Below are 60,948 nucleotides of genomic sequence, written 5' to 3'. Positions count from 1 at the left end.
TATATATATAATATATATACTCGTATAGGTTATAAGTACAAATGTATAAACATATGTAAATAAATAATATATAAAATGTATTTTATATAAAACTGATTATGCTTCTCTAATTCTTAGATAATATAATTATTTTTCTTTTCTTTTTTATAATTTTATTAAGGTATTTTGACATTGTATAAATCATACTCTAAATTTAATTTCATTATTTATTTATCAATAATTAGTATAGAATAATATAAATACATCGAAAATTTAAATATTTCATAATCCAAATAATTGAATAAATTTATATGCTTACTTAATATTTTTTCCTTTTGTAATTTGTGAATAGTTTTAAAAACTCATTTAAATTAAAATATGTATATACACAACAAATTCAAAATAATAACCGTTTGACTTCCTCATAAATAATATTGCCTCCGAGCGCTAAAAATTATAAATTAATATTATTAGAAACTTGTTTTTTGGTTGTTTTTTTTTTTTAATTATTTTGATCACATGGTCGCATGGATTAAGATAATAATACTATATATCTTTTGAATTATAGTGAACGTCTAAAACCGATGAAAACAATAAACCATATTAATCATTGGATATATAAGTGCCTACTAATAGCAGCAAGTATCATGTAGTAATAACAAACTCGTAATATGCGATGTAAAATACTAGAATTACGCGTTATCTTTAGAACTACATGCTAACGAAAGATTCACGTAAGTCTGAAATAATAATATTATATTCTTAGTTTCCTTGATAAAATAACACTACTAGCTGCTGCAGTTACTAAATTAATATTTAAATTATATAATTATATTCTATTCTTACCCAATAATCACACTTATATATTAAGTATAATTTTAAAAATAAGATCACACAGATATACAATACGTTATAAATATAATCTATATTCTATGCACCTACCTATTATATATAAGCGTGTGTAGCATGGTTTTAGATGCTCTTCTAAGCCATCGTGATATATAATATGATATATAGTATGTGTATAATGTGTATGCCGTGTAGTGAGTCGTACGGTTGTTCTATTGTTTTCATAAAAAAAGTACCCCAATCCCAACTTATAACTTCTTACATTATCGAGCATTCATATAATATGACATATTATGTTAGTACATAATTTAATAAATATTACTTTTAAATTTCGACTTCCATAAGTCTAGTAATATCATTGTTTAATATGATATGCCCATCTCTGTAGTTTACATTGTTTTTTATGATAATATTATATTTTATTTTCATAATTTACAAGGTGATTCTTTTTTCATAAAACAATCATTATTTCAAAAAGTATTCAAATTTTTTTGAAAACATTTTTTTTCATAGTTTCAAGTTGTTAAAAAAAGAACGTTTTTATTAAAAAAATTATATTTTTTCTAAGTCATTTATTTTTTTGAATGACAACATAGTTTTAATTTCATATTCCAAAGCAGAATAATTTTCTGAATATTTTGATACATAAAAATCGAATTTAGGACGAGAGTAGTTTATGAGTTTTACGTATTTAAAATTTTGATGCACGGAGCAGAGTGGTAGGTGTTACCCCGCAAAATGTTTGTCCACTGCTCCGCTTGTCTAAACTTTAAATACGTTTAACTCATAAAGTACTCGCCCTAAATTCGATTTTTATGTATCAAAATACTCAGAAAATTATTCTGCTTTGAAATGTGAAATTAAAACTCTGTTGTTGTTCAAAAAATTAATAAACTTAAAAACGTTGTTTTTAACAACTTGAAACTATGAAAAAAAATTGTTTTCAAAAACATGAATACTTTTTGAAATAATGAGTGTTTCATGATAAAAGAATCACCCTGTATTATAATACACAATCAACAAAAAAATATTTGAAACTATACATTCAACTTCTGTAATTAAATGGTTCATTGCCTACTTTTTACGAATACCAACAGTAATAATTATAAAATATTTAAAACATTGCATATTTCGACAATTTACAAATGTGAAAACACATGATATAGATACTTTAGGTACGCAGTGATTCAATTGTATATACTTCCTTGATACATATTAAAAAATATTAAAAATAAATTATATTATATCATGATCAATTATTATAAATTATAATATATATTTACTGGCTGCAGGCCTCAGTATTTCAAACAAACATAATATAATTACATAATTTTGTTCTATTTACATAATACTGCAGGGTTAATCATCAATCGTATACAATAACTATATTGAGTCTTAGTTAAATTTACCACTTTGTATATTAAAGGTAGGTATGTATGTTTAGCAAAATATTTAGAGGAAACTGGGAGAAAGACACAATAAGAAGCAAGAAAATTAAGCATTTTGATAGTAAATATAAATTAATTACATAATTATGGGTGATAAGATTTAAAATGGAAAAATTGATTACAAATACACATTGTTATAGTCCCACTTCACTGAAATCTTAAACATGTCTCTCTGAATACGTTTTCGTTACAATTAATGATAAATAACTATGGTCAAGCAGCTTGACTATAAAATATTACCCCTGAACATTAACTACATTGGCAACCAAACGTTAGACAAGTTTACCAAGACACCAAAATTGTTATACGCTCATAAACTATTTACTATTTAGTATTTTAAAAAGTACATTATATATTTCATTCACGAACTAATCGTCACGAATATTAATGACTTATTGTTATACGAATAACCCTATTCCGATATTAGTAAGTTCATAAAGATGCAATTAAAATAAGAACTTTGTTAGCACCAAACATTTTTAAAACCTATTCCTATCGCTATTCGTTATTATCATTAACTTTCAGTAACTTTAGCTATTCAGTCACGTTCACTTATCAAAATATCCATGTAATAACGTTGACGTCCCTTAAAAATGTACATACTATTATACTATATATACACATGCATACACGTGTATGCATATAGTTCCATATACGTATAATCTGCAGTATAAAACGACAATATATATATAATTCCTAAATTATGCAATTGGGTTTGTTACTACATCAATTGTATAAGAATACTTTAAACTGAAAATCTGATATTTAAACTAATACAGTAATACTATTATTAAAAACACGACCAACAGTGTTAATGAAGTATCTCGACATAGTGTACGATATACAAATAAATAATGAAATAGCTGTAGGAATTGGATTGTAACGAAATCAGTTCACAAAAACTTAACCACGGTCATAAATCCAGATCGTAAAATGTATCCAAATCACGACCGAAATATTTTCGATCATTTCTTATACCTATACACAAATATATATTTATCGGCCTTACATTGTAAAAACATAATAATATATTAATGTCGTCACAGCTTTCATAGATTATTAAATCACATTTGCCGCGCTTATATAATAATACGTAAATGTTATTTAGAAACAATGTTTAAGCATTCTCTTTCGGAAACCACACCATGACGCACGGGATTTACAAAATAGTTTTCTCACTCAGTACGGAATCTAAAATGTCGTGCACAAAGCTGATGAGAGCTTGTGCAGATTAGTGAGAGGACGGGCAAACCGGATGAATTATTCCCCGATGTAGGAGTGGCTAATTGTTAATTGTTTGGTTTTATTATTTTATTTATCGAACAAAAAAATAATTCAAATCAAGAGAAAAATATTACTTCCACCACTTTTGTATATTTAAGTGGTGTGGGAGGAGGGTAAAAAACTTATCGACGTCGCCGCGAGCGTTGTTGTAACGACAATGAGCTCACAACATTAAACTCCACAGCTGTAGATCAAGAAAAAATAATTGCAGTATGTACTATAGATGTTTTTTTATATAAAAAAAAATTATCAGACTATAATTTAAATAGTTTTTAAACGATTCCAGTTTAAGTATATAAAAGTATACATAAGTATACATAAGTATATAAACATTATACATTATATATCTACAATAAAACATTTCTAACTTATGTGCAATTTACGAATATATATTACAAGGTAATTCATTTAAGAGTAGACACTCGTTTTCATGAAAAGTATTAACGTTTTGGAAAAAAGTTTTTCACATATTTTATTTGAAACATTTTAAAACTACATGTTTGAAACAATAAATATATTTTTCTATTTTTCTTATGTTTATCATTGATCAAAATTCGATTTATTTATACCATACATTGTATAAAATGTTTATAATAGTTATATTTTTTTTTGAATAATGTTTGACATCAAAACTCAACTATTTTTAGTTATTTAAAAAAAGTAACCTTTAACTTTTAAATTTTTAATCAAACTTAGTTAATAGTATAATATTACGTTGACAGACGTGACCGCTATAATAGCAGTTATGCATATTATTATAATTTGAGGGTCAATTTTATATCCCAATAACTGTTACAGTTTCATATTTTTATAACAACGCGTGAATGTGTGACTTAATATTTAGTTAATCAAATTAATCATTTATACGTAAAAATAACTTTTATTTTACTCGACTTACTTTTTTAGAATAACTTAACTGTTAACTTAGCTAGTTAAACAAAATGCCAGCTTTGCATAAGGTACAATAGAAAATTATTTCGAATACTCATTTTATGTATACCCAGATTTTAAATTGATGTAATAAATAATAATCGATTAACCACCCAGTCGGTCGTTTATTATGTCTTCATCACTATGACTATACGAGTAAGTATACTCAGTATATACATATCCCAACCTAATCGTTCCAACAATACGAATCATGACTTTATTATAAGATAACCACGTGACGAAAATATTTGCTGGGCCACTCTCCGTGGTAAAAATGTTTTGTGGTATATACTATAATTTCTAGGTATGTACAGGCCCTGATTTATGCAAGTGCAGATGGAGCACTTGCACTTGGCCCCCAATTTCTGGGGCCCCCAGGCTCTGTAAGTTGTAGAAAATTGTTTTTTTTTTTAATTAATTCCACAAAAATGTATATTCTAAAATGTAATACCGACTGTTAATGTTCAAAATTTAGTATATTCTTATCATTAAATTGTCAGTTATTTTTGGTTATTTTTGTCATTCCACACCCCCGTGCTAATCAGTTACCATCACAAAATAATAATAATAGAAAATTGTTTGAACATCGGAAATATTTGATACCTTATAACTAATTTAAACTTTTTATGATAAAATGTTATAAAAATAGGGACGTAGCCCATTCGGCTCCAGTTTAAAAAAAAGGTAAATTCCTAAACGGCTCTCGTCTAAAAAGGTTTTACAAACAGATAACTACCCAAACGGCTCCGGGTTTTTACAACACAAATTCTTTCCCACTTCATACAGACTTAGGACTGTCTCAAAAGAGGTGTGATTAAAAATGTATTGGTGAACACTAAGTAAATTATAAAAAAATGTAAAAAAATTATATAAAAAAGCACGTATTATTGTGTTACATTTTAAAGTTAAAAATTTTTTAAAATAATGTATAAAAACTATATAAAAAAACATATTATATTAATATATTATTGCGTTATTGTGAATTAAATTAAGAATAAATTTAAAAAATTTAAAAGTGTGTATAAATATAAAAATATTAAAACAATTTTAAATTTAAATTATTGGTAAATTTTTTTATAAACTCAATGCATGTTATTTTGTTTAATGAAAACTCGTTGATTATTTGCGCAATGAGCTCCTGTTTTTTTTTCATAAAATTCGTTTACTTATACCAGAGACTTAGAAAAGCTCAAATTAGTATACTAGTATCATCGTTAGCAGTTTAGGAATTTACCAGCTGTTTGTAAATTTTATTTCGATGGGAGCCGTTTAGGAATTTACTTGTTTGTAAAACCATTTTCGACGGGAGCCGTTTGGGATGCACCGAAAAATAGAAATTGGTCATTTTTTATTTCATTTTAATTATATAAAATAAATTGTTAAATTAATAAGTTATTTTCCATTTTTATAATATTATTAAAGACTGAAAATTAATTATTTTAATTTAAATTCATATAATAAAATCTTTAAGTATTTTTAATATTTTAATATAGTATAATTTTGTTGTGTTATTTAATTAGTATGTCTTTTCATTATCCTTAATTAACTAGACCAAGTAACTAAATTGTATTTATAGTACATGAAATAACGTACAAATATTTTATGAGTTTTGAGATAGGTATTTTGGCATTTAACACTTTTAACCATGTAGAGTATACTCTATGCTTTTAAAATATAAATATTTTTTTTATTATTATCAACATTCCCCCCCCCTCTATGTAGATTTTTTCTAGAACATTTTTTTGACTTGAGGGCCCCCAAAAAAATTGTGCACTTGGCCCTAGTTTTATTAAATCAGGCCCTGGGTACATATTACGTGTATGAAAAATTAAACATAGTCAATTCATCGCAAAACGGATTAAAAAAAATCACTTTTTAATAATAATATATTAATATCTATTCATTTGAATAAAACGGGCGGAGTAATATGAGTAATAAACTATATAGTTATATAGTTATGAGTAATCTGAGTATTATCTTTTATATTTATTTAAAGCTAGTCGCAATAGCTGTTATATAATATAAATATACAGAGAACAAAAGCAGTTAATAATTATTATATAATATACAATATTACAATAGAATAAATCAATAATTATGCATAGCTAGGTATACCTATGTAATCAAAAACTAATCAATAGTTATTATTAATCTGTTGCTTAAACCTGTAAATAATTATTATGTTGCTATTTATATTAAAAAACCTAAAATAAGCTGTTAAAAATTTAAATCTTGCTTTTTAAATGCTTCTGAAGAGTTGTTATAAATAATTAGATTAGAAATTCTTGGTTGAAATTTACTTTTAATTATTTCTGTTTATACCTATATAATTAAAGCTAATTTACTTTTTTAAATAAATAAAAAGTTAAATTAAATTTATGATAAATCTTACTACGCGGTGGACTTACGTAGTTCGAGGAATCTAGCCATTGTGTACAGATTTATTGAGTTTTGTCACATTTATTTGACGAGATACGCCGGCTAGTAAAACAGTCGTTAACGATAATATAAAACAAATATAATACTTCATAGGTACATAATATAATTTTTATTATTCATCAATCATAATGTACTAGAATTTTTTCACTTTGATGTTAAAATATTTATAAATTAACATTAAGAAAGAAAAAACTAGCTTTAAAGTTAACCCATCCTAATTTTACTCGATATAAAATTTAGTTTCGTTATTGGTTTTCAGTCTCTCACTCGTATGTGATATGTACACTAAGAGATTGTCTGACAACAACTTTTTTGAACTCTGAGTCTTTTAATACATTCAATCTGTAATAATATCAAGATAATAATACAATAATATGTAGGACATAATGTTATAGGTACTGCATTATGTCATAATTCATAACGATAATCGTACAATAATAAGTAATAACAATTGTCAACGAATTATTAATGTTAATCAAAATATTGAGCATATCTACGTTATACAGACCAATAAATATTACATACAAATTATCTGATTTACCTTCTTACTTAGCACCCATATAATAAGTAATATGGACAACTGGATTTCAATTTTCAAATTATACCTAACTTTTTATAATATATTATAAATTTATAAAGACATACAATATTATAACATAATACCTAGGTACAACATTGTAGTAATATATTTCCTACACTACATACAACATTATAGCCTATAGGTGAATAAAATAACAGTCTATACTCAATAGATAATAATATTATATCTCCTGTAAATTCGGGTAGTTATGAGTAATGATTTATGAGCGATGTTTACCAATAGACTTATCACATGTAGGTACACTGATCTATTAACAACTATTGTTTTGATATTTTATTCAGCATGGTTTCGATAGTTTTTGATTTTCAGTACAGACTATACGTCTATAGATTATAAAAATATTATAGTCTATAAATCATAGGCACAATTTGAGGAAGGCTTGGGTGTGCTTAGCACCCTCAATTTTAAAATTAGCACCAACAAATCGTTTCATGTTCATTAATAGTAACAGGTATCCATAACCTCAAGATAAAATTATAAAAAAAGATAGAGGAGCTTCAGCACTCTCAGTTTTTTCATTGAAATTGCGCCCCTGCTATAAATATTATACTATTTTAAATTTATACCAGATTGGCGTGTTACTTATTCGCTTAGTAATCTTGCTTATATTACCTACTTAATTTATATTACAATATAAGTACAGATTTTATCAAACATTGGATTATTTAATTATTATGACTTCGGTCTTCAACTATTACCTACCTGTATAGTCGAACACTGCAAATTGCAATCGGCTTAATAACTTAGTATATTGTCCTTGTAATAACGCAGTTATTACTTATTAGTTTATTACCTATATTATATACAGTATAATGTAATTACACACTATCTATAGTATACAGTAGGTATACAATACATATAATAATAGGTAGGTATATAGACAAAAACACAATATATTGATACCTATGTACTATTAGTGGTATTACTTACATGTAAGTAGACAAGAAGTAGGATATAGATTTAAAACTTAAATAAATTCTTAGTTCAGAAGCAAGTAACTTTTATTTAGAATTTCTGAATTTAGATTATCCGTAATCCGTATAGAATATAGATGGCTGTGCTATAATATTGCTCTGGATGCAAATTTAAAACAAATCTGGTTCAGATATCATGGAATAAAAACAGCTACTCCAAACGAAATGATAACATATCAGGTCCGTTAGAAAAATATTTATCAATTCTTTGTAACGGACGCTTTTTTATCAGTTTATCTCACTATAATATGAATACGTAATACATATACGAATGTCAAGTAATGAATATAGTGAGTAAACGACTACGGTCTATGACCTGCAATTGCTGTGACTCAACTTACTGCTACATTAATGCAGTAATACATTACTTTTGGGTGGATGAAAGCTTAAAACTTTTGTATTTAGTTGGACGTACGACAAACATTTAATCTCCGACCTCCGAGTTCTTACGAAATACAAATTTTCGTACTTCCGAATTCGAAGTTCATTCGGCAAGCATAAGACTTATATTAACCTAACCTGTCTTAATTCAGTCATTATTATAATTTAGCCAATACGTAACCGTGTATAACTACAACTATGTCTTGTCAAACAACATATTCTCGTCAAGTATTGCAACGAGTCAGTGACCGTAAAAAAAGGAAACTAGCCATTGACGATTCTGATGAAATATCATTAAGCCGTAATTTAGATTTATTCATAGATTCTCAGTTAAAAGTGATCGAAGATTCCCAAACATCATTGAAAGGGCATAGAGACTTGTTTGGTGAACTCATACCACAAGATGAGTTTGTCAGTAACGCAGAAACTAAAAACAAATCAACTAAAAAAACACCAGTATCAAAGAAAAAGAAACAACCAAATGAAGAAATTATGATTGATAGTCCAATAATAAGACCAAAAAGGGTGTTTATTCCTACCCTGAATTTCATGAAGATAATGAAGGAGGCTCAAACAGAATTGTACTCCTTAATGGGTGTCAACAAAAGTTCAAGTGATATTTCAATTGTAACAACTGATAGCCTTAATGTTAGTGGAATACAAGATTTACAAGGTAGCCCTATAACAAGTACAAGGAATGAGTCTAAAACAATTTCAAAGAATAATGATAATGACAAGGAATCTCGACGAGTTCTTGAAGGTAAATTTTCATTAATATGTACATATAATTATATAATATACTATAAAACATCCATTTGTAACAGATTTTTTGTCCCATAAAATTACTAGAATTTACATTGACTGTCTAAAATATAGTTAGTTCAATAATTATACCCACCAATTCAAAATGTTATTTCCTTAAGTGATAGCTCATAGATTATGTAAACTTTTTCAATTTATATCAGTTATTCAGTTGTATCACTTTTATAATTCTGAGCGAAGTAAAAGATAATTAGTTTTACATTGACATTTATTTTCTTTATATCTATGATAAATTTTTTAGGGTAATATAAGTGATCTAATAAATTACATGTACCTAGATTGTACTTCAAAAGTTATTTAATTTGCTTACATTTTTATATGACATATATCATATTCATATATGGAAAAATCACAATAAAAATATGCTACAATTTCCAATACATAGGTTTTTTTCTTAAACAGTGCTAGACATTTGAAACTTGTACCAGTTAATTATCAATTACAATATTAAAATAGGGTTAAATTAATTTTTTTTATTATTTTTAGAGATTCTATAAATTTTGAAAAATGTCCTTATTATTCTTACATTAAAATATTAAATTTTCAATCAAATTTTTCTTAAATTTAGTTTTTATATATTATTTTATACACCTCAAATTATATACAAAATTGTGAATATATTTTTAACACCTTATGATTTAGGAGTTGTTGCATTTGTTGATTACAAAATTGACAATGATCGCAGTGGTTCAAGTATTACCCAATATCTCATTGATTTGGGTGCCAAAGTAGAAAAAACATTCAACCAAAAAGTAATTACCTATATGATTAGTATTATTATTAGTATTGTTATGCTGAAACAATTTTTAGGTTACCCATGTGATGTTTTGTGATGGCTTACGTAGTACATATAATAAAGCAATAAAACGTAATATTCCACTTGTATCAGCAAGGTGGATGGAATATAGTAAATTAGCTAATAAGATGTTGGATCCAGATGACTATCCTCCCGTTGATATGGAAAAGTATAAAAAAACACCAGCAACAAACATTAATATTCCAGTAAGTAAATTTCAATATTTTATTTATGCATTTAATTGTATTTGTATTTCAGTACTCACTGTCTATTTTTAAGCTTAATATTTTATATATAAATATTTGTATGTATGATTTAATATATATTATTTCAGATAAGCAATACATATAAAAAATTCTTAAGACCAAGTAATATTGAACGTGATCAGATATTTAAATCTAATTGTGATAATCTAATGGAAAGATTTTTCAATTTCAATATGAATCAGAATAATGAAAATAAGGAAAACAGTCCTATCATTGAAACCCCCAAAAAATCTAGTGTTAACAAATTAGTAAGTTTAACAACCTAAACTTTATTGTATTCATTAGTGTAACTAGAAGTACTATTATATTTAAATCCAGTATTTTTAAGTGCTGAAATGCCAAGTGCATTTGTTTTTAAAATTTTAAATATATCTTAGAATCTTTTAGAGGATTTATTCAAATTTTTTTTGTAAAAAAATCCAAAACTATTATTTACAATCATATTACATTGTGTATTAAGTATAAATGTTATCATTTTTTTTTCCAAAGTACCAAATGGTACCTAATTCAACTATCTGTTTATGAAAATAAAACAACCATTATACTTGTTTTATATTAGATTTTTATTTTTAGAATGATCCTAACAAAACAAATGATATTGTCAATATATTATCTGATCAACTATGTAAAGTATTAAACAATATCGATAGTCCAGTACCAGATGACCAAATTGATGAGCTATATATTCCAATGTCAATTAAAGTACTAAGAAAATATCTCACATCCAATGAAAAGGAGAATGCAACTTCCACAGAACTAGATAGTGAACTAGCTAAAATTGAAGAACGGCTAAATTTAAATGTTCAAGCTAGACAACGATTTCGTAAGCTATTATTTCCTTCAAATAAGGATTTGAATAACACAAGCGGTGTCAGCGATTTCCCATCACCGTCACCTCAAAAATTGAGAATCAGTGCTCCTTCAAGATTAATTAGTACAAGGAAGAAAAAAACAATGCTTGATAATAAATTGTTACCCAATAATAAAAACTTAAACAGTAATAAAAAAACACCAATAAAAAACAATGATAAAGTTAATCCCTTAAAATGGGGAATACCTTCAGACCTACGTCCAAAAAAAACTAAAAAAATCACTGTTCAAAAAGTAAAAAATGTGAAAATAACTCATACCAAAGACACTGTTTCTAGTATTATGTCCAGAAATTCTTCTAAAATATTCCAAACACCAAAAACCTCTTTAGCTAGCCCTGTAGTGTTACAGTCAATTGCATGTAGTGGGATGACAAAAAGGTAAAAAATTATATTTATTTATATAAAACATAATTTATAACATTTTTTTGTTTAAGCAGTGAAACAAACATTTTAAAATCATCTATACAAGACTTAGGAACATTCATTTTTCATACTAAGGTAGAACCTTCAACTACTTTTTTAATTACCAAATCACAACCAAATCGGACATTAAATATTGTATTTGCAATGGCTTATGGATGTTTCATTGTTTCTGAAAATTGGGTAAGAAATTTCACAAAAATATGTTTAATAACTTATTAATTGTTTGACAGTTAAGTTTTATTGATTTTGTTCAAAATATTTGTGACATTAAATTGTTGTATAAAATATAACTGAGAAAACTATGTTGTTTAATTATTAAGGTACATGAATCACATAAAATTGGTAGATGGCTATCTCATGAACAATACTTAATCTCAGATCTGTCTGAACGTGTTAAAGTAAAAATCATAAATTCACTTTCTTTAATTTATTTATTTTAAATTAATATTTTATGAATGTCTTTTATATTTTAAAGGAATTTCAAATAAGACGTCATACATTTGGGTCATTGTTAACATTTCATTTATTCGATGATGTTGGCAGAATTTACGTATCAGATACCTGTGAGCCACCTGCTAAACTCTTGAGACGACTGGTGCGTGCTTGTGGTGGTCATTGCACGAATACTGAGACTAAGGCAGATATAGTTGTTGGTTATACACCACAATTTAATAATAATATTCATGAAAAATGGATTTTGGATTGCATAACCCAAGGGATATTACTAAATAAGAATCAGTATACTATGTTAGTTAATACAAATGATATTATGACCTGAAATAATTTTCACCTGTGTTGGCTTTTATTTATAATTTTTATTTTATTTAGCTAATTGATATGTTTATTCTAAAAAACTAGTCTTTATTTTTTGAACATTATTACTCTTCTAAATTAAAATGTTTAAATATCTTCTTATAAATCATTCTAGTAAAATTATTGTCTTCAAATTTATTTATATTCTATCTGTTTTATTTTTATTTTAAATAATTGTAATTATTTAGTTTAATTTTAAAGGGTTAAAGCAATTTTTCTTATTGCACTGACTGCTATATTATAAATAATTATTATTAAAAAATGTAAAACATTAATTTTGGTTTTATTGTTTTGGTATAATATTTCTATGTATTTTAACTATTTCATGGTTTCACTTATATATCAATAATTAGTTTTGTTATGATAAGTGGTGATACTAAAAATCTAGTTTAATTGAAGTGTGTTTCATTAATTGTTTTAAAGAGCATTAATATCAAGTTTCAAGTTGATTTAACTATTAAAATATTATTTCCTGTACAAACTATTATGAAAACTATTCAATACCACTCATTCAACTTGTATTTTAACTATATGGTTGATAGTCAGTTGAAATGGAGTACAACAAACATAAGTTACTATATTACAAACCAAAACAGTAATAATAAATATAAATTTTGTTTTGAAATATAGTAATTGTGAAGTTAGGAATTCCTTAAATATTATTTAAATTAAACAACTCTAATCACCTTAAAATTTAAATTATACCTCTTTATAAGTATATAATTATATATATTTATTAACTCTTTTATTATTGTTTTTTTAATTAAAATATTTGAAATATTTTTATTCATAAAAACACATTAAAGGAAAGGTAATTATAAATATTTTCCAAACATGCAATCCCAAAATAATTCTGCAGTTCTTCATTCAACCATTTTACTGTACTTTAAAAACTTAATAGTTTTAAAAAAAAAACATACTAAGTAACAAGTTATATAAATGATGTTCTTAATAATAGTTTAAAATAAATTAATTGTATGGTGTAGTAAAATGTTAGTGTTTAGTTTGTATTGTATTATAAAAAAAAATATTTTTTATTTAAATTATAGTTATTTTATTTATTTATTTTTAACATTGTGTATAATTATAATTATATTCATATATTTATTATACTATATATTACATAATTTATAATTTTTGTAACTAATAAATGTATATTCTCATAATCTTTATGCCTTTAAATCATGTCCAAATAAGTCCAAACTAAAGTGGTGTTTCTGTGGACTATATAATATACTGATTTTAAATTTAAATATCACTATATCAGACTTTTTAAATAAATATTATTCTTAATTTCTATGTTTTAATTATTAAGTTATTAAATTTTTCTTTTATGATTAAATTTATTGCAAAAATTTTGTCATTTCCTCCAATTTGTTCATTTACCATTTTACCAATTGAAAAATATCAAAAAAGTTTATTCACAATATTTTTTTATAAGCATTTATTATGTGGTATTTTAACAAAATCACTAAAATTTACAAACCATTTTGTTAAAAATCCATTAAATATTTTAATTTTTTATCTAAGATTTGAAAATTCAAAATCTATAATTCATATAAGTACGAATTCTTGCAAATTTAAGTTTAAATTTATACAAAATCACAAACATTTATAAATCAAAAATGTTTAAGATTTTTATTTTCAGTTGTAGTTAAGATTAAAAAATTTAATGCACTGTTTTTTAAAAGTAGTTCATACTGGAACCAAAAGATCTAATGATCTAAACAACTATCATTATGATTATATATAATTATAATGTTTTATAGATATCTGAAGTTCAAATGTGGATGAAATTATGTATTTAATTAATGAATAAATTATTTTGTTTTAATTCAAAATAATTATTCATAGGCACATAACTTTTATGTATATTGTAAATTTTACTACGTGCAATGATATTTCCAAAATTTTTAGATAAAACTATACTTATACTATGAACCTGTTCACGCTATTTCACAGTGTGATGTTATTAACTCAAAAGTTAATAAAAAAAAAAGTTTAGAATAATAGTTTTTATTATTTTATATTTACATTTTATTTAGTATCTATTACATTATTTTTAATTTTTATATTAAAATTATACATAGGTATCTAAAATGGTACGTTATTTTTATAATTAAACACTTAAGCTTACCATTCATCCACTCTTCTTTTATTTAATTTACAGTAGGTAGATAAATAAAAGACTCGAAGGTTTCGAACTGCTATATTTTGGCACGTTTGGATTTTGTTAGCATTTCATTTTTTTACAGTACCCCAAAGCTGTAGTCCATAAGTTCAAATAGGCTCGAGGAGAGATTTGTATATTTGTACTTCAGCTTTAAGATTAATGCTAACATTTTTAGACAAAATAGGGCTTATAGTATTTATTCAGGTTTATACATATGTTACTTTCCAGTCTCATACAGAATAGAATAAAATATTTCTTATGGTAATAGTAATAAAAAAATATATCACTATAATTGTATTACCCTTGAAGTATAATTACATCAAAAACTAAAATCAGGGACTTCAAACTATTTTTTTTTTGTAAGAGAACGGGGGGGGGGCGATCGCTCCCCTCTGGATCCATCACTGGTTGGGTAGATACCCTGTTTTAGTATAAACGTTGAGTGGATTGACTTATTTTGGTTGATTAATAATTGGCCATTTTTATAGTATTTAAGAAATGTTCTGTAGCAATGAACATTAATTAAATGAAAATACTACCTATAAATAGATTTTTTTACCCATACATTTTATCAGGTAAGCTTACTGAGCCTACAATATCTCTACCTATAAACTGAGTAATAAGTATATGTATTCTATACTGTATTACTGTACCTGTATGGCTATGTAGTAAATGGTTTACAACTTTACAAGTTAAAACACAACAACTTACAAGTTTCATTGATATGTAGATATGTTTGATGATTGGACGTCTTGAACAAATGAATAAATTGATGATAAATAAATCATATATTATACGAATTGTTCATGGAGTAGAAAAGAATAACGGCGGGGACTGTAGCATGAAAACAAACACACAGTGCCATACTCCTACCACCAGATGTCGTTGTTTCACCCGCGGTTGACGTCGTACGTTTTTAACATTTTCTTTTTCTTTTTTTTACGCTTTTATCAGTTCGTTTGTCGCACCCGTTTCGCGCACTTGTTTTCGTTATTTGTTATTTGTGAACCAATTTCCTCTTTCACCTTTCGGTTTTTGCGGTTAATTTTTAATTTTTTTTTTGTGCTTCGACAACAACCTAATTACAATATATTTAATTTAATCAAAATATGTTGCATACTCTTCTTGTCGTCTGCCCGCGTTGATTGCAGTGACCGATCCGGTAACACCTTCATAGTGCGTTCTCTCGCCGTTTGGATACCTTGTTATACACCCAAACCGGGTCGTAGTGAAAAGAATAAAAAAAAACCAGTCCTCGATAACGACGTAGATTACATTCTGTAGCTCCTATTTGGTGGTTTGATGTGGAAAAATAGTAAAAGATGAGTTGGGGAACGGAATTATGGGTGAGTACTGCACCTGTTTAGTATGATATGAAAAATACACCTAGGTCAGGTCTTCAGGGTAATGTGTAGGCGGTTACGAATGGCGTGGTATCCTGTGGTATGTTCTTGCGATATCCAAACTATTCCTCTTTAAAAAAATGTTTGACTGTGAGTTTTTTATTTCTCTTAATAGACGGTCTATTGTCATTTGTCACTATATACTGCTGCACTCTTACTTAAGTAGGTACTCTTAAGGTAAAAAACTACTGTCAAGCCAAGGCATATTTTATAGTTGTTTTTGTTTTTTTGACACTCAGGATTAGTTTTTTTTAATATAGAAACCATTAGGTATGTCATGAAGCGATTGGTTTGGTGCTACTGATCTTCAAAAATATGTTAATTCATTAATTAGAAATTTATTTTTACTAGATTTCTGGGCTCTTTACATAGTTTATGTTAAGTAAGTAAAAATTAAAAGTAGAAACACGGTAACTAGAGTACCTACTACAGTACTACCTACACTAAAAACCACTTGGTTTTTATAATTTTTTAATTGAATAGTTATATCTTAGGTGTAAATAATATATATTGTGATGTTATATTTTTGTATTATCTACTTCTTTTATACAAAACCATCTAACATAGGTTTGAACAATAAGGTAATATAGTTAAAAGATTTTGGTAAATTTATTTTGTTATTCATGATTTCTTAGATGTAAACATTTCAAATAGGTACCTATATTTTCTTGTAGTATCTGTATTTGAAACTGTATAATCTCTAATTTTTGATAAATATTGTTTAACCAATATTTAAATAAAAGTAAGTTATATTCTACGATTTATTTTAAAATATTTATTTTCAGTTTTATTAGTGCTCAAAAAAAAAAAAAAAAAATTGAAGACATAATAAATGTAACAATACTAAATTAAGCAATAAATAAATTTTACTTAAGTGTTATGCTGTCATATATATTAGTATGAGTATAATTAGATAGGTAGGTACCAAAGATTATATGTATTAAATATATGAGATAAAAGAAATAAATTAAAAACCCGTATAAGTATATATTACATAATTAAACGAACAATTTAAGTTATAAATTTTAAAACATTAAAGGCAAAAACTACAAATACATTTTGTCAAAAACTGGTATTTTGTAAATATTCCTTTTCTTCTGTTTTTTTTATTGGTTTATCCAAATTATTGGAAATTTTTACTAATGGACTATAAAATATATTAATATACATCAGCATGTATTATACTAATTGATACCTTTACAAATCTATTGTCAGTCATTCTTAATTAGATTAGAAGTTAAAACAACTAACATTATGTGGCAGTTAAAAGTTTAAGTTGATAATTGATACCCAAGTATTAATAATTTCAAAAATGTTATATCATTATATCCCGGATAGTATCTTACTCTAAATACATCATAAAAGCTAAAACTAATATTTCCACAATTTTTTTTTGCAATCATGAACTTAAATTTTCAAGATTACGTTTAGACTTAGGGGCAATGAACTTTGATGATATTGTTTAAATTTTTTTATTGAAGAGGCCTTATATTTTATTTTTAATAATTTTAATAGCATATCTATATTATATATTGTTGATTTAGAGTCATGTTAATTAGCTATCATATAAAGATAAATTATTGGTTTTACTTTTTAACAAAGACTACAATTTATTATTGATAACCAGTTGATAACAATTGATTATATTAGTCATATGTTGTTGTAATGATAGACTTATAATAGAGACAGAGTAATCTATATTTCTATGGTGGTAATCTTTTATTCCTTATTTTGTCTGAAGCACAATTACTATTTTTTAAAATTTATCTTCACTAATGTTTATAACATTATTTTTAAATTATTGTCATTTTTTTATATTATTAATTTCTATACTATTTAAAGCAAATTGAATTATTTCAAATTATTTTACCTATTTATTAAAAAAAAAGGCAAGAAGGTACAGTAAGACTAGACAGCTCATGTGGGCACCTAACTAGGTACTATAAATACTATGCTACTATGGTCTATGAGCTAATAAGTATAATTAAAGTACTTAACTAATCATTACAGTTTAAAATAAAGTTACTAAGTTAATTAAACTAGTTAGCTTTTATCAGATAGGTAGAAAACATAAATTATATCAATGTTTTAATATGATGATAGGTAATTATTACGGATTTGCTTTTCTATTTAAATTAGCAAATAAGAATACACCAAGAAAATTAATCAATTAAAATAAATTGCAACCATAGATATTTTAAAAGTAACAACATTATAAACATCAGTAGCCGGCCTATATGTTTTTTATGGTTGTAGTGCATAGGTTATAGACCAACTTATAAAATGTTCTTAATATATATCTACACACACCTGTCACCTAATATGTATAGAAGACTGTAGAATGTATTACAAATTATATATTAATCATTATGATCATACTTTGATTAATTTTAGTTAAGACTAGATAATTTTAATTTTTTGTAAAGTAGTTAAATAGTTGAAGATTAATAATTTAAAGGTTATTTTGTATGTAATTATTTATTAACTATTTATTTCTAAAAATGTATGGTAACAATATTGTTTAAAATTAACTAAACAATATATACTATTTCCCAGACAGTATTTTCATTCAATTGAGAATTTTTATAAGAGATTAATATAAATATATTTTATAATTCTTGTGAAATTGTATATATGTTAATAAATTGTATTATTTTAATGACTTGTATATATTTGAATAGATAGTTGTGTATGTTGACTGTAAACTTTGACATTATTGTATGTCGTAATATTTTTTGATTCTCAGTATTTTTCAGATTAAAATTTAGAAACTCTTCTATTGAAAATATTTAGCAATTTTTTCTATGAAAATCAAATTATTAAAATATAATACTAAAAAATATATTTTTTGTGCAATGCTTTGATGGTTAGATTAAGTGGGTAGTAGAATTGTGTGGTTGTCTTTTGAATAAACTATACAGAGAAAGTATACCTTAAAATCATATTTTTTTAAATTCTAAAAAGAAAATATTTACTATCTAACTTATAATGTAATAAACATTTGAAAAATAACACAAATAATGTACCTATTTATTTTATTTTTTATTAATATTTCAAATAAAAGTTATTATTTATTACATATTGACAATTAATAAGTAGGTACTTGTAAAAGATAAAGTAAAAAAAAATGATTAATTATGAATAGTAAGTACATAGTGATAGATAACAATGTGCTATATTAAAATAATAACAAATGAGTTAATACGTATAGTACCAATTTTCCAATTTTTTTTTGCAATTCTAAATAATTTAAATATTTTTTTTTACATTTTAGTTGCTACATTAATTATAGTTTTCCAATAATCTACTTCCTAATAACTAATTAGATGGGGGGGGGTACAGTGTATTACTTAAACCAAAATGACTCACAGGAAAAATTCTCTAGCCTTTTAAAATTATCAGATTTTTTTAACTGTTTTTTTTTCTGTCTTAAAGAAGTTAACTAATTTATAAAACCACATTGAACTCAGATTTTTATTTAATTTCAAGTAAATAATTTGTAAAAACAGTTTAAAATTGTTTTTATTAAGGATATACTTAATAGAAAGATATAAATTTTGAGATTAAAATATTAAAAAACATAGTTTAATGTGGACTGTAGGATATTTTTTTGTAAAAATACCTAATGAGTATCCACACTGCATAAAGATGCATTGGTACATGTATATGTTTTATGGCTACTGACTAATTCACCATGATATAAAAGTTATTAATTTAATTATCAGAAGTTATGAACTAAAATTATAAATACCTTGTAAATACCAATAATTTTTGCCTGCCGACATGCCAAACAATTGTCAACCAATATTGTTTTTATTTGTATAATCTATTATAAAAAATAATATTATATTATACATATATATATTAGCGTTCATGTATGAAATTCTGTAATTCTATAAAATAACTATTTATTCTATAGAATTACGGGTACTTTCAGTTAGTGTATTGAATGAATTCAACATACTTCAACTAGTTATTCTACATACTAACTAGATATTTTATAAACTAACAATAAGGGTTTAGTAAATGTATTTAAAACTGTTATTGAATAAACATTTTAATCAAATTACAAATTACAAATAAAAATCAAATGTTCATGTTAAGTCAAACACTCCTTACATTATTATATAAAATATTATAATAATTTACTTCACGTCAATTTATCAGAATAATTATTATAATTTTAAACAAATTGCAAATTAAAATAAAAAATCTATTATCATAGTTATAATTATTAAATTATTATTTTTTTTACAATTTACAATTCATTTATTAATACATGAACTTTTTGGATGGCATTTAGAGTTACAAAGTAAATTATTTTTTAAACATATGCACCCTTTTGTGGTGCACTTTGTTGACATATGCATTTGAAAAACTCTTGACCATTACCGAGTGATTGGGATTGGGATGCCTTTCGAAGACAAATATCTATGTCTGGGATATTAGGTTAGGTTATTATTTTTATTAATAAAACGACAACGGTAACAAATCTTGTATATTATCTAATCCAGTACTGGTCATCTACCTAATTAAATAAATTTTATACATTAGCAAAAATCCAATCGGTATTTTATATATTAACTAGTAAAACAGTGTAATTTATATATTAACAAGTATATTTAGGCATTTTATAGAATAACTTGTTATTTGATAAAATAACATATTACATATATTACTACTAACATTTATATATATTTCTATGGCTTAGTGTAAACTAGGGGTGGCAAACTTATGGCACCAACGTGCTGTTTGTCAAATTTCAATGGCACCCAAAAAAATTGAGATCATCAAAAATTCTGTAACTTTATTTTTATCCTTAGAAAATGTAATTTTCTTTGAGCATGTGAAAAATTTTCAATATCTTGATCAGAAAAATTTGGCATGACCCAAAAAAAGTTTGCCACCTCTAGTATAAACCATTTAGGTCCTTCGCCACAATCACCACTTCTCTTCATCTGGTTTTGTCTGTGACTAGGTTACTGTTAGCTCTTTACTGTTCAGGATTCCCAACATATCCAGATCTTTATGTATCTGTCTATCCATCTTTGTCTTGGACAGCCGAGCAGTCTATATACACACACATATATATACTGTTACCATGACGTCAAAACTCTCCATGTTGCATAAAAATCAGATTGATTCCCAGACATAAGACACATACATTCATGTCATATAAAAAATTCTTGTATTAATTAAAGTGATTATTTTACCAGTGTTTAATAACTGATTGAAAAAATACTTATTTAGTCATATTTTTAAACAGCTAAAACAGTTGAGTGATTTAAAATGTTGGGATTTATAAGATTAAACAAGAAGAATGATAGTTTATCCAACTGTCTTATGTAATTTTAATTGAGATTAAAATTGTAATCCTAATTTTTATTGTATAGTTTCTAGCCATGACTGTACGGTGAAACTGTTCTTTTAACTTGTTACTAAGTAAAGCTAAGTCTTTCTTATCTTTACTTATATATATGTTTATCAAAAATATACATGATTGACTGATACTTTTAGTTATTTACTAATTGAAATAAGTACTAACTACTATTGTTATGGCCATGTATTGTCTGTAGACCGTAATCAATAAATAAAAACTATTCCCTATTTTGTAAACAAGACATTTAATAAAGTGAAATTTTGTTGTTGGTTAAAAATTACAATGTCATATTTTAAATAGGTATCTATAATTGTATTTAAATTTATAAATGTCATTTAAGATTCTTAAAATCTCAACACGTAATTTGCTCTACTTTAAATTTCTATAGGTACATATTTCATAGTTAAATCTTGTAAATTAAACTACCTTTAATGAGTCAAAGAATTTATTTAATAGGAACAAATGTTATATGCCCATTGGACCATACCTTATATTTGTATAATATTAATGTTTTATGTGTTTAATGATTACATATTTAAATTAATACTTAAAGAAAGAACTTTAATCATAATTCAAAGTTATTTTCATCTGTTTGCATTGTTAATCTTAAATTATCTATTACTTTTTATTTGCAAGATATCTAAATTTTTAGAAAATATGTTTTTGTAATAATACTAATTACAATAAATTGAGGCATACTAAAATGAAATTGTTATTTACTGTTTCTGTAAAATACCAGCCAAATAAATAACATTTATCTACAAATGACATTTTATAATACTCCACAATATTATTTTAACATAATTACCTCCTGAAACATTTATTTCCTTTATTTTGAGTTGTGTCAGAGCTTGATTTCATGTAAGTATATTGCTCAAATCTATGAGTATTTACCATTTGATGCCACTTCTTAAGAGTGGCATCCAATTTTCAAAACTGTTTTATTAAAGTCTCATCAACATTACTGAATCAATCTGTTTTATGACCATTATTATAAATACTAATACTTAAACTCTAATTAGTTATTAGTTAAGAATCACAATAAAATAGGAAATTATACCATTTGTACCTTTAGACATTTTTACTTAATTTTTATTTTCTATTTATATTGTAGATCTCTTCATGTAGTATATTTCTTAATTTTACGAATGGTAAGTACCTACTTATTTTTTTAAACTTATATTCAATAATAAATACATTCTAATGTTTATCTGATAATAATAAGTTATTATAAGTATTTTTAATGAGTTAATTTATACAACAATAATAAATAATAACCTTGTTTTTACTTTAATAATTTCTTACGTAATGACTTATCTATGAATTTTGATATTTTTGTGGTTTGTGGTAGTGGATAAATTAGCTGGCTGTGGAAATTCCAACACTAAAACAGGTAGATGAAAAAATTTACCACTAGATTCCTAAAGTTATAAAATTATTTTAATAATGTTTCGGCAGGCCAAGGAGAGGTACTAATATACTCGATATCAATTAAATATATTATTTAGAAATATTTATCTAACTATACGAATTTGGAGCGCTTTATTTTTTATGCTGTATCTGCGATTAGAGTCTGTGCACACGCCTATGTTATTTTGACATACGTAATTTGATACGTAATCACTAATCAATAACAATATATTCTACGTGGGTCGCATATCCTGTTTCCTGTACAATGTGTCTTGTGAAATCAGTATTAATAATCAATGTAACCCTTAATAATATATTGTCCTTTTAATATTGTCTCAGATATCTAAAGTTAACATGTAATTCTAAATACGAATTCATGTTTATAGATAGTGGTATTCGTTGTTGACGGCAATCGGTCAAAAAGTTCGAGCGCATGTTTTGAGCCATACAAAAAAATCCTAAATTAAAATCCAATATTCGATTTACAACAGTAAATTAATAGAAAAAAAATTTATTTTTTACAATATGTATTATTCCTTGTACTTGCAACTAACAAATATTGTTCCGTATAAAAGATTACAAATATAGTCAATATAAAAAGATATATCAAGTAGTCAAGTTAGAAAATTTAAGAATATATATATATTTAAATATAAGAATTTAATCAGTTACATTTTTTTAAACACTGACCTATGCTATTTACAAAATGGTTTTTGTTAACTTATATTAATTTCTTTACATAAATATTGTATTTTTATATTTTATTCTAATTTCATTAAATTTTATGATACTTTTGTCTTGTCTATACTGACTATACTTAACTTAATCTAACCCCCAGTTCCTCGTGAAAATTTACTATTACTTTTCAATTTATAAATTTTTGGGTGACTATGTTAGAGTAAATAAACAAACTTATTGTTCAAGCTTCCACAAACAATTATTTGTACGTTGTTTGTTGTGTAAATTTATTATATTGTGTTCGTTTCATGCTGGATTTCATGTTATGGTTTTATCTTATGTCGTCACAACATTCTTTTCTTGTTTCTTAATTTTCCGAGGATATTAGTTTTCATTTGTACCTAATGTATAACATCAGGAAAAATGTGTAGAATAGTTGACGTTGTTTTGAAGCATGTTTTACCATATTGTGTCAAAAGTGGCTGTTTTACTATTTCGAGGTTCACATCACAAGCATGCCTCATAAATAATAATAAACTCATAAATTTGTATAATATAATTTATATGGTTTATATGGTTTCAATGAAACGTGTTTTATTACAAAAATATATTTTTGTAAATAAAAAAAAATCATTTAAAAAAAGTTAAGATTTTTGTACGTATAGAAAACTTATAAATTACAAGACAATGATAAGTGCTTCATACACGATCCGATAAACTTTTCGTCTAACCCAAAGGCAAGTTCGTTCATGTAAAATAAAATTGATGAATGCGCATACATAACACCACGGCATGTACAAGCTAGAAAGTTTGTCGTAATAAATAATTTTGTTGCATTTCTAAAGTCATCAATAATCGATTTCGTGAAAATCAACAACGTATAAGTAAGGATAGTCTACACATAATTATTTTTAACCACATACAGTCGTGTAAATCATCAAATTTATTAGAAAAATCAAAACCTTATTGGTAATTTCATGTCGTGCTTCAACGGAACGATACTTCATTTTCATCTACACAATAAGACTTACCTAAATGTTTAAGACTATATTTAAATAAAACGGAAAATGATACGGATCGTGTATAAGCCGCTATGAGGGCTGTTTCGTTTTATATAATTGTAATCTGGTGTTCTGCAATCCTACTAATAGCAAACCAATTCAGTCATTTCGATGTATGTACGTACCAAACAAAAAGACTAATAAAAGTTTGATGGTATAAATATATATTACTTTAAATAGATGTATGTTATTCATACTATTTATTAATCTTAATGTATATATTATCAAATATACTTAATGATATTTTATTATACAATTTGTAAATTATTTTAAACTTATAAAAAAAGATAAACTTTTTGGTACGCTAATTGTTGTTTTTTCTTAATTTTTAAATAATTAATGTTGTACAACTGTATGTACTATTGTTTGTTTTATTATATCAGTTATGTAATACATAATATATATATAGATACGTATAAAATATCTTTGAGGAGTTAACAATTTGTTTAGACATTCTCAAAGAAAATCTCCTATTTTAGAAACAGCATTTTGGTTCGTAAACTACTCCGGGAGTTATTATTATTAGTATTTGTCTGGAGAAAGTAGAACAACAGGTTTTTCTTGTACGAATCTTGTCTGAATTAATTGCGACGATCGACGTGATTCTACCCTTGCTGATTATTCCTGGCAAAATCAGAAATCATTTTTTTCTCAATAAACCGGAGTTATATCTAAAGACTCAGCTATTTATACATTTGACCATTCATTTAAACTTGAATCATCATCCTTGTTCCGTGTTTGGAATAGCAAACCTTTATAATTTATATTCTTCGACAACAATTTTATCCTGGTACACAGGTTTTTATAAATATTGATCGTTGATGATTTTGTTTTAATCACTGTTTTTGCTTAGCCTAATAGATGAATAGATTTTTTCAACTTTAAATTCTTGAAGTTCAAAAATTATCAAATAATAATTATGTTCAATGTTTAATTATTTAATAAAACATTTTGGATATAAGCAATTCAGTAATTTAGGACTTAAGTTATTGTTAAAGGGATACTCAATTGTATGTAGATATCGAAGTTTGTCTATTTTTATCAATATAATCTTCTTTCTCTAAAGTATAATATTTGGTTAAATTACAATATATATATATATATAAATAATTTATTGTCCTGATCTTTTAATAGTTATATTTAATAATACTAACATAAATATAAAAGATTACAAGTCATCTCAAACAACTAGAAAGTTCGTTGGTACGACTTCTTTATAGTTTAAAAAGTAGTGTCAGTAACCTTGACATCGTCATAATCAAAAAAACCGCATAAATACTGGATATTTTCCACATACATTCACGTGTATTTTACTAAGTCTAAATAATTTTATCTCAACTCAATTCATACTTAAAAGTGTAAAACAAATTTTCATTATACAATTTTAAAACTGATAGTTAATGTTCATAGTGTTTTATACCTCAGACCTAAGACAAATTTAAAAAAGTTACTTAGTACTTGGGTATTATTTCATTACTTGTATATTTTATCATCACATAATTAGTGTTATGATAATTTTAAATTATACCTTATCGTTATTTTATACGTGTATTAACTATATAGGTACAATTAAAAATATTTTATCAAATTATGCTTTTGATTATTTGATTGGTCATTAAAATATGTATGACATGTTTGTTGGGTAACGTTAAGCCTTTTATTTTCACATTCTTAAAACAACAGATCTTCTATAGTGTGTGCCCAGTGAAAGCGTAAATATGTTGGTATTGTAAGAACTCAGGAGTCCGTTATTCGAACGTTTGTGTTAGTTAATTAATAGAAAAATCGTTTATAGAACGGAAACAATGTATTATGTATGTTGGTGTAAATATTGCTATAGTATTATAGTATATATCTATAATCAGTTTAACTTCCTCATTTTTTCCCTTCACTATAGAATCGATTCCTCTTCTTTCGGTATACTACATGTACGTGCCATACTACATGCATTCAGGTATGCGCGATGGATGAGTTTGAAATAATTAAATCGACTTGAACAAACTGTTTTTAAATTAAATATTTGCTAATATTTTAGAATTGGCATAATGTCAAATAAAAATACTTATTATTATTCTAAATGCACAATGTATACCTTTATAAATATGATATATGATATAGATAGTGTATCTATATTCTACGCCATTCTACTGACCTTGATCTTAACCCAAAATATAACGGCATGTTTTTACTATATTTTAGGACCAGTACGATAATTTATCGTTCCACACTCAAAAAGGCATTGATTTTCTTGAAAGATATGGACACTTCATCCGCGACAGATGCCTTATTGAAATGGAATACGCTGGCAAACTCAGGTATGTAAATATATTATGAAAATATAAATCGTTTAACGGCTAATAAACTTAATGGAGGAAAGACGTTAATTCTATACGCTGATTTATGCTTAAGTAAATCTTCGTGTTTGACATTCGTTTTATGGTATTATAAAATAAATAAATATTACATTTTCCAATAATATAAACAAGCATATATCCCAGGGGTTGGCTAGTGATTTCTATCGAAATCCAGAAGATTAAAATAATAAATAAATGAGGCTCAGACAAAAAATGTTATTGTCAAATCTTTATAATAAATTAATTACACAATTTAATTGAGATATGTTGACGGTCCAATGTTGTGTCTTCCGCAGTCTGTTTGCAGTTACCGACCCTTGATATACACAATGTTTTATGTATTTAAGATTTATGTTAAACGTATTTTTCTTTTACTATTTATAATATTGGTAATACCCTTAATCGTTATTAAATTAATTTATTTTAAGCATCAACTACTCGTGGTCGTTAATTTATAATTGCAAAATATTGAATTGTTTGTTTATATTAATTATTATTAGTAGTGAATTATGTTGCTTAAAGAAGAAACAATATTATAAAATGTATTAGTCAACACTCAAGTATTCGATCATCAAAGAATTGTATTTTCGTAACAACTTCACTGATATTTAAAATATATTTTATATGTATTTTACATTTCTAATATTGATAGTATTAATATTTAATTCTAGTTATCAATCATACATTCAGAATATGTATAGACATACAGCTACTGAACTATTTCAGATTATGTTTAAAACTAATGTTTCGTTATAAAGTTTTATTATAATTTCTTTATTTAATATTAACGCTGACGTAATACAACAGTAAATCCTTCTTATTATTTATAGTCATCATCTCACTTATAACAGTAAAATCACTCAAAATAATGTTTGTTTTAAAATACAGGATACCACTTAGGATGTAAAATTGTACATTTTTGAGTGTATGTGTCATGTGTTTTTTTCCTTCGATATAAATTATGTCAAGTAAAGACAGGTTTTGTACAAAAATAAATAAATATAAGAAAAATTACTGTTATGTGTTATATATCTGCAATTTTTGGATACAATAAGGGTATGAAAAAATCGGTCAGAATATAGCGGAGACTGGGTGTGATGAGCACTCATCTCGCTTTGTTTACCTTGGCGAAGGATAGAATAGTATAGTGTAGAATAAATTTGAGTAGGTACAAGAGTAAAACATTGCTTTCGATAAAACTATTCTGAGTTAAGATATTCAGTTTATTTTAGTGTTTAAAATTATTTAAATGTACTCATGTTGGAATGTACTATTTAACATACATAGGGCATGATATAATATCAGAATAGTATACTATTAAAAAATGTTTTAAAAATATGATGGTTATAAAAAAATCGTGTATGTACTTGTACATTTTACAATGACTAGTAGTCATACAATATTTACATATAATTGATCCAGATGTTATTTTAAAAATATTTATTTAATTGGCAGTTTGCACCCTGGCAGCCTAACACGATTTTATTTGTTTATAACATATTTGTTGTTACTACTACTTATTACAATAGAAAATTCAACATTGAACATTCAAATATATTTATCTATCGAGTAATTTGTAAGATATACATAGCGATTATTTTAATACAGAGCAGCACACGGTATCCCAATTCATTTTAGTGTTTTTTTTTTAATTCATTCTTTTTTAATCATAGTGGATGTTTTAAATTATACAAATATATAAATTATGAATATTGAACCCGATGGAAGATTAATGGTAAAAACTAGAAATTGAAATCCATAATCGTTTAAACCCTAAGTTTATATTTTTTTCATAATATATTATTAGCCTATTAACTAATTGATATTAATTATAGATTATTATAATATTAAAAGTTGTTAATCGATTTTAATAATATTTTTTTATTATCAAAATGTTTTAAGGTCATAGACTAGATAACTATTTTAGTTTAAAATAAAGTTTATATACCTTAGACATTTATCTTAATACCCAAAATATAAACTCAAAAGTCACAATATTAAGTAGTAAACTACGAGTAGGAAAATACATTAAAAATGTACGTTTTCCCTTCCAGAGTCTTGACGCGACGGTCCGGACATGGTCGACATCTAGACGCTGTACATTTCCACTGTCTACAGACTTGACGCCACAAGAAAAACGTGCCTTTAGTGTAAATTACTGCTTAATATTGTGACTTGTGAGTTGAATCTCGGGTGTCTCATTTATATATCCACGTTATATAAACTATTAGTTAGTTATCTAGTCTATATTATGAAGACAACTATAAATAACAAAGTACTCCCTTAAAATATAGATCAAAAAGAAGTACCTAAACATACAGTAAATAAAATTTCCATTTATGTATTATATTAATATCTTGTCCGATTTAAGCTTTTTTACGTCTTCATTGTTTTAAAGTTTTATAATATGCATTAAAATATGTAGAGACTAGGAAATATTAAATAGTTTTTAATTATATAACTAAAATATATTCTTAATACATTTTATTGTATTTATATTTTAATTATTGTAATTTTTCATATAATATCTGTATTGAGGTATACATTTTATAACATATCAATTTCATACTTACTATAGTTCATAAATATATTGATGAATAGATAATAATTACTGTTATAAATTATAATACATATTTTATTCTTTGGACAAACAAAAATGACTTAATATTGACAATGAGTAAGAATTATTTTTTGTTTAGCTTGATAAACCTAATAAATAATTATTGTTTTATGATAATTGATAAATTTATGAAGTATGTGATGTAGTCGATTGATTTGTGTCATTCTAAGAAATATATTGTATGATATTTTAGCTCGTGGTAAAATTTACATATTACATAATATGGCAATAAAAGATAGATATTTTTACTGCTACATTAATTCAACAATTTGTTTTTGTTCAATATGATCTGACTAACTAAAATATTTATATATTTACTTTCGAATACCTTCTATAGTTGAAATGTACACATTAAATATTAATGTTTATAATATATATTCTCGGTTTCCAAAATGGATAGGAATCGTATACAATATCTCATTTTGTATATTATCGTGTGTTTTCTCTAAAGTAAAATTAAAAACGATTTCTGTTGAATGTTTAATATGATTTGAAAAAGCAGCAAAAATATTTTTGAATTATATTGTCGCTCTTCCTAGTCGAGACGCGAAAGTCCGACAATTTGAATGTCATTTTTGCGTTTAAATATCATTAATAAACGCGTAATATCTAATTTTCGTATTGCGATTTCGTGTTCATACACTATAACTGTAAATATTCGTATCATATATTTACTTAAGTCGTAGGTATTGTTTTGATAAATGTGTGCCATCACTAACATTATAAAAAAATGTAACTCTATAAACATTAGATGGAACATAGTTCCGTCGTGTCTGATTCCTGAATTTTCTCGGTCATTGGGCATGACATTGTGTTAACGGGTCGCGTTTTATCGGTTTTCAATGCTGTACTGCTGTCATTAAACCGAAAAATAACCTTTCAAACACAATATTACACAATATGGACGGACAGTTTATTACTGTTAGGTAGGTTGGTTAGAACTTATAACACATGTATAATAATAAATAATAAACTAACTAAAGGGAACCTATATTTTTGGAACACTAATAATGATCGCCGTTTTTAACATTATATATTATACAAAATTAAACTAATACTAATTGTTTAATTTGTCAATCTGACTCGTCAATGACCTGTGTTTATTTCCGATATTGTCATTACTTGTAATATGCTTTACGCCACACTCTTCGAATTTTAACAGACCCGTTGTTATCGTAATATGAGTCTATCAAGCCAATATGTTGCTATCAAGAATCGAACACGTTTAAAAGTTACCTAACCTAACTTAATCCATCGCCAAGCAAAGTAGACGAAAGTAGTGAAGTATGACGTAGGTAACTAATACAGGTATACAGCAATACGCCAATACCTCGCTGTCGACGTCTTAAAGAAATCGGATAGCTGTTGCTGCACATACCGCATTAAATTGTATGCGGCCCATATTGTAATATTATGCAGGTACAAACCGTGTTATCGGCATAAATATTTATGACCCCGGCTATCATATTAATTTGTACACATTTAAGCTAAGTCAGGTAGTTACACGATTAAATTTATTAAATGTACTCATCTCATCGTGTATTATATTGGTGGGTCGATGTAATATTTTTTCAAACTACTATTTTAACTGTAACACTTAAAAAAACGCACAGTTTTTTTAGTTAAATAAATCAATTTATATGTCGAAACACAATATATATTATTCCGAGTGTACACAAGTCACGAAAATTGGACACGGAAATACGATATTGATGTAAAATATAAGATCTTTGTGCTATATTCTGTATTATATTTGCATCATGTTCACTAGGACTCTGGGATGTCCAATCCGCTTGCAGCCCTAAGCAGATTGCGCCCCGTATAAATTTCAAAATTGAATCACTAAAAAAAAATCAAATTCTAAAATTATTTGATTTTTTTTAAAAGTACTTTTTTGATTGTAAATAATAAAAATGTATTAATACAATTAATTATATTCTAATAGGACCATTGTTTAATTTTTTTCAGTTATGTGCATATTATGGAAAATAAGGCACATACAACTTATATTCGTTTAATGTAACTTACTCCAAAAGGTTGAACACCTCTAATTTATATCATCTGAATGGTTACTCGATAAAAACCTAATAAAACGACTTCTTTTTTTTTACATGTTTATATTTTCTTAAATTTGAATTACCTTGATATTTAATGTAATTTCTTCTTTTTTTTCAGGCGATTGGTTAAAAATTATCAACCCAAAAAAAAGGAAGAAGAAGAGTATCAGTAAGTTGCCACTTTTAAAATAATATAGTGTATTTTGAAACGATGTTTATCGCTTTAAAGCTAAAAAACTGATTTTATTTTACTGTAAAATATTCCTTATTCGATATTTTATATCTATGAACTAATTGATGTTTGTCAAAATTCGTAAATATTATTGGTTTCAAAACAACAGAACTTTTCTGTTTAATATACAACATAATTATTATGTACAAACGCTATCGGATATACCCGATACAATATATAAAAATATGCCCTTCGAATTTACAATGTTTGAGAAGTCACTGAAGATATTACCATTGATTATAAGTTCATTATCAATGATATTACGTTCTTCTTTTATGTGAGTTGTTGACATGTTGGATCTCTTATATTTTACTAAAAAAAATTCAGAACATAAAATGCATACTCGGATGGTTGATAAAACAAAAAAGCGTTGACGTTTTAATTATCAAGTAAATATTATGTCTAAATTATATTATAATCATAAACAAGTTGTTAATTTATGTGCTTAACACTAACTTTTTGATAAAAAATTTAAATATATGAAATTAAATCGAGTTAAAGGAAGAAACTTTTGTAAACATTTTTTACTTCTAAATAACAAATTTTAAGTCACTTCTAAATTCTCGTTAAGGGGTCGCCACACCAACATTTGTTTTCTCTGTCTATCTCCCACATAATATAGGAATAAAGACATACGTATTTCCACCATTATGACTCTAGTTCAGTTTCACCTTTACCAAAGTCCAACATCCTCATATCCAAACGTATAATCATTAATCTTCATAGGTAAATTTATTAACTAATATGTTAGCAGTTTTATACTGAAAAATTAATCAATAATATTTTTTGCATATATTATCATTTATTAGGTATAACATATATGTATATAATACTAGATAGGTGCTTGTGTTATATAGCCATTTTTAAATAAAATATTGAATTGAAATAAAAATGTTTCAAATTAACCTTTTTTCCTTAAAGTAGTTTTACTGAATCACGTCGTACTGTCTAATGCTCTAATACAGCGGTTCTCAAACTTTTTTTTTACGTACCACTTAGGTATATTATCAATCAGTCGCGTACCACTAATGACTAAAAATAGAACGATCCAAAATCCAAATTGTACAGTTTAATACATTTTTTTTTTTAATAATAAAGCAGTAAAATACTACAACTACAGTATAATTATTTTTTATTTATTAGTTTTTTAAAATAAGATAGGAATTAAATAATTGAATGTGTTTATTACCCAAAAACAGATCTCCGCGTACCACCATGTAATCTTTCGCGTACCACAATTTGAGAACCGCTGCTCTAGTAAATATTAATATTAGCCTTTTTACTCATTGTATACAAATTGTGAATAATATAATAAATAATAATTAATAATTTATCCTTTTGGAGTTTGTTTTTGTTGTTCCTCACTTACATAATGTTATTTATTATTTATGTTCAAAGATAACATAGTCAATAGCGATAAGTAATATTTTTATCGGAATTTTTATTTATTTTACTAGCACTAATAATTATATCGACGAAAATCTAAGAATAACCCTAGGTATTAAAATTTTTACTTGTAGTTTCAAAAAAAGTTTTTTTGAGATTATTGTTGTTATTTATAATTATTATTAGTGTTCGTCAATGAATACAAATTACGTGGGTACCTACTACCTAATGGGTTTTAATTGTTATCTTCAAAAGTCTAAATGTAGAAAAGCGGGTTATAAATAACCGTCGGGGAAGAAATAAGAATCTATAGTTCCCTCAACGTGGTGTCGTAGTGTCATGGATTCAAAAAAAATAAAGTTATAAATAATAAAACCTCTTGAACTAATGATTAACAACAAACGTAATAAAAGTTTAATTATAAATAATTTTTTTATTTATTTAGCACTATTTTTAAATATTTAGAAACTGAATGCGGACAATTTTCATTTTTAATAGATTTGTTGTGCATTAGATGTATGTAATATGTATATACAATACTGATGTTAAATAATTAATTCTTTTTAAACTTGATCATAATATCAGTATTTTTTTTTATTTATACAATACTATCTATCTTGTGTACCATAAATATTGAAAACATTCTAATATTTATTTTCTAAAAAAATCATATGCTGAATCTTATCATGACGAACTTCTTCATTGTCTACATGAAAAGTAAAACTGTCATCGGTAAATCATCCTACGTTAATCCTACGGGTAAAAATTAATTAACTTTAATCATATTCTACAAATTGTTTATAAAATGAACAAAAATAAAGTATATTTTCTTTTCATCAGAGATAATAATACGTTTTTATTTCCGGTTAATCCAATAGTTTGTTTTGGTTTTGTGCTGCAATTTATATACATATATATATATATATATATATATCTTTTGTGACAGTAGAAATGCTTCAATTCTGTATAGATAGCTTCTGATAGAAAATTAAATTTAGTTAATATTTTGGGGACGAAAAATAAAAAAATTCTAATACATAAGAAATTAACAAGAGAAAAAATAAATAACGTAGGTACTTAACATTTTACTTAATGTTTAAATTATAATTTTCTATAGACAATAACATTTTAAAATTATTTTGATATTTTTTAGCTATTTCTAGGCATAAGTAATTTTAGATTTTTTTATAAATTTTGATAAACAATTAATTGGATTGTAAAAATTCTTTGAAATTTTAGTACAAGATTATTCATAAGTTGTTTATTTGACGAATAAAAAATATTAAAAATATCGTCACAATATATTTTATAACCGCTCAAGTTAACATTTTGACGAAATTCATAAAAAAAATTTATATCCAAAATTTGAAAATTGAATACCTATAAGATTCTTCTATGGTTTTTCTACTTATATTAAAAAGTTCACCGGAAAGTTACATTAATTTTATATGCGTGTTGATGTTCAAAGACATAAGAATATTAGATGTTCACTCATAAAATAAGTAGATACTAGATAATAACTATTTCTCTTCAAATGACTTAATATTTTGTTGAAATTCATAATATAATAAACATAGACATTTGATATTTTAATCAAATGTTTTTAATTTCATTTTCTAAACTTTTAATTATACGTAAATTATTAGTGTATTATTTATATTACTTGTAGTAAACAACTTATAAAATGTTGAATTTTAATAGTCAAGACTTGAAAATTTAATACAAGGTTGCTTATAAATTACAATAATAGTACCATTGATTTTAAATATATTTAAAATCAATGGTAGTACTGAAATCAATAAGCACAATTTTTATAAGCATTTAAAGTTCTAATTTGATTAAAATTAGGTATTTAAACAATAAATAACGATGTTAAACCACGAAATATATATTTTCTTATTTTTCTATAATATTCGAAAATTTGCTTATTGTACTATTAGTCAAGTATAGATTGTCAATATTAATGTTTTTAATAATATTTTTTAAACGTTATTTATGGGTATTTCAAACTTTTACGTACATTATGAATTTATTATAAATAATGACCTTTAAGAAATATGCGAATTAATTTTAAGGTATTACCTAAATATACCACGAACTTCTTCATACTATTAGTATTGATTCAAAAGAATAATAAGTTAATAATATAGAATAATTTAATACTATAAATATATAATAAATGCAATGTTTTCGAAAAAAATTAAATCAACCTATGGTTATATTTATAGTAAAATAAATTACTTAAATATAAATAAAAAAATAATGTACTTAATGACATATCCGCTTAGAATCGTTTTTCGCATACAATGATACATCATTGAATTCAAAATTAACATATCTATTTTAATGACTCATTAATCAATATTAATACCTAATGTAGAACAGAGCGAGCGGTACCCACTTGCCCACATTTTTTATAATTTGTTTCGTATTTTTTTATTTTAAGTTATTATCTATGTTTTATTATTGAATATTATAACTAACGGATAATTATTAATACATCGTCATTTAACTCAGTTAAGAATACTACTTAATTATGCAATTTAATCTGATGATGAGTAATGTGAAGCTAATTTTTCGTGATATTGTTCATATCAATGTTATTCAAAACAAAATATCTTTTGATTTTGTTGTTCCGTTTGTTGTTGAACATTTTTAACACAAACGTTACGCAGCTATGCACAGGTCATCATCATCATAAACAAAATATAAATCAGTTTAAATAAAAAAAAGTATTAAAAATACAGGTTTAATATTGCCGTCGTGGTGTGTTCTGTGACTAGATCATAAAAATACGGTATTTAATTTGGCCATCGTCGCCGATAGCATAATATATAGTTGGTAAAGTTCAATATACTCTCTAAATGCCAACCACTAACATATGATCTCTCAATTTAAATAGATATCTTTTTATAAAGTATATACAATGCTTCCAAATTATATCATAATTTATGGATATTCGATAGTTAAGAGATTATAAAAATCTAATGCTTAGGACCCACATTTAATCTTATTGTCTCCGTCTTATAAAAGTAAAACATATCAAATTTAAGTTCAGCTGTAATTTTGTGTTATTAGCTTAAATATTTAAATTTACCTATTATCAAAAGATAGACATTTATATGTGATCTCTCGTTAGTTTTTACAATATTTTAATTTTTAAACGATTTATAAGTATGTAAAATTGTAAAATATTAAAACATAAAAACTCATAACAGGCTAAAAATAAAAATTTCGTATGTGATGTCGTCTTCGTCTTATAAGCTGTACAACATAACAAATTGTACGATAAGAATCTATTTTGCTCTGATATTTTAATATTGAGAATGAATTATTATTATTAAATTTAAAGGTATGTTATTATTGAAGTCCAATATCCTTCAATATTAATTAATAATAAAAAAATGTACCATAGTTGTTAGCGACACGATACTATTGACTCAAATTATGACTGTATTTTAAATTTAAATTTTATTTTTACCTCAAACATTTTCGTCGCACATACATTCCGCCAATATGATGAATCATGTTTTTAGTTTTTACTTCAAAGAATTTTAAAATTTCATCATTGTTTATCTACATGATAAATGAGTAGTCGGAACACAATTTTGTTCCGACAAAATAAAGTTTAATATACGACATAAATAGTTTCCTAATAATATTAGGATATAATTATTATATTATTGATTATTAATTTATTATTAAATTTCATTTATACGTCTATACATATATATATATATATATATATATATAATATAAATATGTTATAATTAAATATTATACATTATTATATTATAAAATATGTACTTCAAAAGACAATAGTCCAATGTCTACCATATCTAGGAATAATAACAATAATTACATTATTGTGTATAGAATTTATGGTCACACTTATTGACCTATTAGTGCTATTACAATTCGAACTTGAAATATACTGTTACACCAAGACAATTTTTATTAATTCATTATCATAGTATGTGTTTCTACTCGAAAAAATCAATTCATCAATGTGTATATTTTTATTGAAATGCCCACGATGTTCAACAGTTTTTACACACTTAATTTTAAGTCCCTAAAATTGCAAAATTGTTTTCGATTTTTTGTAAAAATATACCTAGCTATTATTATTTTATTTTGGTTAACGCTATATTATGGTTTCTCATTGTCGTGAACATAAACATTAGAAAAAAATGAATAATTTTGTTTTTTCTATAGTAAAAAGAATGATTTCTTTCATCGTGTGTAATTAAAAACTCAATAATAATTGTCAATTTGATAAAAAAAATTTCCCAAGTCTCTATTTCACCCGATTCACTGGAAAATAGGATTAGTTTTGGGGCCTTAAATTATTTGTACTGTTTGTAGTATATTTGATAGTTTTGTATCTTTTTCCCTTCAGAGTATTGTTTTGTTCGTGTAGGGGAATCTTTATTTTTTTTTCACGACCAAAGCTCGCGTGAGTCACGATGGCTGTAACGATGACGTAACTACTCACGGGGATCGATACCAAAGGGGGACCTTCTATATACTCCTCCTTACCCATGTTCCGGCAATTAAAATTATCCTATACCTACTACTATAGTATATATATACTTATATCCTTCAGGGTCAAAGCGACCCAGTGTTATTAATAATAACACTATATACAATAATTTGACTGGTTCTGGTACGATAACGAGGGTGGTGCATGCCGATTATTGAAAACGATAACGGATTAACATGTTATTTTGTTCGTAATTCGGTCATCCGTTTGTCCTTGGCTGTCGTTAACGAATACATACCTATATAATACATAAAATATATCAACGAGTAGTCGTGTCGTATGTATATTATTATAATATTTGTTATTTGTAGTATGAACCATTTTGTACTATAATACCCGATGGTTGGTGACAAAAAGAAAATCGAAAAATACCTAACCGAATATCGTTTAAGAACGCTCAATAATAAAATATTATACATATTTAATGGGTTGAAATATTGTCAAACCGCAAAGGTGTTAATACAAATAATTCACTCGAATTAACGTAACTCTGACAGTGATTGTTTTTTTCCGATTAATATATTATCAAATAAACTAATATCTTAAAGTAATTCTCTATTTTTTGTGTAAACTTTCGTACCGCTGTAAATTAAAATATTCTCACGTTTTTTGTATACGTCTCGAAAGTCTGGGAAAACGTTATATAATCAAATTCGTTAAAAATAAAACTTAACGTTGGTATTTAATTATTTTCTTTCAAATGTTCTCATTAGGCTTATTATTATTAAATGTTGTCTCCTATTATGAAAATATATAAGCGGACAATTAAAAATATTTAAATTGGTTTAGTTAGAGATATATTATGTATATTATTATTTATTTCCCATTTTAGTCTCGTGAATTAAAGGGAGCGCCCAGTTAACGGACATTTCCTTCATTTCACTAATAGTTACCTAAAAATAATAAGCTTTGTCTGAAACTCTGAGACCTCAACTTTTAAAATATTTACTTTTAATATTTTTATTTTTTAAAATATTTGATCCTTAAAAAGTCATTAAACGATACGAGTTAAGTAGTTTTTTCCCGATGCCTTTATATATAGTATCTAATCAAATTAAACACTTAAATAAACATACAAATCTACCAAGAACTGTTATATAACAAATCTAAACTGTTACAGAAGTTTTTACAAGAGTTGTGTTGCATATTAATAAGTGATAAAAATATTGTGTTTTCTAATATTAAATATTTGTCTTAAAGTTTTTTGTAGAAAAATTACTATCAAATTGTATGTTTATTTTTAAACTGTATGTATAAAATATTTTAAACAAAACCACTTGTTTAAACACATTCCAACCCTGGCTATCAATATATTTATGTCTTCTTGTATTTTTCAAGCCTATAGTTATTACTCATTAGTAGTGTAAAGTGTTTCTACATCAATGCAAATTAAACGTATCCAAACTTTCTAGACATCCGTTTAGTATACTATTATATGTAAATTTACCAATTGTTCATCAATTTCGAGCATGTCTTTTTTCTCAAAATTACTGTATAGAAAATTATAACAACGCCGCTCGAATACTTGAGTACAAACACACGTGACCTATATATTACGAAAAATGCATCTATAAACATAAATTTATGTGTTTATATATAATATAGTATAAGGACATTTTCTTTTCACGAAATAGTAGTATTCATTACCTATTGTTATTATTTTATTGTTAATAATCTTTAGTAATCGATTGCTTTATTATTATTTTGATTATTTATTGTTATTCGTCTTAAATAGTTTTTATTTAATTTTGTATGTATGCTAGGTATAGCACGTGTAAAGCGTTCAAGGCGATGTTGTGCGAAGTAAACGATTTGGCAGGTCAACATGAAGTGATCGCTGAAAATCTCCAATCCGACGTCATCAGGGAAATCAATTATCTAGTGAAGGACATTAAAGAAGAAAGAAAGAAGGTATGCCATTATATTAAACTATATCTGTATATAAATTAACAATATGACGAGTAGCTGATTTTTCGTACGAATGTACATATATTTTTTTATAATTCCTAAGTTAAAATAAAACATTAATATTAAAAATTAAAATAGGCAATTATACATATTATTTAAAATATATAAGTTAATACATATATATACTATGCAATATTTTTATCTATGTATTGTTTATATTATTACTTAATAGTTTAAAACAAATAGTTAAACATAGACAAGTTTTTAAAAGACATCGATTTTTGACCAGTTCATTATGGACTTCCCAGTTCCCAGCCGTTAACAACATTCTTGAATGAACTATCGACATTATTAATCCATGACGAGTCTAGAAAAAAAGTTATTAAAAACTATTCTATCTCAATTTTTGAAATATATATATTTGAAGGAATATTTTTGTCTATGCACTTATTTTTTAGCCTTTTAAGATATTAAAATTTTCGGTTTTATCGTAGACACTTTATTTTAGTATATTATATAATATTTCTAGTAATCGGTAAATATTTGAAAATATAACTTAAATACTTTTCCTACCCATTTTTTAAATAGTATTATTTATATTTTTAATATAGCTAGCGCCAATAATGTAAATTAGCTACGACTGCTTATTTATTACATGATATTTATCAAAATACAATTTTAATCAGGTCACCTAAGTCATCAAAATTCGACTTGAAAAATAAAAACTAAACTTGAAAAAATTAATTTAATTAGGAACATAAATCTCAAAATGTGATTATGTAACTAACCTTTGAATATACTTTTATAGTTCAAAAATAGCTCATTTAATTATTTAAAAAAAAAATCGACGTACGATATTTATAGCTGGTAAACAACGTAATATGGTAATGTTTTTAGGGGCCAATAATAAAATAATTAGCTCAATGCAATATGTATCCTACATACTTCGTTTCAAATTGTATTTTATTTATACATACATAAAAAATTGGATATTTTATTGTTTCCAATGTTGGATATACTAAAAATTAAACATGTAATGTTATCTATTTATGAACGGGGTGAATCGCAAGACTCTTTTGTGAGCACGTGTCTTATTGTTTTGCTATCGTTGCAACGCCTATGATAACGTATAACCAATATATATGTGTGTTTTCAATTTCTGTCATAGTTGCTTCAGGATAGCGCAAAATATGTAGCGATGATCAACAACCAGGTAGCGTCACTGGAGAGGTCACGGAAAAACTACGAGAAAGCGTTCAAAGAGGCAGAGAGGGCTCTGGACAACTTTCAGCGGGCTGACGCTGACCTCAACTTGTCCCGAGCCGAAGTGGAAAAACAACGGATGAACATGGCCATCAAAAATCAACACTGTGAAGAGTCAAAAAACGAATATGCCAACCAACTGCAAAAAACCAATGAGCTTCAGGTATGATGATAAGTACTCCAAAAATTGACGGAGGAAGGTGTTCGAATTTAATTTATAAATATTCATAGACATATTCTATGTACAACTTTTTATTTCAAAAAGTATTCTAGTATCTATAAATTGTATATTTTCTTATGTTTTCTTCTTCATTTTTTGTGTGTCCGTCGATATAAACCTCCGTCATAGCTTTCGGGTTTTTAACGGGAACCTGTAATACATTTTTAATTATACATATGACTTAAAGCAAAATAATATTTGCTTTTTTACTTCTATTATCAACACATTTTCAAAAAAAATAATGTGTATTAGTAATTTTCGAAATAATTAGTGTTCCTGCTATTTTAAGAATCGCTCTGTTTACAACTCCGTGATCTCGGTGTATATAACGTATTAGGTACTATATTTATACTCGCCCAATAATAATCACTTGGACATGTTCAACGCCTGAACGTATCCACTGCGAGGCTGAGCACAACGTTTAGTCGCGTGCGTGGTTTATATGTACTTTATTTGTTATTTACTAATTTGCTATGTGTTCGTTCAGAGCCAACATTACAAAGCGCTGATGCCGGAGGTGTTCAGGCAGCTGCAGGAACTCGACGAGAAACGCATTCGAAACGTCAGACATTTCATGGCCCATTCGGCGGACGTGGAACGTAACGTTTTCCCGATCATAAACAAGTGTCTGGACGGCATCATAAACGCTGCCAATCAAGTAAACGAAAAACAAGTGAGTGGAAGTCGATAAATCCGCAACGCGATAATATATTATATTATGTGTGTACCGTGTATACAGAGTGATTCTCCAAACATGTACATCCCAATAAGTAAGTACTCTAATAATTCATTTATTCAAATTCTGATTTTTAGAATTATCCATAGTTTATTTAATAGAAGCATATTCTATTCTTAAATACTTAGATTAGCATTTAAAGAATGTCCTGTAACCTAATACCTTCGTTTTTTACAATCATTTTGTCCACAATTAACAATAAAAGTGGACAATGCTTATTTGAATAAGAAAATTTTATGCAGGACAATCTGAACTAACTAACATTTAAGTACTTTAAATTTATTTAAAAGTTAAAACTTTAAAATCTAATCAGAATTTAAATAAATGTACCTATATTACAAAAGGAAAAATGGATGTAAGAATGCCTGGTGTTACTTTGTACATTATTGCTATATTTGCTGTCGTACAATTTTACATAAATAACGTGACTAATGAAATACATTTTTTCATTATTAACATTTAAACGATAATGGTTTCTAAACAATTATTCTTCTCTTCCGCACCCTAAGTGCCTTGAGGGTACCCTAATAAATTATTTTTATTGTTATAGTAAATTGTCTGTGTTAAATTTTAGCGCCACCCATACTATGTAATCGATTTCCTTAAATACTAAAAAATAAGAATTCTTTTTAAAAGTCTGTAAAAAACTTTTTAAAAAAAACCGAAACCAAAAATTACGGTGGTTAATTCGCTTCGTTCCGTGTGATAAACCTGCGATAGCCGCGTTTCATATCATACATTTATTTTTAATATTAATTTAACTTTCAGGACACGATTTTGGTGATAGAACGGTACAAATCTGGTTTTGAACCACCCGGAGATTTCCCGTTCGATGATTTGAGCCGTGGTGGTGAGTCCACGCCGCTCGTATTACCGGGTAGCGGCAATACTTATGTGTCATCGGGCGTTGGCGCCCACAGGTCCGAATCGATGACCGTCAAGGGCACCATGTCGGCCGGCAAGCTGAAAAAGCGTGTGGGTCTGTTTGCCATATTTAGCTCCAACAAGGTATATATATTATGCATCCAAATTATTATAGAAATTTATGACGACAATAATAATAATATTTATTATGTACCTATCATTTGACTATAACATTATAGTCTTTTTAACGGTTTTATTTTTATTTTTTTTCCGATTATGTTTCACAACGAAACATAAAATATGCTCTTCTTGAAAAATTCTCAATACCACCCCAATTCTTCTTTCTGTAAGTACATCATTATCCGTGGGAAAAAAAACAATTACATTACCGTATTTTTATCAAATGTCAACGTTTTCTAACGACTTAGAAATACTTACCTGACCATGATAATATTTTGACCATAATAACATTAACAAATATGTTTGTAAATATATTTCAAACGAAATATATGAATGTTAAATACCTTTGTTGTATATAATCTTGGCTCGTTGAAACGTATACGGTTGTTCATATACGATTCATTCATAAAATACAAACGTTGAGCGGGTCAGTATTTCTGGAACGCAAATAATAACTGACACTGAGCTTAGTGAACGACGCGCCTTTTTGTTTTTTTACCGCATTCATATTTTAGGTCTAATAGCGATTGCAATTATTAATATATTTTTATACTACGAGTTATGGTCATAATAAACATAGTTTAACTATCAATTACAAATATTCTGTTTTTGTCCTTTAAACTAACACGGCTTCCAAATTTCCAACATGAATCATTATAACGTCGTTTACTCATAGTTATTAAACAAATCGTCAATTGGCCAACTTTTATTAACAAATAAGTTAATTTCCTAGTTATTATTATTTTAAAATAATCAATTCAATCATAATTTTAGGTCTTATTGTACATAATGTTGATATAAAATATTTTAAAACTTGTACATTAATTTTATTATACTTTATTATTTACTAACTGCATGGCTAATCACGCTTGCTTTATATGTTTTTCATGCACTTGGAAGCTAATGGACGTATGCAGTTCTGTAAAGGTATTAAAAAATATTTTTTTAAGCGTATGATTAAATAATATCATTTTTAACTGTTCACCTTAAAAAATCATAAAAGAGATGATTATTAGAAACTTAATAAAATATAACAAATTCAAAAAGTCATCTTATATTTTTATAACAAGGATAAAGGGATTAAGATAACCTAGTTATAATTATAAATATTATGTTCTAATGATAGTGGATAATAACATATAATATAAACTTTATATAATGATGTGTTTTAATATTTATTAATATTAACTCACTTCTATTATAACTTCTTGAATTTTAACATTACTAACAAAAGCAAAAAACCAATTTCAACTAATAATAGTATCAAACTAATGGGTTTAAATTATCTCTCAAAAATGTTTATATAATTAAAAAAATTATATGATTATTAAGTATTGACAAATTTAAATTACACGTGTATTATACAATTATTTGCTTGTGGAATAAAAGGAAAGCTTGAATAAAATAATTATGTTTATTTTGTTTGTGTTAATCATTTCTTTGGTTGTTTTTATAACAGTTTTTATAATAGCATGATACATTATTTTTAAATAATTTGATATACTATTTAATCATTTATTCATTAAAGCTGTTGACTTATTATAGAATAATCTTTCATCATCGGGTGATAAGGATGACTATAGTGAATTACCACCAAATCAACGTCGAAAAAAGATTCTTCAAAAACTAGATGAAATGCAAGCAAAATTACACCAAGAAATAGCAGCCAAGTACATATTGCTTACAGTTTAATTTGTAAATTTTGAATTGTATATTTATATGTGATGTGTGTTTTATATTTTTAGAGACGGTTTAATGAAAATGAAAGGAGTATACGAATCTAATCCGGCCCTAGGTGACCCGATGTCCACTGAAGGTCAACTAAATGAATGCTCACAGCGTATTGATAAACTCAACTCTGACATAGCCAAGTACCAGGGACTTTTACAAGAAGTTGAATGTAATGTTAGTCCTGCAGGTACACGAAAACATGAGTTGACAGAACATAATGGTATTGGCAATGGTAGCACTAACAACCTATCCAATCACAAGTAATTTAACTATATTACGTGAATGTGAAGTTCATAATATTATGTATTGTATCTTATTCTTATAGTAATAGGCTAAATACATCTATACCGGATGGACGAGCTCCTCTTGGAGAAGACGAATCTCTAAGTCGTTCAGCATCTGATTCCAGTGTTTCTATACCTGCTGTTGGGTTAAACAAGTAAGTTTTCAATAAGTTAATTTATTTACTAATAATATAATATCAACAATACAATTACAGTCGATACTCTGGTGAGACTGTAAGTTTGGGCGCTTCACGCAATTCATTGGCAAATGATGAAGATCCTCCACCTTATTACGATATTCACGATTTGCCACCACTAGGAACTTGTACCGCTCTCTATGCATTTGAAGGTAAATACATCTCCTCAATTATATATTCTTATAATAATTTATGTTATAAGAATTTTTTTTACACTAATATTGAATGTTTTAGCTACAAGCGAAGGATCAATACCAATGTTTGATGGAGAGCAACTGTTAATCATCGAACAAGATCAAGGGGATGGATGGACGCGTGTTAGAAGACAACCTCCTAATGTTGAGGAAGGATTTGTACCTACTTCATACATCTCCATACACTCTAGCTGAACAGAGGCATTCGTTTTAAATGTTTACGACACCCTATGACATTAAAATCAATTGTATATATATTAAACTAAAACACCCTATACATAAATAATTTTAGACTTAATTTTTTTTTTATAAGGTTGTGAAAAGTGCCAATTTTTTAATGAAAATGATATTTAATCGGTCCGAGCTCAAGTTGTCATGTAGGATTTTTTTTACGTTAGGAATTTTTTTTTATTATTATCATTACTATTATTATTGCTTTCAGATAATCAAATTTCTTTAACTAATGTGCAATTTAAATGAACCAGTGGTAAATTAGTCATCTTGCTTGACCTTTTATTTTTCTACTTGCACCACTGTGTCTAATTATTGTTTCCCGTCATTAATCTGTTGAAAGCCAAAACGAGAATTTAATTAGTTTTCAACTTATAAAGAGTTTCCGTCCACCTTTATTTTGTTTTATTAATCATAAGTTCTTTAGTTCCAAATATTGTTTTTTTTTCTTTTTTTAACACTGTTTATATATTGTTTTTTTTTTTTTTTACTCAATTTTCCGCCTTTCGACCTGATTATTCAAATAACATAAGTAACAATTTTGTCAATTAATCATCCATTTGTGTATTTTCTTAAAACAGATTAATATTTTAACTTGAAAATAGGTTGTGTTTGTTCAAACTTATTATAAGTACCAGATGAGTGTTATTTATATATATATTCTTATATATATGTAATGGTTAAAAATGAATTATGTATATTTTTTTTAATATAAGTTATACTAAAAATAATAATAAAACCATTAAATTATTATTCAATGAAATAAAGTATAATAGTAATATTTACAAAACATAAGCGAACAAAATTAACAGACAACACTTTTTATGGGTAGTTGTATTTTTTTTTTATTATTATTATTATTATTATTATTATTATTTTTATTATCCTAATACATATAACCAGCATTTTTCATTTAATCCCAACTCTATGCTTATAGTGTATTGTGTATCAGTATAGTCTGATTTGTACTATATATATATATTATATTAAAACGCTTTAAAAACATATCACTATTTATTGTTTCAATACATTGATTATTAAACTTTACACTACTAACCATATGTAAAAAGAAAATAATTCCTAAGATTATTATTTGTTATTTATTAAACTGTTTAAAAATTAAAATGGATACACTTCCTTATTTTTTTTTTTAAGTGTTGGGTGCTTGAGATAATCTTAGTATAGAATCTATCATTGTCTCCAGAAAACTTGACTTTGGAACATAAAAATATATTAAAAGTTATGTTTTCGTATGGATATTAACTGTTATACTTAGTATAATGTAAAATAATTGATGATCTAGCCAGTGGCTAGATTGTCGGAATGCCTTGCATCATTTGTCTTTACTTATCTTTAACTTTATTATTTTATCATCTTAAACAAATGACTTAATGTCACATGAAAGTGTGTTAACACAACAGATTGTTTGTTATAGTAATGCGATTATATTGTTATTTTGTAAGTTAGTATAGATTTTGTTTTTTATAAAACATTTTTGATATTACTTTTATTTTGAATGACATTACAAATATTATATTATAATGACACTGCTACATACAAATTTAATATAAAATAGGGTGGCCAGATATAAAATACGAAAATACAGGACAAAGATAAGAATTTTTTTATTTTGAATAAACATCTATTTTTGATGAAATGCTTAAATATTTAAAGTCTTAAATCTTAATAATAATTGATAACTAACAAATGTAACTTACTAAAATAATATTTTTTGGATATTTAATCACAATTTTAAAAATTATAAATATTTTTTTGTACAGAATCATTTCTGAATTATAGAAAATAATATATTAATAACAATAAACCATGAACATTTAAAATTTGAAAATATAAATATATAATTAAGCAGTTTGCTATTTTAAGATTGCTAACTTCTGAAGCTTTTCTATTTTCACAAATTGTGTTTCTTACTCTAGTAGATCGAAATGTCAAAAACTAAATAATAATTAATAATCGATCAAATCAAAAATTTGAAATGTTTCATGTGTGAACTTAATCAGGCATTTGGTTAAATTTTTAGGGCTATAATAATTCAATGTAAAGTGACTTGCATAGTCGCATCCCCTTTCAATATACAAATATAACATATTAGTATATTACCTTCGATTTTTGAGGGATCTATTGAAAAACTTGGAGGGCTAAGTCCCACGCCTCCCTCCAATATCATCATTATCATTATTAACTTTCAGTGTAATATTATTTAGCTCGACAATTACATAATTTACTTAACTAAACACAAACAATACAACAAAGAAAACAAGATTGTTAGATAACAAAACTAGCTACCAAAATTAAGTTGATTAGGTATTTTGTTGGTGACAATTTCCAAATTAGAGAATGGAGGAAAGGTTGAGACTGTTGAGAGGTATATTTAAGGCACTAAGTCACTAAGGGATTGAGCAAAATTAGGCATTTGGACTCTAGAGTCTAGGGACTTGGAACGGACAATGAAAGAGTATCTAAATGTTGAAAGTCACAGACACTTTCAGTGAGATGTAAGTGGTCGTAATTATTTACCCTTCTTATTATATTCTAAATTCTAATTAATGAAACATTTAAATATTCAGATACATATTTTTATTTTTGCATTCATCTATTAATTTTTTCCTCAAGCACTGCTCCCATCAGTCATTCGGTCATCAGGTGTGATAATCATAAAAATCATTATTGATAGTAAAGGTAATTTATTTGTAAATTATATTAAACAATAAAATATTATTATAACTTTTAAAATCATTCGTATCGATTGTGTGAGAAAAAAAAATATGATTTGGCGCCTTGGCGGAAAGATAAAATTTGAAATTGACCTAGGAAAAAAATACAAAAATGTCTCCGACCTTGCCAGGATTCGAACCTGGAATCTTCTGATCCGTAGTCAGACGCGTTATCCGTTGCGCCACAAGGCCTCGGTGTGAGGACGTGGCAAAACGTGAGCATATAAACGCGTTTATGGTAACTTTGGTTGATGTTATCATGTTATCATATTGAAAAACAAACATCATGATAACAACAGTGGTCCATCTAAATGTATAAATAGTATTTAACCGCGCATTTTCAAACCATATGTAATTCAATTGAATTTTCTTAAAAACCATGTAAATTACATTTATTATTTTATTAATCTACCTAAACCTAAAAATCATTGCTTGACGCTTGTTGTTTGATAATATGTACCTAATTGAAATTGGGCGTCAAATAATTTACAAACTCTGAAATTATTTCACATTCAATGAGTTTGAATTGTAAGTATACCTATTATTATTATAATAATTATTTTATAGTTTGTAGTATTGGATTAACTTGTTACTTACTTTTAAATAATTTAATATTTGTATATTAAATACCTAGTATTTACTATTTTAGTTTATTTTCATTGTCATCTTATTATTATTAATGGAGTAATTAAAATTATTAATAATATTTCATGTATTTCGGTTACTTATTCAATATTATCTAAAGTAAGTACCTATAACTGTTACTGTACTGTTGCTCCTCGACCAGAGGTCCAGAGCTCTTCTTAATACATAAATTATAAATACCTTATACGGACCAACTGTTTTTTGAATCATTATTATCAAGAAATAATAGTTTAGATTCCAACTTTCTCTAATTGTAGGTATTAAAAGTTTTTTTAAATTCTACTACATATCTACATATAATCCTAAAATTTAAGTACTAAAATAATATAGATTTAATAAATAATAATATACACACAATTTTTACACACAAGGCAGATAGGTACGCTAAATAAATATAAATGTATAACAATATAGCTGACAAATTAATACAGGAATAATTCGGTTTTCAATATTACGCAGTAATAAAATAAAATACCTATTGTTAATTTCTTATAAACGTATCAAACATATTATACTGTGTGATTATTTTAATAGACAATAGTAATCACTCATTATTTCAAAATTACTTTTTTTTTTAATATTTTTTTTTTCATGTTAAAAATGAGAATTTTGTTATGTATAAAAATTAAATTAGGAACGAATTGTAGCACAGTATAAAACACGGTACAATGATATCCTAGAAAATGTTGATAATTAGGTTACCTATTCTGGTCGCCTAAACTTTAAATACTATTATCAGTCATAATAGTTATTAGTGTTATTACCAATTTACTATAATCGTTCGAAATTCGATTTTTTTACGTTAAAATTCCCAGAAAAAAATTTCACTTCGAATTATAACTACTTAAATAGTTAAAATGTATGTTATCGGTAAAAAGAATGAACACTTGATAGCTTATAGAATATTATGATGTTGAAAAATATAGCTTTTTTTCGGTAGGTAATATTGTTTATTGCATCATAATGAATTCAAGTATTGAAAAATATTTTTAAAAACGTTAATAGTTTTCGAGATAACGAGTGTTTCCTGTGCAAGTGTCAAAATAATCGCCCTGTACAGTTTGTATACGTATGCAGTGTTGTTGCAAATACGGGTGTTGGCGACATGTATATTATAATACACTCGTTTCGTTTGAAAATGGTCCGTCGGAGCTCGCTCTCTCAGGTTGCCTCCTCTGCCGCGGAACGATGTGGTGGGACGGGGTGAGAACCGTCTACGGAGAAAGACCTCAACACCCCGCCCACTGAGCGGTGTAACTCGGTAGTAGTGGTAATAAGTAATAAGCACCGCCAGATTTTCTGGCCGTCTCTTACTCGCGCAAGTCGTACTGCACACAGCTGCTGCGCCACCGTACGTATTATTATTAAACAACGACGTTAATAACAGCGTATGTATCCAGAGCCGGAGGAGTAGGAGAAGAAGAAAAAGTTGACTCCGTACATTATACATACCATTACGAAACTCGTTATCTCCTACCGACCGGACGTCATGGGTAAAGAAACGTAAAAAATCCAATACGATCACCACTAACGGTAGCTGTACACGGCCGGCCGTGTTCGTGAAAATAGTACCTGTATAATATTTTTACAACAAAATATCTATACTATATAGAGTTCACCGCAACGTTAAGTCACTATATAAACTCGCATATTTTTTTCTAGAGTGGGGAGAGAGCGCTATATAATATTGTAAACGCCCAACTCGTATAGATGCAGCCCTTCGAAAAGGTGTTAAATGGATTCGCAAACGTTGGAAGGTACATTTCGCCTAAGACGCCTTCCATTGTGTATATATAGTAACTAATGTCTAATAATACACTGAATGTACAATTAATATGCTAAGCCATTTTCTATGTTATCGATTTTAAAATTTCCATACCAATTTAAACTAATTAACCTATACTTATACAAAATTAACTATAATTTATGAGATACTTGTTTTTTATTATGACTGAGACATTGCCGCCAGCTTAGCAGCAGCATTATCCTGATGGACGAATTTTGCCACTTTGGATGTTTCTGCATTTCCATAATATAAAATCGCATGACGTTAATTGGTTTTATTGTGTATTTTTTGTTAATTCGCCTTTTAGTGTTGACATTTTTCCTTATTGACTAAACCATAGGGCGTAGATGTTTGATGCTGTCGGCTGCCACGTATATGAAAATGTGGAGCTAATCGAGCTATCAGCTAATATACAGACTATATGAGAAGTAATTTTTAAAATCAATATACTTACATATTTATTATTTTGAAATGCTATAATATTATATTTTAATAATATTGGAATTGAAAAGTATATGTATGACTGTCTCATCTAACTACTCATATCCAGCAGCTATTAAGTCTGAGTAATCTAACAGTGTTCAATTTTTGATATGAGTGATATGACTATATGACGTGTATTGTGCATGCAGTATTACTCATAATTGCTGTATGTTAACTGTTTAGAGTAACATAAAATATCTAGCCGTCTAAAACGTTGCCGGAGGAATACTACATGGGAGCATTATATTTTTGTACTCTTAGGATTATAATATAATATTAAATATTATTCTGCTTGATTAGAGCTCTACCATCTATTAGAACCTCTAGGATAAGTGGCTATGCAATATGCATAATAATATATCATCACTTAAACGCTCTTATTTATATTTTACAAATTTAATATATGTGATCAAATTTAATTGAAAAAAAGAGAATTTATCTCTTTGAATTGATAATATTTTTATTAAACATTAAATATGTACTTAAATATTAATTATCATTGACTGTATCTTCTAATTATTCAAATTTCATATAATATTCAATAATATTTTTTTTTTAACAAAGAGTATACCTATTTTCTAAGTGCATCTTATTATATGGTCAGTAATCGGTAGATTTTTTTTGCAAAATTCTGAAATAACACCCCTGGTTTTGGATTTTACATAATAGTATAATAATTGCTTATTTTACATAATATTATATTATATTACATATACAATATTGACAATATTGTCTTATACTTGAACTTATATTTTGGTATGATACCTTTAGAATGACGAATAGGAATAATGATGCAGTGTCATAAGCATGCAGGTGGGTACTGGTATTATATTATATCGGGTACAAATATTTTATACTATAGATACAAATATACAATCTTAGATAACATGTTTAAACAGCTATTTTTGACATTTTATTTTCAGATAATATGCTGCAACGGATCGGTGTCAGATTGGTTCTTGTTTTTCTATTGCGGTGAAAATTATTTATACATAACTTGTTTTGGTGCGCCTAGCAGCAGACGTTTGTTTTTTACCGAATCTCCGTATCGATTATCATACAATTATCTCTTTGCATCTCTCTTCTCTTATTTTAAATTCTAAGCAGAGCATATATTTTATATTTTGTTTATACAGTGGTTTTTTTTGTGAACATTTTCAATATATGGTATAATTTTCAAAGTATTTTTATGAGCTGTTTATAGACTATATTGACATCTTTTATTTTTATAATGTCAATAAAAAAAATATGGGTGAATAAAAATGCTTAAAAAATTAGTACAGAATTCCTAATATTTCCAATTTAGAAAAAAAAAAAATATTGAAAAATAGTTATAAAGTCATAATACTTTCTCACAAGCATTTAAATTTAGAATTTTGAAAAAATATATGTGAAATCTTGTAAAATACAAGTTATTTTGCAGTAAAAACAGTATTATATAGTAAATAGTAAATACCTACATAAAAAAATGTTCTGTTTATACCTAATATTTTAAACCTAAATTTAATATAAAAAATATTACTGAAAATCCAAATTAATTTTTTTTATTTATTTAATTATACAATTTTTACAACTTTCGATATTCGCACGTACCTACAGAATTTTCAAACATTTGTTGCAATTCAAAAACGAGTAAATGTAGTAGATATTTAAAATTTTTACGAAATATTTATCTTATTTCTTTTATAATGTGATAAAATATTGTGCTATTTAAAGGCAAGAAATATTTTCAGTTTTTTTTATAAGTGTTTTTAAAAAATTATTCACTTGATCAAAGTCCTTAAAAATTTAATACAGAATTTCTCATAAGGATAGTTCATAAAATTTAAAAATTATATAAAGGCAATTATTTTTTACAGACATTTTAAATTCAAATTTAAACGATAAATTTATTAACGATATCAATATTATTTTATTAATTAATAATTTATTATAATTTAAAAATAATGTTTGTGGAACCACTTAAAATTTTTACATAATAATACATCATATTAATATTTAATAATAATTTGCTGCAATGACATTTTTTATTTATTTTAAGATAATATCTATTTATATTATGAATCTATTTTTGTTATCTTACGATATTTACAGAAAAATAAAATTTCGAATTTTATACATTTTATAATATATAGTATATATAATATATGTATATTATTATAACAAATAAATACTAAATTATCTAAGAATAGATTATTATTTATCGTAATATTAAAAAAAATAAATAGCTTTTATTGATAATTGCTATATAAAAATTAAAATATAAATATATCACGAAATATACTTATAACTATTATAGACTAACAGATGTTTCCGTTTATATAATCATTTTACCGTGTACTATGAATTATGATACATCATTGCCTAATTGGATTCAAATTTGATGCTCCCACAATATAATGACCCACTCGAGTAGTCGATACCTAATATACAGCGGAACGGTGCCCATTTATCTAATATTTATCCATATATGACCTTTTTATCGAAAAATATTTTTTCATGTCAGATATATAATATATAATATAGATATAAATATTTCACTCAGAATTTTTTTTAACATTAGGTACACTTGACATACTATTTAGTAAAGCAGTTACCAATTTCACAGATTTTTATCAAAAAGCATTTTTTTAGCGAAGGAATAAATGATTAGGTTTGGTGATATAGTTGACTATTAGTAAATTGCCTTTCACACACAATTATGAAATGACGTTCTGTTAAGTCATTGTATATTTGTTATTACTTATTATCATACATGCCATGACGTAATTTTATATATTTCGTAGAATACGCGAAAGCTCGTGACGCACCGCAGTCGTTTTTTCTTAGGGCTCTTCAATAATATGCAACAAAAAAAGGCCGACCACATGCGGAAAATCGTCATAATAATATGAGCGTCGGAGTACGTAAGTATGTAACGTGTCTTGCAACAACCAGCTCAAATTTCTGATTTTTACTTTTAGGTATTTATTATGTATGAGTAATTAATTATAAGAATTGATAATTCTAATAACTAAATGACAAAATCGTTTTTACAAAAAGTTTTTGTACTCGCGGATTTTTTGTTTCACATAAACATTGCATGCTTTTATAATTATAAAACGTACAGTTTAGTTGTATTCTATTCGGTACAAATATATCCCGCGGCGTGCCGAAAAAATTGCGACTCTTGAATAATATATTATTTTAGTTTATTATAATCTTGTACGTAAATCCATGAAGTGTAAAATAACGAATAACCAATTTTTGAACCGGTTTGATGTAATGTATTTATAAAAATTATATTAACAAATTACCAACAGTGAACACCAATGCACACATCAATTCGCATTTCGAAATATTTATGTTAAACAAACTATTTGTCGACGGATAGTTAATCACAGTCGATAGTTAAACTGAAATACTGAATTGTTGAAATGCAAATATAACAGTTAGGTAAACGTCGTGTAATATTACTTATTATAATGTTAGAAGAGTCCACTATAGAGCTACTGCAGCAGAAAATGCGGAGTCGACGTCTTCGTTAAAATACGTGATGTTATTGAATTCATTCAAAAAAATATATAAAACTATTAATAAGTGTAACCACTAACGGCACTGATCACATTTACTCACGAATAAAATAAAATTGATACATTTAACATATTAAGAGTTATTTTGTTCAAAATATCGTTTAAACAAAATATATATTAAAAACATTAAAAAAGTAATTCTGATTCTAATTTAATATACATATTATAGGTTTATCTAATCACTTACAAGTTACAAAACTATAATGTTTAAAAGAAAACATTTTTTTTTTCATAAAATAAAATTAACTAAATATTTTTCAAGATATAAGTTAGGTTAAGATATTATATTTTGAATAAAATTCTTTTCATAATAGTTAAATTGTTTTTAAAACTAATTAAATATTTTATTGACTATGAATAAACAAATTAAATAGGGAAAATAATTACTTTAAAATCAATTTTTAATGATAAGAGTGCTTTTAATTTCTCTCTCTCGATAGTGTTAACCTAATTATAAAATATATTCGGCGATTATTGGTTGTTTAAGCTCTAAATACCTAAATCTAAAAACTATATAATTAATACTTACGGCCTTACAGGCTAGGTTTTGTCGTGTTCATTATTCACTAATATATTATGAATTCTATATAATAATGCAATAAATTATACACAATAGTACTATATACTAGTGGCTGCTAATATTGTGTGTCTATCGTCTATATGTATGTATATAATAGTTATTTTCTCGGTAATTCGCATACAATGCTGCATACACGATTTTAATTAGTTTCAAATGATCTTTGTATAGGTACGTTGTCGATAAAAAAAAAGTTTTAACAATAATAATACATTGAATGCCTTTGCCTGTAATATATTATAATAAATATGGGTGCGTATGTATGAAGTGAGCAATTTATTGTTCTCGTCCGGTTTCGGACAGTGAAACGCTAAAATAATATAAGTCCAAGACATGTGATGGTGCACATAAGTGCATATAATTACGTACCTATTCATCGTACCTGTAAATACGAACGTGATATATGATACGACCAAGCGATTTGCGAGTTTGAAGGCGCCGAACGTTTAGACAATTTGTGTACAAAACACGTTTCGCATAAAATATTAAAAACCCATTCGTAAATACTTGTATTTTTCACGTGTGTCGTTTTTATGTACGTCGCGTATCATCATGTATACTCTATAATATGTATGTATTATGTTTCCACGCGGCATTTTATCATATCGTTTTATTTTAAATCAATAATTCCACATCCTTGGTTAATCAAACAGTAAATAACTTACTATGTGTCTATGTATATGTACATAAAGATGATTATTATTATTATATATAATATAATTTTTTTCACTGGCTAGACTTTTTTTTATATTTATTGTTTGTTTTTAAATATATAATGCGAAACATATATCAAAAATAGAAGTACTCATATTACCAATACAAGAAATGATATCAAAAACAAAAAAAAAAGAAGTCAAAGAACAAGTGCAACAGTTACAATTAAAGAAAATAATACGACTACAATATTAATTATTATCACTTATATTTTTAACAAATAACAATATAAAATATATCATTTTGTCATCACCTTTAATCGTTTAAATATATACAAGTAACATTAAAATTATTTATATTATATTATAAAATATTTAAAAAAAAAACATTTTTTAACCATACCTGAAGGATTTTTTGTTACAAACAATTTCTAATTGTAAAAATGGGAAGGAAAATGTTTTTTTAATGTTTGACGGGCTCTGCAGTTAGCATTAACATATGGATTCAAATAGTATATTAATATATTATAATTGAAATGTCACGGGACTCAATTACTAATTATTATATACTTTAAAAGAACTCGGGACACATATCATCCTTAAAGGTTTTGTTGGGACTCAGTTTCTATACCGACCTTTTATTTTTTATATAATATGTATAGGTACGACTTACTTTAAAACGGACATGCTTAATATAATATATCTAGGTAGTTCATTTAACAATGGTAATTCTACTGTAACAACAATTGTAGTGCGAAGTGATTTAAATGAGTATATATAATTTATAATCATAATTAATAGATAAAAAATATGGATCCAAATTGGCGTATTAATCGTCTTAGTGGCTGGTTAGTTAAATAATTGGTGGTGGCATGAGGAATGTAAAAATAAATAGTGATTTGAGTTGAACGTTTGATATACTATAAAGTAAAACGGTGAGACAAGTGCAGACGATTCAATATTGCCATTCAGCAACCCTTCAATGAACTGAGACAAACTGCGTGTATATTATTAAACACCTATTGCAACGTCTTAACTCCTAGATTCCTAGCTCATTCGAGGAAGATAGGTTAAGTAATATTAACTACCGGAACATAATTTTACTGTGGAAACATCACACATACATTTGAGAAGTAATTAAAAAACCGCAAATCCTTACAGCGGACTCTTGGTATGGCTATAGCATTATTGGGATTCCATACAGACCAGACACACTACAGTCTACAACTATACATACTATGCATATGCAGATAATACTATTCCTTTATATGGCGGTCAAAAACACAAAATAATACTTTAGTAAACATACTTAATGCATAACCGTTATAAATAATATAATATATAAAGTACATGCATACACCCAAAACTAATAAAATAAAAAGGATAATAATTTTAATAGTTTTATTTTTGGTTGACCGAAAAAACATACTAATTTAAGATGAAAATAATTTTAGATTTCGATTTATATAAATCAGTGATAATTATTTAAATCTATATATTATATTTCTAAATTACTTCTTGACTTACAAAAAAAGTCATTAACAGGGACAAAAGCGTCGGTATGTGTATGTATACGCATTATATTTTTATATAATATATTATTCTACTTTTCCTGTTAGATTTCTTTTGTAAAATATAATATAATATTATCGGCGTAAACGTTTTCGGTTTCAACGAAACAATGGGTTTGTCTTAGCGCTATAGCATCGTCTTATTTCACATTTAATAAACTAATCGGTTTCGTGTACATATAATATTATATTTTATAATAAATAAAACATATATATTGTATAACATTTCAGTGCATTCATCGTATTTTTTCCCGCGTGATAGTCGTATATTTTATTAAATAATATACATACAAAGCAACTGTTTTTGTTGTACGAGTAGTTTTTATTTCCTGCCGGCGTCAAACTCGGGATTGTCGTGAAATGTAGTCTATAATATATATACGTATATACGCCTAATAAAATGTATAATATATACATGTATATTATACATTTTATTAGGTATTCACTATGCATACAACGTACATTAATAGGTGTTATCTAACTTAAATGAATGACCCGCTACTGTTTTCAGGTCATATCACGATATGTCGGTATCATAATATATATATATGTGTGTGTATGTGTCATGTATGTGTTAAATAATTAACGCGTTATCGTTGACATCTTAGCGTCCGTAGCAAAATACAGCGAGCGCTTCCGACATTTCTATAATATAAGATAGATAGTATTAGATACCTATATATTATTATATAATACGTTTCCGTTTCCAAAACTTAAAAATTATTGAAATTCAAATACAGATTTTTAATACCAAATTAAATCTCTTTCATTCTCTCCTAGTCTTATGTATACCAAAATATCACAATTTATAACAAAATTATAATATACAGGACACAACTTAAAGGCCTTTTTATAGTGTTTAATTTCGTATGGAATTGCAATCTGCAATGGAGTCCCGCCAAACCCTGTAATATTGAAAAATACAGTCATTCCGATTGTTTGCACTGAGGTTATAAAAATGTACGTTTCTTATTATTGGTACAGTGATGGTAGTAGGTTACGTATCAACGAATAACCATATTGGCTTGTATAAAAAACAACTATACCGAACCAAACAAACCCAAACAATCTATAAACATTTTCAACACAATTTAAACACACGCAATAATCCACTTAATATTATACCATATTACCATCACACCATACCAATAAAAATACGCCACGCAGCTAAAAAACATAAATGCATTTACGGTGTTTAGAGATTACCATTTATTTGATACAGATACGATGTAAATATAAACTGGATGATTCTTTTATAGAACAACACTCATAATTATTTAAAAATCTGTAAACGTTTAAAAAAAAAATTATATTTTTTTAAATTTTTACTTTTTTGAATAAGCACATACATTTTAAATTTCATATTCTGAAGCAGACTATTTTTGGGGGTATTTATCTATACATAAAAATCGCAATTCGGAAGAGAAGTATACATGAGTTATAACTTATAAATATTTAAAGTTTTTATGAGTGACGGAATGTTGAGGTATATGGGGATACCCCGTAAAATGTTGGCCTACTACTATACGCTTACCTAAACTTTTAATACTTATATCTCATAAACTACTAGCTGTTTCAGAATATGAAATTAAAAATATATATTGTCATTCAAAAAAAATAAAAATTCAAAAAATTATATCGATAAAAATATTTTAAAAAATTTAGTTTTATTTCAACTGGGAATTATGTAAAAAACATACTTTCAAAAACATTAATCAATGGCCAATGCCCAATGCCCAATGTCCGATGGGAAATATATAATATGATCGATTTCTTCATCATTTTAAATAATTCTTTGCATTTGTCCAATTGACAAAATTTATTAAAATTACTTATTGTCTGTCACATCGTCTCGTTTTAATTTTTTTTTTTTTTAATTGTATTTATTGCCTTTACAGCATTTATGTTCTACGTGAGTGAGATGATCTGCAGTTGCACGATGACCATATGGCCCTACCCCTCAGACTTTTCGGGCTATATAATACATGTTATGCATGCGCAGTTCGGTGCTTTTCTCGCGTCCATGCTTTAACAAATTTCTAAATGTTACAAAATTGTACTATAATATATTTCACGAAAAGCATCCACAAGGACTAAAATAAAGCGTTTTCGTATTCCTCTTTGAGGCAATTAGTATATTAGTATATAGTATATAGTAGGCATACACTATATACCTACCTTATTATAGCCCAATAGTTTTCAACCTTTTTAACCATGCGGCACACTTTATCTCTAACAAAATTTTCGCGGCACACCAATTCGTCGAATTCATGTATAATATGTGAAGCATATTATATATATATACCAATGTATAGAAATAAATACATACTTATAAAACTATTAATAGATTTTTCGCAGCACACTTCACTATCGCTCACGGCACACCGTTTGAAAACCACTATTATACGGTATACCTACCACCGTATATAATAGTCAATATAAGGACTACTGTTACGCGTTATACATCTTGTATATCATAGTCGAAACGAAATCTTTTCGAATGACATCTGCGTTGTACATATTGTCTTGTTCGAGAAAATCGTATATCCTCCTTTAATGTTAATATTATATTATACGTCTGGTAAGTATTGTATACTTATAGGCGTATGCATACACGAAATCAATCGGGTCTCGTTTGTTTGATAATAGTGATATTACATTATATTTATTTTAATTCTGTTTCGACCGCATTATTATAAAACACGTATAGTATAATATATGATTATTTTATCATTTTTATGGCATAACTGTAGACGACCGGATCGGGTTATGAATCGTATACATTACATTATTATTATTATTGTTGTTGTCGTCTGCGGCGGCGACGCGTATAAACGATTGTGCGAGCTCGGTGGTACACACAAGACACAACACGGTTGAATATACCTTATGCACCTATATATATATATTATATTATTATACATATATGATATATATATACACC

At 26.1% G+C, this 60,948-nt stretch overlaps 2 protein-coding genes and 1 non-coding gene across 5 annotated transcripts; 2 read left to right on the top strand and 1 right to left on the bottom strand.

The window, feature by feature from the left end:
- The first annotated feature begins 9,083 nt into the window (after nt 1-9,083).
- LOC113561361 lies at nt 9,084-12,952 on the top strand. The gene is made up of 8 exons (XM_026967723.1): nt 9,084-9,645; nt 10,350-10,459; nt 10,518-10,709; nt 10,838-11,017; nt 11,343-12,019; nt 12,079-12,244; nt 12,385-12,462; nt 12,540-12,952. Exons 1-8 carry the CDS (start codon nt 9,084-9,086, stop codon nt 12,840-12,842), a joined length of 2,268 nt encoding a protein of 755 aa, XP_026823524.1. The 3' UTR covers nt 12,843-12,952.
- A 3,060-nt stretch (nt 12,953-16,012) lies between these two features.
- On the top strand, nt 16,013-46,647 carry LOC113561323 (formin-binding protein 1-like). 3 transcript variants are annotated; one of them, XM_026967665.1, is made up of 13 exons: nt 16,013-16,396; nt 27,182-27,297; nt 32,132-32,182; nt 39,938-40,085; nt 41,251-41,508; nt 42,053-42,238; nt 43,070-43,309; nt 44,246-44,272; nt 44,891-45,015; nt 45,091-45,336; nt 45,402-45,515; nt 45,576-45,709; nt 45,792-46,647. In XM_026967665.1, exons 1-13 carry the CDS (start codon nt 16,373-16,375, stop codon nt 45,944-45,946), a joined length of 1,824 nt encoding a protein of 607 aa, XP_026823466.1. In that variant the 5' UTR covers nt 16,013-16,372; the 3' UTR covers nt 45,947-46,647. The 3 variants fall into 3 exon arrangements, with proteins under 3 accessions (XP_026823466.1, XP_026823468.1, XP_026823467.1); XM_026967667.1 differs by lacking the exon at nt 44,246-44,272 and having other exon boundaries at nt 44,918-45,015; XM_026967666.1 differs by lacking the exon at nt 44,246-44,272.
- A 2,189-nt stretch (nt 46,648-48,836) lies between these two features.
- On the bottom strand, nt 48,837-48,909 carry Trnar-acg. The gene has a single exon. It is a non-coding gene; the product is annotated as a tRNA-Arg (tRNA).
- Between the last annotated feature and the right edge of the window lie 12,039 nt (nt 48,910-60,948).

This window comes from Rhopalosiphum maidis, chromosome 1 (assembly GCF_003676215.2).
Source record: "Rhopalosiphum maidis isolate BTI-1 chromosome 1, ASM367621v3, whole genome shotgun sequence".
Classification (NCBI taxonomy): Eukaryota; Metazoa; Arthropoda; class Insecta; order Hemiptera; family Aphididae; genus Rhopalosiphum; species Rhopalosiphum maidis.
Note: the sequence above shows the minus strand (reverse complement) of the source record. Positions and strands in the feature narration are given on the sequence as shown.

Bases quoted from the DNA above. Each gene is read 5' to 3' on its own strand.
- LOC113561323 (XM_026967665.1), top strand. From the start codon at position 16,373: ATGAGTTGGGGAACGGAATTATGG. The intron at 27,298-32,131 runs GTATGTAAATAT...CTTTTTTTTCAG, and splicing joins GAATACGCTGGCAAACTCAG to GCGATTGGTTAAAAATTATC. The intron at 40,086-41,250 runs GTATGCCATTAT...TTTCTGTCATAG, and splicing joins TTAAAGAAGAAAGAAAGAAG to TTGCTTCAGGATAGCGCAAA.
- LOC113561361 (XM_026967723.1), top strand. From the start codon at position 9,084: ATGTCTTGTCAAACAACATATTCTCGTCAAGTATTGCAACGAGTCAGT. The intron at 11,018-11,342 runs GTAAGTTTAACA...TTTTATTTTTAG, and splicing joins AATCTAGTGTTAACAAATTA to AATGATCCTAACAAAACAAA. The intron at 12,245-12,384 runs GTAAGAAATTTC...TTAATTATTAAG, and splicing joins TCATTGTTTCTGAAAATTGG to GTACATGAATCACATAAAAT.